The sequence below is a fragment of the Nuphar pumila genome, chromosome 8 (genome assembly GCF_984573655.1).
Source record: "Nuphar pumila chromosome 8, dmNupPumi1.hap1.1, whole genome shotgun sequence".
NCBI lineage: Eukaryota > Viridiplantae > Streptophyta > Magnoliopsida > Nymphaeales > Nymphaeaceae > Nuphar > Nuphar pumila.
Window position 1 is genome coordinate 22477064 of NC_143256.1, and position 72089 is coordinate 22549152.

At 36.0% G+C, this 72089-nt stretch overlaps 1 protein-coding gene across 2 annotated transcripts; it reads right to left on the reverse strand.

The window, feature by feature from the left end:
- Positions 1-6802: 6802 nt before the first annotated feature.
- On the reverse strand, positions 6803-43579 carry LOC149829782 (RNA cytidine acetyltransferase 2-like). Of its 2 annotated transcripts, XM_090016088.1 has the most exons (28): positions 43185-43254; positions 43060-43096; positions 41560-41710; positions 41329-41420; positions 39489-39660; positions 38217-38339; positions 32745-32918; positions 30531-30683; positions 30248-30381; positions 30075-30168; positions 24047-24145; positions 22046-22182; positions 21631-21728; positions 20082-20208; positions 19916-20006; positions 19725-19824; positions 19584-19636; positions 16159-16335; positions 15771-15808; positions 10124-10229; positions 9709-9888; positions 9526-9634; positions 9371-9440; positions 9134-9293; positions 8495-8623; positions 8227-8397; positions 7881-7946; positions 6803-7515 (listed from the first exon to the last, which is right to left on the reverse strand). In XM_090016088.1, the coding sequence occupies exons 3-28, from the start codon at positions 41662-41664 to the stop codon at positions 7294-7296; spliced, it is 3180 nt and encodes a 1059-aa protein (XP_089872214.1). In that variant the 5' UTR covers positions 41665-41710; positions 43060-43096; positions 43185-43254; the 3' UTR covers positions 6803-7293. The 2 variants fall into 2 exon arrangements, with proteins under 2 accessions (XP_089872214.1, XP_089872215.1); XM_090016089.1 differs by lacking the exon at positions 43060-43096 and having other exon boundaries at positions 30531-30641; positions 43185-43579.
- Between the last annotated feature and the right edge of the window lie 28510 nt (positions 43580-72089).

The window sequence follows — 72089 nt, forward strand, 5'->3', positions numbered from 1 at the left end:
AGTATTAGGGCATAAATTGAAATTGATTTAGCCTCTTGAATATGAAATTTGATCTATTGAAGATCAAATCTCTAATTCTAATGACTTTTGTAAAATGAAAAGAATTGTAAATCAAATTAAACTAATGAAGGAGAAGAAGATTACCTTACACCAAATAAAGAAGAAGAAGAAGAGGTTGCTCCAATAATGGTACCAACTCCAAGGAGGAAGAAATGAGAGAGAGGACGAGGAAGATGGGAAAGAGAGAATTCTTTTTTATTCTCTCAATTTCTCAAATCTTCAAGTTATGGAAAAGAGACCCCAAGGGGTCCTATTTATAGCCCAATTTGGGAGCATTTTAGGCACTTAACATTTAAGATATTTTGAGGTTGAGGTGGAAAGGGAGCTCACATGGGCAATTTTCATTTTTTTCAAATGGGTAAAGTTGTCACTTTGCCAAAATTTTGACATATGGCACCCCTTTTGGAAGTGGGTGCCATGTGGGTCTTTTTTAAAATTCTCAAATGAGTAGAAGAGGGATTTTATTGAAATTTTGACACATGGCATTACCTTGCAAGTGATGCTCATGTGGGTTTTAAAAAGGGTTTTAAAGGTATAAAAATGATTTTGATTTTCGAAAATACCAAGTGGCACCCCTCTTTGAAAATGCATTTTTTATTTTAAAATCAAGGTGAAAAGTGAAATAAAATACGAGAAATAAAAAAGGGGAATTTGGAAATAATTGGATTCAAGAATCCAATTTTGATTTACAAAATCCAAATTGGGTAAAAACTGGATCCAGATTGAATTTTGAGAAATTTTGCAAAAATATTGAATTTAGATTTGAAATTCCAAGATTATTTTTGGAATTGCGGATAAAAATTGGATTTTTATTTTGAATTTGAAATCTCCAAATTGATTTTGAATAAAAATTGAATTTTGAAACTGGATCTGGATCCATTTTGATATTTCAAAATCCAGATTGAATTACGAATTGGATCCAAGGTATTTTTCAAAAGATTTTTGCAAAATGATGGATTTTGAATTTGAAATTCAAGAACTAATTTTGAACTTAGGATAAATATTGAGTTTTGAAACGGATCTGGATCTAAAGTTTTGAAAAAGATTAGATTTGGATCTCGATTTGAAGGGAATTAGTTCAAAAATGGGAATCAAACCCTGAATATGGGTTTTTAAAGGATTGAAAATGGAAAATCCTCAAATTCGTAATGAAAAATGGGATTTTGATTTTGGATCTTAGATCCAACTCAGAGAATGAAATTAGATCTTGTACCTGAATCAGAATCCAAGAAGTGAAATTAAATCTGAGATGTTAGATTAATTTGAGTTCAGAAATTGATTCAATTTAACATTCTGAATGGATCAAAAGGTGGACCCAGACTGAAATGGATCCGAAATGGTTTAGTTGAATCCTAGATATCTGATGGGATATTCCAGGTTCAAAGAATGAATTGGACTCTAGATATGGATTTCTGAATGAATCAGATGAAAAATCCAGGTCTGGGATAAAATTAGATCTCAGATCCAACATTAGATCCAATATCTGAATTGAAATGTATTGGATCTCGAATATTGATAAGATATTAGATGAAGGAATTGATCCGAGTCAGAATTGAGACTTGTCCCAGTTTAGAAAAATGTCAGAAATAGTGTCCTGAAGAAATTTATATTTTTATGTTTTCGCCCTGCAGGGGTAAAAACACTGGTCTGAACTAAATTGAACTGGATATGATTGAAATAAATGGAATCAAGAACCAGTTATACTCAGGTGAACTAAATTTTGAGCCAAAATACTAGCTCAACCGACCAGAGTCAGCTCGATTTGGACTGAATTAAGCTCAAACGAGCTAAAATGAGCTGAAATAAGCTAAAACGAAGGTCCAAGTGTGAAAAAGTGACTTTAAACTGGAATTGGAGCATTCAAACTTTTGATGAACTCTGATTAGACTCCTGAAGATAGGTTCTAATAAATTTGGTTGACTCGAGGACAAACTGGCTAAGATTCGAGCTAAAAATGAGCTTATTTCGCAAGAAATGAGCCAATTTTAGCTGAAATGGTCAGAAATGATCAGGATTCGCTCCTCGCGAGCTCAAGAGAGCTAAAAATGACAAATATTCTAACTTCTCTGAACTTGAGATGAGTATGGTAAAACCTAACTGACGAAAAGTCTAAGGGTGACCTAGGGGTAAAATGGTAATTTTATTGGTCAAACGAGGTAGACTGGCCTCCATACCAAAGTAAATCTAAGGATGAGACTCTATGTCACCCTGCAGGGGTTAGGCATCTGTGAAATGGGGGTGTCCAGAATGGACCTAAAAAATTTGGGGTGTTTACAATAGGTTGTTGATTTTTTAAGCCCTTAAAAACCTGCTTACTTATCACAATCACATGATTTAAAACTCATTTTCTACGTTAATAAGTTTCGATCTACAAAATAAATCCAACAAATATGAAGAAAAGGTAATTTCTACTAAATAGTTTTATCCCTTCAAAAGCACCAAATATTGGCTCCTATATATATACATGTGTGTGTATGTGTGTACATGGAGAAGGAGAACCGTGCAACCAAACACCCAAAATCCATAACTCATGAAAATAGATGGTGTTCCTTTTCTAATGACAGAGTTTTAAATTGATCGGACTTTACATATTGGATTTTTATCGTTCATTTAGTGAGAGACATGTTTTGGCTTATGAATATTTAATGTTTAATTAGATGCTTTTTTGAAAGTGCTAAAACTCAATGGTAGACAATACTTTGTATTGTAAATTTTTAAATGCCTTGTGAACCATCGATTTTTCATGTTTTGAAATACAAGACTATATGTCGTAAAGTTTTCATGTAAAGCATATCTCTTACTAAATAAGATATGGTCTATGAGATGCTCAAGCTTTGAAGTAAGGGCGCCCTATTGTTGTTGGTTGTAGATTTTGGACCTTCCTTCGGTTAGATAGTTTCTCGTGTATAATATGAGTCAAGTGTGAAAAATGATTGTATTGTACATAAAAAATGATGTGTTTTCCAAAATGCTCAATAATTTTTAAAAATCTGTCCGATGTCCAAATTCACAAATATTCAACTTTAAAAAGACCATTTTAACCTTTGCATGAGTAAATTCCGTAAAGTTTGTGCAATATATCAGTAGACTCTTAGTGTGTCGAAAAAATCTCAGAAATATTTCACTAAATTCACATATATAGTACAAAGTTCATGAATATAACTTGGAGATCTTCTTTAACTAAACAGATCACAAATAGATTGTGACATTCACAATTACAATACAAACTTCGCAATATAAACCTGCAAACCTTTGTTAAGTAAATACTCCTTCAGAATATTCTCAAATGTATGCTTACATTCGCAAATATATGTATATGCAAAACTTGACCCTCAATTATGGACTTTTCGAACATTTGTACATTAGACATGAGATTTGCAAATTTGTTGAAAACTTAAATGCAAATTTCTTCATGTTTTTGCAAACGTTCATACTAGCATTAAATGTGTCACTTCAATAATTATTATTTTGCCCTGAACCCCTTATGCCTCATCGTATTTTTCTTGGCAAATTTTTTTGGTGTTTTGCCAATGATTATTTTCAGTGAGTATTTCTGACTGCATTTCATCGATGAGTTTTTTTAGCGTCCAAGACATCATTACTGACTAGATATTATGATAAACACATCATTAACAATTGAAATAGTTATTTTTTAAAATTTCTGGCATGAATCCATTTTTAACTGAACATTGGCATGAATAAGTTGTTTTGGCCTTCTCTTTTCCTGTTAAATGATTAGATAAGCTTCATATTTTACCCGTTAATAACAAGCCCAATCTTGGTTTGGTCAAACCATGTCTGAGTAGGGATGGCAATTGTTTGGCTTTTGATTGGATATCTGACTGGCCAGACCCAATAAATCAGATTTGGTAAGAAAAAGTGGATCCTATTAACAAATCGAGCTGGCTTTGATTTTGCATGGCAAAATCTGATTGGATTCAAGTTCAAACTCAGTTTCCTACCAGGATCCAATCGGATTCTCACAAATTCTCATACAATTTCAAGATTCGAATACAAGACATAACAGGCAGTCAATGCCATTAAACATTGACAACCAACCACCTGACCGCTAAATAATAATAATATAAAAAATAAAAAAAAAGGCAAGGTTTTGATTTTTTTTGCGCCTTTTCAAGCTTTTAAAAATGTTTTGCCTGCTCTTTAAGCAAATTTTTGAAAAAAATTTGCCCACCCCTTTAAGCTTTTAAAAAAAAATTGCTCCTTTTAAGCAAAAGTGTGAAAATTTTTTGCCTAAAAATTTGTTGCTCCCGTTCAATCTTTTGAAAAATGCATGCCCCCCTTTAAGCAAAATCCAGAATCTACCATTGATGCCATGCGGCCTGTGGCCCAACCTGAATAGGTCGGGTTTGACCCTAGTTTTTAGAAGAAGGCTCAACCCAAACCTGTCTTAAAACCAACCTGAAAAAAAATACGGGCCAAGTTGGGTCAGCCTGCGGGCTAACAGGCTACCTAGGGACTTAATACATATATATATAGAGAGAGAGAGAGAGAGAACTAAACATATTAGGCTCCATTTTCTCGTTCTACCCTATAGTTTGAAGTGTTTTATGATAGATTTGAACAGTTAGATGTGTTCACCATGCACAATTTAGTGGGAATAGACTCTTTGATCATATTTTTTTGATGAATAATGTATTTTTATGAGCCAAGAAAATTTGATGTCTGCATAGCTATTGATTTTGGATCATGAAAAAAAATTATATACGGGTCAAATTCCAGTGATCCAAAAGTCACTTCCCCCAAAACAAAACCTATAGATCACATCTATGGTGTTAGTTGTGAGAAAAAATATTAAAAAACTATGATTTTGAAGGGGCAAAACGAGAAAGTGGCAAGAACCAATGCATTCTCATATATATATATATATATATATATATATATATATATATATATATATATATATATATATATATATATATATAGAGAGAGAGAGAGAGAGAGAGAGAGAGAGAGAGATGCATTGCTACTCACTCTTTAGGTGCTCAAACGAAGGTCACTCACATTGAGCGGTTTTCGGTTTTGGAATGCAACAACCAGAATTTTAGAGAGGTGTTCGATTTTGACTCGAAACAGAAAAGTTAGAAGCATGTCTCAACTTTCCAACGACTGTAAAACGTAAGTTTTCAATGCTGGATCAGAGAGATACATATCTGATAATAGAGATTGTTCTACAAAAACTAGCCACATATTTGAGAGAAAAATCGCATATATTTAAGAATTTGCATGTGCGAAGGGTAAAAAAGTATTTGCAAAAACATATATTTGTGATTTTGCACATAAAGAGAATAGCAAAAATTGTAGAGCGCTTCAGAGAATGTGTCATGTACCGTATTTTTTTGTTAAAAAAATCCATGTTCTGTCCTATTTTTCAAAAACTTTTGAACTTGCTAGTCAAACTCGCAATTATCTTTGAGGTATGGGCTCTATCACATCATTACCTCTCAACGCACCTTCCCCAACTTGCGTCTGGTTGACACCCAAGAACCAATCATATGGTGCCGAAGCTCTAACCAGAAGACAACTTTTTTGTGATTCATGTGCACGTATGTTGTGATAACCGTGGCATTATAGGTGAGGGGAAGGGAATGATGGCTGGTCTTAGCTGGAGCATCTTGGCCAAGGCGCTTTGTGTATGGAAAGACTCGGTGGGTCCATCCCCAAGCTTGGCTTTTAGGGCTGTATGGATGAATGGAGGGCAGTAGGAAACATGTAAGTGACAAAACCATGCATCACATTCGTACCATGCTGTCCTCTACAAGTGCAAGGCAGTGTGGATACGGCTGGTTTCACTTAGTTGGCTGCCAACTTGGGCAAGAAAGGTTTCCAAGCATTTATCATCCCGCAAAAACAAGAACCCAGGAATGCAAGTTGAAACAACACAAACATTAGTTACATCCCACATTTTTCGTATGAAGTAAATTTTAAGCCTTATTGTCAAGAATATTTATTATATTTTATAAGTGGAACTCCTTTACCACCGAAAAAACATTCTTCAATATCAAGTCTGTTTTCATAATGGAAAGATGCAAGCTTTCCATTTCCTCAAAGCAAACTTATCATAAAACATCAAAAGCATGACAGAAACGTATTGTTCCATGCTTCAAAAGCAACCTTCCGAGGTATTGAGAAGCTTCACATGAACGTTATTCTCTATAATAATCAGATCAGGATTATGCACATGAGGTCTAATAGGTCCCACCTCGGGTGGTTAAGCATTAGGTAAGAAAGAATCCATGAAAAAACTGCCAAATCTCATTATGTAACCAAATCAGAGTTATCGGAAGCTTCTTAGGTAGGTGGGAACCTAGCATCCCAAGAACTCGCTTCGAAAGCACGATACTCCTCGCTTCCAACACTTCATGGGAAGTTCAATTCCCCCATGCTTCTCGTACACTCACGTTTCTTTTAATCTTTTTCATGTTTTTTTTCTCACGCTTTCACTCACTTTCCATATACTTTAAATGAGTAACCACCATTGCACGATTTTAACAAAAAATTTAACTCTTACAAAAAAATCCTGAAATATAAGAACAATCAATTTTATTTTAGTTTTTTCTCTTATTTGATTCTATATTGCTTCATTTTTTATTCATATTTGGCTTTTAAATTGAAACTTTGTTTCCCGCTTCATATAAATTTTAAAATGCCTCACTTCTCGCTTTCCCTTCATTTTTCCTGCTTCTGCTTCCTAGTTTGGCAACCTTGAACCAAATACAAGCCATTTGCAAAAAGTAGAATCAAATAGTAGTTACTCGTTACACGGATTCTCGTGTGATAATCTTTTGGCTAGCAAACAATGGAATGCAGTCATCTCAATAAAGCAACAATCTTTTGACTAGCAAACAATGGAAGGCAAAGTCATCTCAAGAAAGCTACTAAATACAAAATATGGCATTTACAGCAGACTCAACAAGCATTTAATTGGACCCTCAGCTACATATGATAGTTTGATATAATTATCAAAATCTAAATTGAATTACTCAAAACTTCAATTGGCAGCAGCTAGCAGTTGTCATCATCAAGCCTCAATAAACAAGTGCTACAAGCACTAACACCATTTGCAACATTGCTTGACCACAAAGTAGGCCTCTCTCAGCTTCATGCATGCTGCTGCTATGCCCAGAAGATCCAAAACCAAGACTGGAAGCTCATCAAGCAAAATTTCTTGGAAGGAAAACCAACCGAGAGCTTCACACTTTTCTCTTTTTGGGATTAAATTTGCCTGTCATTTTTCCTCTTTTTGTTCGTCTTTCCCTTAATTTTCCCATTCTCCTTGTTTCTACTGGATTTGACACTCAGAATGCCACTAGAAGAGATCTTCCCGTGTCCGTTTAGCAGTGCCTCCTCAATCTCATTATCTCGATCAACAATCGCATACTGTTTTAGCATATCAGGATTCAGTACATAATCCTGGTTTTCCTCGTTCATTTTCTCCTGCACAAGACACGTGCCAGAATTGTCAACTTAGGACCACATTATGTGACCTGCTAACTTGCCCTAAAACATAAAGCAAAACTTACGCAAAATTGATCTCATACTTACGCGGCTAAATTTTTATTTTCTTATGAAAACACTAGCTTCTATAATTATTCTATCAGTAAAAATGCATCTTTATAGATCTCATGAATGTTAAGAACACACATCTGCCTATGCTATTAAATTTTCAATGTCAGCATGTCCTGGGGTTTCAACCAATATTCTGGACCAACAAAAGTATAGCCTGATATCGGATGTTGAAAAAACTTGCTTGGCTGCTTATGAGATCAGTTGAAAAAAACAGACAAGCATTCACTACTTACAACAACTTGTTTGGCTGCATCACTGAGGTCATCCTCCACAGATCTGCTGTCAGGAAGCATCACAACCTGCACAGGCACATAGACCAATATAAGTCAGAATTCCAAATACAAGACATCTATTATTTTGACTAATGATTACTGCTTATGTCCTACATAATTGCAAAAGGGACTAGATGTTCATGACATATGGTGAATATGGAAAACTTTAATTTCCTGGAGATATGTTCATGCCAAGTTGAATAATTAGTAGTTTACCAGACCAAATGCGGGGTTACTCAAGTAAACTATCCATATATTCAATCTACTCCAGTTTCTTCTTTGTTATATAGGGACTGTACTAGCTTACCTCTTTGAGCCGAGGTAGGGTTGATTCAATCTCTCTGGCTGTCACTCCATACAGGTAGCGGTAAAACCTGGTCATAACCTTAAAAATGTTTGCAGTTATCTGTTCCCCAGATAACTGCACCTCTTTTGCAAATATATGACCTTCTCTACAGGGCAGAGGAATCCGCACTCCCTGCAAAGGAAGGAATTGTGGTTAGTTACTGATGTAACAAATTTTTAATCTAATCCTGCTGAAAGAAACCACTCAAACATTAAAACTAGGGTATGACCTTGAGATATGTGATATCCTGGTTCTGTAAGCCAATGCAAAGCACAATAATCTTGTGAATGTAGTCCAGTTCTACTGGAAGCTTGCCACCAAAATATAGATGAGAAAGGACAGGTACAATATCCAAGATCTGGAGACATTAACACACACCAATATCAGGTTTAATAAAGCATCAATACATGACATTCCAATAAAATAAAAGACTGACAATCTGTTCCTATAACCAACCAGAAACTATGCAAGAAATTAACTTTTTGTAGTAACTGCAGACCATCAAAGAGCGTAAAGGAAAGAATAAATTCAACTGAATCGATCTCCTGATTACCATGATCACATTGCACAGTTTACAAGAAGGTGCACAAGTTATGCCTGGTGTAATTTAAAACATGATTACAATCACAGACAACCCCGCTACTTGTGCACAAAGTTTACCATAAGTATAAATAGTTAAGATTCAAATAGTACAAGACAAAACATACACAAGCACATGATTGAGGCTTAAAAGATAGAACGAAACAATGCTTCATGATCTATCTGAAAGTACATGCAGGCACTGAACAACCTCTGTATCTAGTATATCATCTCAAAAGCACAAACTATGTGACATATGGTAACAACATAAACCAAAAAGAACCCTTACCAAATGAAAGTCCATGCGATTTTCAGTGTAGGATTCTAGTCGTTTCATATCGTATGGGGTTAACATCGCAGTGGCCAAAGCCGAAACTCCATTTGTTGCGTTTGCAGATTCTCCCACTTCTGCATGTACTTTCCGGTAACTAGGCTTTGGTTCCAAGATCCTGAGCATTACAAGATAAGCACCATCAGCACAACATAAGCAAGCACAAAACACGAAAAGAGAGTGTTCAGGATATACTTCAAAGCGAGAGCTGGTTGTAGAGAGCGAAAGCTAGATCCCAATAGCCTGATAAATCTTTGCCTGAAATCTGGAAAATGGCATCTAGAGTTCAGTTTAGAGACATGAAATATCATAAACCCAAAAAAATGTTCAACTCAGAAGCTCTTCTCAACCTTGATAGAATGGATCAAGAAAGCCCCACTGATTTGATTCATTTAGTTCAACATCATCAGTATTTAATGGCCTAAGGACCATGCAAGTATGCTCACCAGTCACAGCATTCTGATTCACCAAAATAACCGGTTACTATTAATCTGACATGAGTGCGCATGCAAGAGAGAGAAAGAGAGAGTAACTGGAATCTGGGAAATGTAGAAAGGTGCAAATTTGTTTTTCGCCCAGAAACTATAAAGTGACCAGGTCAGTCCAAAAGAGACACCAATGTAGTGAAGCTTCTCAGGGTGTCGGTCCTGTAGATGAACAAGCAAAGGTGGAAGATTGGTCCTTGGCTTTATGCTCTCCTCAAGCAAGGAAACCTGACAGACAATGTCTAATACATGAGTACAATTTTGAAGAAATAATAATCAATCAAGATAAAATCTGGCATAATCTATCATGAAACAAAAATAGTGAGGTCAGACTTCTGGACACACAATAAAATCATCGCCAAGAATATCAAACAACCCAATGCAGCATTCATAATGTTTTCAAGAGAACTGAGACCAAAACTATCTCCCAAAAGATACTTTTGTCACAATTCATCCTACTGACCTTTTCTGCAGCTTCTGTGACCATAATAGACTCGTTCTCAAATTCATCAAGTTTGGGATAGTCATATTCTGCTTCACTGATGTTTGTCAATTGACCTTCATAATACCTGCATTAGGCAGAACATAATTAAGATAATATCGTGCAACTAGCATGCATCTTTGGTGGTACATATGCTCCTATGTGACCTCTGAGTTTCTGGATTACTATTTACTATTTTGGTGAAGAATCTCACTATCCTAACCTAAGAAACATTTAGATGCCTTTATGCAACAATAGATATGACCATTAGTATGTATGATATTTATTAATCCTACCTTAATCTGGCACAGAACTGCATCCAGGCAGGTAGCCTAATATCTACATTCACTGAGAACTTGGAAAATCATAAGGCATCCAGCAGCTACCACATGAATGCACTGAGCATTGATCTAGAGTCTCAATATGGTTGTGGCATGAATAATTCGAGGAACCTCTTGAGGATTTATTGAAAAAAAAATGATTTGCGTACAAAGTTGTAACAAGTGTATCATACCACGTGCCTTACAACCTCATCATATCATAACATAGATAAACTAAAAGGAAAACATATTTTTTACAAATAATACACAATTAAGAAAATCAACAAAAAGGAAAGCCAAACTTGAATGTTTAAGAAAAAATAAAAAAGCAGTGTTGAAAAATTCTAAACTTTTATTTTTGCAAGGAAAACATAAATTGGTTGCAGCAAAAGTGTCCGTTTTCATATTTATTCTTTATGTGAAATGCAAAGAGTCTAAATATTCTTTTTGTGCTAAGAATTTGGTGACTGATTTGGTCCCTAATAAATGTTGTTCATGTCTTGGCCGACTGATGGTTCTTTGGCAAAGCAGTCTTTAGAAATTGTACAGTCAATCTTTTTCATTACCATCATCAACAACATTATTACTATATTCAAGAGCAGTGTTATTAAAAGCGCGCCTCAAGGCGCAAAAAGCGCGCCTCACCTCAAGGCGAGGGGCTTTGTGCCTTGAGGCGCAGGCATAAAGCGCAAAAGCCCTGAGGCGCACGCCTCATACGCCTTGAGGCGCGCCTCAAGGTGAGGCGTACACGCCTCACCTTGTTTTGCACACCAAAGTATCAGATTCTCATATTAGAAGACAATGCAACAACACTGAGAGCTCGCTTTGGCAAGCACTGTGCTGGTGCTTTTATGAGTCGCATAAATCATAAGCTAAGAGTTGCAGGCACTAAACAATACTGTTGCACGAATTGGAGTCACATTTCATCGAGCATGTGGGGTGCTATAGTAGCAACATCAAATTCATTGTTCAAATCGTTGAAGAACACTGCAAGCAAACGATTTGCGTTGGATGGTATTAGGTTAATGGCTGCACATGCCTCCCATAGATCTGGAAAGAATGACACATGATCAGCAGTCACCAACACTTGATCCTTGGCCAAGCAAGCATTCTGATCATCCGATCTATGTTGGAATTCATCCCATTTTTTATGGACTTCATCTAATTCCTTGCTGAGCAATTCCTCAAACCACGTGTAATTAGTTTCTACCATGCTAGGAAATGATGAAACCTCCACCATCTCCGCTGCCAATTCCACACTAGTGCATGCCAACTACTACAGTCACTGATAGCTCCATCTCATCAATGTCAGCGAGTACCTCATCAAGATCTCTCGATGCATCCTTTGACAACTCTCAACTGTGTCTAACTTCACAAAGTTGTAGAGATGGTTAACCATTTTGAGGATGGCTTCAGCCTCCTCAATCTGCACATTCGATTAGGTCGTCATTGTCCCCATCTCACACAATTGCATGTCCATCTCAAGGAATGCAGTCAAGAACTCGTTGAGGTCATGTATCTCCATTTTCTATTCAAGCTATGCTCAAAATCACCAATATCACCGCTCTTATACTAGATGTGTCTCTCACATGCAACACGGTACTCAAAGATCGATGAAAGTAAAGAAATAGAAAACATGTTCCCTCAATTCAAGGAGAAGGTGGCCTCCACACCCTAAAGAGCATCTTTCATTAACATTCAACCTGTTTTTCATTACAAAAAAGACTATTTATTTAGACACTATCCTTAGATGGAACTGGATCCTACCTAATATTTGGTCCATTGCTACCCAAATATATGGTCCATTGACTCTATTTACTGTTTTACATGTTAATCTCATATTTTTTCAGTATTTATTTGAGATTTTTTATTTCTTGTTGGTTGTTGCTTCATCAATAAAGCACTTTTTATTTATTTATAAATTTAGATATTTTTTTTAGTTTTTTTTAAGTTTTCAAAAAATATTTTGAGGCTTACGCTTTACGCCTCGCCTCAGATTTTGGTGGAGCGCCTCGCTACGGCTCAACGCTTTTCACAACACTGTTCAGGAGCATCTGTTGTTAGGGAGCCTCATGCCTTTATAGTGTAACCCACTCTCACTACATCATTATAGTAAATTTCATTAAAATTCATTGACTTAGGGCCACGTAGGACCTTTTCACAATGTATATTGCATCTGATCAAAAAATACATGAGATATCATCATAGTAGACTTCATTAACTCAGCCAATTTCATATGGTTATGTCCAGATTCTCGTATGTAAAGTGCTCATGTTATTTTCAGATTTACATATGTTAAAAGTGTAGCTTTTATGCATGTGAACGTATAGACATGTGCATGTAATGAAAACGTGAATTGTGAAATTTATATTATTGTTCCACTCCCATGATTACGTGAATGTTTGCATATTGTGCATGAGATGAATAATGAAAAGAATGATGTATTAGCAAGCATTTGATATTATGCATATGTGAAATAGCCATACATGTGCATTCTCATTTTGGTTGCATGTACGTGCATTTGTGAGCATGATGAATGATTTCATATGTGCGTGCTCATGGTGATTTTTGCATAAAGTGCATCAGTGGTTAAAAATGAACCGTTGTAAGCCGTGTGGGCCACGAGCCGGGGATGCTCTATATTTTGTTATATTCGTTGCAAAAATCAATTTGATATTATTTGAATTAAGTGCACTATTCATATTATAACAGGCTGGCCCCGAGTCGAGTTTTGCATGCAGATTTGCAAAACAAATTTTGGTGTCGTGTTTTGCATGCTAAATTACAAAACGAATGTTGATAAATAAATCCTCTCTTGACGAAAAGATAAAAAGAAAGTAAAACAGTGTAATTAATTTTTTTTCTAGATATCACTTCCACAATGTGGGAATCTTGGATTTCGGTTTTGTAGAACCGTGAGGATACTAAAATTCCACGTGTGATTGTGCCCGTGAACCCAACTAAGTGGTTCACCTCCCGACCACGGTTTTAGAGAGATTTAGTCACTTTGTCTGGGGGTGGTGTGTAGATACAGTTCTTATTATTGGTATACCAAAAAAGTAGTATTGGTGAATGCTGATTTCCCTAATGTCCTGATATTAGATGATGAATTCTAATGTTCCGATGGATGGTGTTGATTCCTGATATCGATCAAGGACCAAGTGTGAAACACATTAATAAAATATAAGTTTGTTTTAATCTACAACTGGGAACCTAACTTGAACTCAAAAATTATTGTCCTTATTTTTTAGTATTCGCGAGTTTCAATGAAAAGTGAAACTAAAATTGTGTGCACTTAATAGGGACATGCATACAAAAGAAACTCTCATAAAAGATAATAAGTCACTCATGCATATGCATTGATATCATGCATATTCTTGTTCTGCATTAAAGCAAGCATCTTTACATGTTCTTTTAATTGTGATATAGTATTGTTGCATTATAAATATTCACTAATGCGTAAATAGTTATTTGAATACTGAAATTTTTGTTGTTGCATTTCCTTTACAATGTTGCATAAATTTTATTTATATTCTTCTTGCTTATTTGATTCATTAGAGGAATTCGCACGTAGAATCTATGATTCTGACAACATATATTTTATGTTTTTAACGGTCTCTAAATCTCAGTGATGAGACAGACGGCTATAGAGAGCTACGATAACGGCATAACTACTTGACATTCTACTTTGGGACAGAGTAACTATATTTTGCTTTACTTATTGCTCTTAAACTTTATTGATTGATGAATAAAATTATTTTGGTTTGGATAACGGTGGTGTAAGGCTCGGGTCTCTAGGTTTGTTTTTGCAATTGTTTAAAAAAATCGTTTTTCCACAGTTATGAGTTAGGGTCGTTACAATAGCCAACCCACATATGTGCTCAAACGAATACTTGGGGCTCCATGGGGCATATGCATGTTACAAAGGTGCAAGATGAATATTTAGGTTTTTCAGATGTATAATTCCTATTACATAATTATGGCCAATTGGTTATATGTCCAACGATACGTCCTAATCTAGATTCATTTCTCACTTGAATCAAATAATGTATACTTACATTTGATAATTTGTGATTATAAGTTTATAATTAGTCATCTAGTCACTGCTATTTATGACTTTTTCATCATAAATAGCTGCTCCATTGTGATTTCATCTTTATAATCTTCTTTGCCTTCCAAAACCAAATTTATTTTCTGTATTTGAAGATAACAGGTATTCTACCTTCAATCTAAGTGCCACAGATGCATTGACCAATTTCAAACTTAAAACAGAATATATAAAATCTTCACATCATTGTTTGCATATACCTTAGCTAAACATATCATCCACATATATAGCATGATCAAAATATGCAAACATTTTATGAATGAATTATTTTCACATTTGGTTGCAAATTATCCTACCTTTAAATTGGTTTCTGACAAGCTCAAACAATTTAACTGTTTACCACAGATTTTTATATTTTCTGCATGTACATACACTCACGCACCAAAGGGCGTAACCATAGCAGGCATCCTTCCTGATCCCAATCTGAGTAACAACCTCCAACATGGTATGTTAATTCTTCCAGCATCTTCCTCAACTAAATAGCTTTTGTTTGTACTATTTTGCCATATAGCTAACAATATTGCTGCATCCGTTACTCTTTAACAAGCTCCATATTACTCATTCAAAATTTAATCAAGATATACAGAAAAATACACCTCCATTTACAGTATAACAAAAGATTTCAGTGTTTCAATGCTAAAGCAGACTCTGCAGTCATCCCAGATTATTTCAACTAAGAAATCAGACACTGCACAAGACACTATAAAGGACTGACATCCCTTATACTCCAATTATAAAACAGGATCCCTGTATGTTCTTTGGATCATGCAAGGTATACGTTTACAAGACAAACAGGATATATAGACCAATGAATTACACTATTTCATCAGTAACTGGAAAATAGCATAAGATGTTCATAAATCATCTATTGATCCCCACCTGGAGAAACATGTGTTGCAATCTACAAGCAAAAAAGGAAGCATATACAGTGGACAACCAAGATATTCATGACAGTTTTCTATCAACAATTGAAGAAACCTCTTAACATAAATAAGGAATGCATTGATGTGCTTTAGAAGGATAAAAAGTTCTAAGAAAATCACTAGGTGTATCATCTTGTACTTGCCACATATAGTATCAATCATGTGACAAGAACAACTACTAAGCACTTGAAAATTAAGACACAAAAATAGGAACAAATTTCAGTCCAATGAAATTTTAAGAACATGTTGAAACAAACTACATGAATAAAGTTACAGACCTGGTTAGAAGATCCACAGCAGCTGAGCCATACCTAGACTATAATAAGATCAGAAGAAAAGAATAAGACATTTTGCAGTGTTGAGAAAACTAAAGGTGCATTTGATTTCCTTGAATCTCAGATCTTAGGTGATTTGAGAATGGATCTCGGATCCAATGTTTGAAGGGGGAGAGAGTGTGAAAGAGGGCACAAATCTCAGACTCACAGTTATTTAAACCAATAAACCCTCACCCTCCTCCTCAAGTCAGAAAATAATGAATTAGGGGCTGTGTTTGGACGCTGAGGATCTTAGATAAGATCCTATGTTTCCTCAGCCTCTGATCTTCAATTTGATATCTAAAGCAATCAAATGCACTCTAACATTCATAATTTGTCATAAGAGAGATACCCCTGCTATATCTGGGTGGACAGCAATGCGGACAATTCGAGCACCAGAAAGGCTAGGAAAAGTGTTATCTTGAAATTGCTCAGAAAATTTCCACGGAATTTGGTCTCCAGAAGGTTGGCTGCCATGACTTAAACTTTTTATGACAGATTCTCGAGAAATTTTCCCTTCGAGACATACCTAAAGAAAATCACAATTTGTTGGCCATAAAATCCATATTACTAGAACAAACAAACAAACTAGAGCATGGACAAGTTGGATGAATGTATCAATAACTTTATGGCTTTTGCAAATATAAATGCGGCAACTATAAACCCTGTGAAGCATAGCACCAGCGACTGTTCTGCATATATTTATAATTGATTTGTATACAAATGGAAAAATAGCTGGTGTTTTAATAGAGAAGTTTACCCAGAATCAGCTCATAACCTCATAAATCATGGATACTGTGTGGTTGAATATATCAAAGATGTAAAGTTTCAAAATACTTAAACTAACTTGATCAGGATAAAATACAACTAGGCATACTTGTCCATATTTGATTATACTCAAATAACATAACCCACTTATATTTCTATTTAAAAAAATATCTTAAACATCGACCAAAAGTGGAATGTGATCACACACCAAGGTACATATGCATCAACAAGAAGGGACCAGGTTGATTTTCCACTTAAAGTGTTAAAGAAATAATGAAACCCCATAAGAAGCTAACAGACATATCAAAACAAAACCATCTTGGTATGCAAAAGTTAACATATATGATGTCCCAGACATATATGGGACCAAATGGACACACTTGGATGACACGGTTTACTGGAACTTGAATAAGTGGACACAACCACATGCAAACGTGAGGGAGCGTGCACACGCACATCCAAAGTTTGAAAAACTATATATGTCCATCTTTAAGGCATGAGCTTACAAATAAAAATTACAGAAAGCAATCACCAAAAATCTTTCCTAACTTAGGGGGGAAGATATTCTCTGACATAGCTTTCTCATGTCCATCCCCATGTAATAGACACTGGTCCATGTTTATGGCTAGTCTCCATGACATGTGATATAGGTTATTATATTACATCTACAAGCCAAAGTGTTCCAAGCCCCCAGAACAATTTCTGAAGGAGGTCTAGTAACCCTAGTGATTGATCTAGTGATGATATCGACCAATGGAGACTTGGAACTCAATATAATATATGTTCTATTGGTGGGGCTGGTCTATATAACAATTCAGTATGATGGTAGCTCAATGGCTTCTTATTGGCTGGCATTCAAAGTTTAAGAGCTAAACCACCAGATATCTCAATCACAATTCATAGGTAAGTTGTCATGGTCGTCTTCAGTTGGCATAGAAGGCACACCAACCAACATGCAACCAAATATGAAAAGAACCTAGTGGTGATTACTTGTATAAGCAGTCCATGTGATATAGGCTCAGACAGTCCAACAAGAACAATTCACCTACAAATGGCATCTACTATACCTAAGTCACGCCCAAGTATTAACCCCACCTCACATACTGCAGGGTGATTATTTTGAGAAGGACCATCATGTCCGTCGGTCATGTAAAGAAGGATTCATGACTTGGATTAGATAATAAGGAGCACCCACAGAGAGAGAGAGAGATGGTCTGGCACTGCCTATAGTTCAAAGATGCTTTTCCCCCCTGCTTGAAGGACAAAGCATGACTTTGTCCCTTGGTTTCACATGAGAATGCAGAAAAGAATTGTTGCACTCTTTCCTTTTATTTTATTTTTAATAGATAAAACATCAGTTTCCTTGGATTTTTGGATGAATATCCAAAAAACAAACATATAAAATCGTTAGAGTTTAACAGTATCAGACAGTTCCAATAAAGCTATGTTTACTTAAAACAGAAGTGATTAAGACAGACAAATATAACATAACAAAAGAAACGCTAATTCATACAAGGAGAACCAAGCATCTGCATTTGGCCAATAAACTAATAACTTGCAAATATAACAGTTAGGATCTGTCATTTGGGTGCCACAGCTCATAATCATAAAGACAAACTGCTGTAGGAGTTACCACCCCCATGGACACAGAAACAGGTTATGTCATCATGCATGTTTTCAAAATGTCCCTTTCAGTGCATTCCTAAGACCTAGTCAAGACATACTATAGGGAGAGTATCAACTTATGATGACTTTTCTTGAAAGTTTAGGATAGCATCCTACAAGCTTCTATAAATTTACCATACACAATCTAAATCACTTTAAACATTTATATACTATCAGACTTTCCGTACTAACCAAAGTCCTTGTCAGAAAACAGCCTCCGTAGTATGAGATACCTACAGATAAGCACCATGCTCCCACTTCTATACCTCATAAAAACAGTTCACCTATATGCCCCTTCACCATTTGCAGAGACACACTCCGCGAAGTCATAGTATAAGGAAGCCTTTAGTAAAGAAGTGAGGGTCAAGATTACAGAGAGAGAGAGAGAGCTGGAAGAAGAATTTAAACAATAAAGTTCATTAATCACTCAACCAGAAAGAAACAGGAGAAGCTTCATAAGTAGTAACAAACAGAATTAACATAAAACATGGCTAAACCCTCAAAAACATTATTCTATATCAATCGACCGAGTTGACCCCGGTCAATGTCACTCAAGCTCGCTTACCTGATACAGCAGGCTGACAAAGCTCATCTAATCATAAATGAGTTTTAAGGGTTGTGCTATTGTTGTAAAATGGGCTCATTCATCACAATCCTATCTAGAAAATGGACCAAGCATTTCATACCACCTCAACTTAAACAAAAATCTTCATTACAAAGAAACATACAACAGAATGTGAAACATTACTAGTTAAATCAAATCATATATGGCACAGAATGTGAAATATTACTAGTTGAAGAGTCAAATAGCAAAAGATAGTTAAGAAACACACTCAAAACCTAGACAATGCCTAGTATAGCAGAAATATTGAGTGTTTGAATCCAGGCCATGTAGATGGACTAGAATTGGACACCAAAAGAAGCTAGGAAAATATATTGCCCCAAACAAGTATAAGCTGCAAGATTAAATACTAAAAACTTGTGTCTAATTTGAAATACCTTCCTGAGTAAAGACATGCATCTAACTAGACAAATTAAAAATACCTTTTACAGTGTGCATTAGAAAAATTGACAATTTTGTTCCTTCCATGAAAATTAAATAGCTCTTTAACATGATATATCAATCTCACATAACTCAAATTTAAGCAATATACCAACTTTTCACAATAGCTCACTTAAACTGTCAAAAACATTAACATCCCTATCCATCACATAGCTCCACAAAGACTAACTAAATAATAAGCTGAAATAGTTTTTTTCTTCTTTTTCCTGAAGTAAATACACCAAACAAAAGAAACAATAAAGATAACAAAATGCATTGGCACCAGAGGCAAAGAACGGAACCTGGATTACACACAAAATATCAGGAAGTTGATTTTTTGATTCGTCCACCTTACCTGTGAAAATATTAAAATACTAGGATTTGAAAATCTTTTCATTGGAAGATGAGAATAATACAAAAAAAACACTTCACTAACAAATTACCAAGCATCACAAACAAGTGATGAGCAGGGGCATCTGCCATTAATTGCAAGTCATTAGGAGAATTTTTGTAATGAGACGAAACATATAATGCCATCATTCTCTACAAATAAAAGAAAATAAACACAAATTGATCAATATGAAGAAAGACAAAGACAAACCAGCTAAAACGATCCAATATATACTAGGAATACCTGCAAAAATATTTCACTGTCTTTGTGGTAGGAGAAAAGTGTATCCCGATTCACGTAGTAAAGATCGCACTCGCTTGGAGGAGGCAAGCCACTAAAACAGTGGAACATTAAAAGAACATGAGAATTTAATCATCCTGCAGTCAGAGGAAATGTATTCCATACGAACCTGCTATTTAGACGTGGGATATGATTGGTAACATCCAAGCAAAGAAGTCCATGAAGCCAACTCTCAACTGGATCCCCAGCAGCATATCTAATAGATTCACTCAACTCTATCTTCTTAAAAAGTGAACCTACAGATGCAAACATATTCAAGCACATCAGACATCAACAAAGTAGATAATTCTCTGAATAAGATTATCAGCAGAATTTCTAAAGCACCATAATCAATTATTTATTCAGAAGCCTTTTTGAAAAACAAGACCTGCTAACATAGAAAATACAGTTATACATTCAGGTTATTTTCTGCATAGTCAAAAGCACCCACAATCGGCCTAGGCGTAAGTAAAATGCCTAGGCTTCGCAATTCCTAGGTGGGAAACTTAAAAGGTACCGATTTTTCTGAGTTGTGAGCCTAGTCATCGACTAACCTGCCCTCACCATTTTTTATTATTTTTTCATGTACTGTATTATATATATAATGTGTGTGTGTTTATGATTTGTTCTATGAAACGATGAAAACATGCATTGTTAATTACATATTTATATATATATAGCTGAAAGTGAGATATATGTGTGAGTTTCTGTGAAATTTCCTAAAAGCATGTTTAATACTACCAATTATGTAATATGTTATTTATATATGTATGTGTGATTGTGCTTCTGTGAAAGCCTAAAAGTCATAGATATAAATACGTGTGGGTGGGTGGGTGAGTGAATGTTTATGTGTGTGTATATATAGAGAGAGACAGAGAGACTAGAATATGAGAATTGAAATATGAGAACTAGAAATATGAGCATTTTCAACACTTTTTTTGCAAATCCAACCATGTGGATGTGCTTGGCATGGTGAATTTGTTAGGAATCAACCATTGGATCGTGTATTTTAGATGAAAAATGGAATTTTTTAATGCTTGAATATTTATGAAGATTATGAGTCATTGATTTTAAAGCCTTAAAAAATCTCATTTATGCATAAAAAACGGATGTTTCAAGAGTCGGTGGTCTTATAAAACCAAGCGTGTAGATCACATCCGTATGATTAGATTGAAGAGAAAAGAACAAAAAATCCATGAAAATTGCAGTTCGCACAGTAGTTCTCATATTTCCAGTTCTCATATTCTAGTGAGTATATATATATATATAATGGTTTTGCATATTTTGTGAAAGAATGTATAATTTTGTACTTTGTGATGAAACTAAAAGAATTAAACATTTCTATGTATTTGTTGTATACTTTTTTAAACTTTTCAAAAACCTTGTATCTTAAAAATTGTACATGCAGACAAGCAGGAACAATTCAGACCTTTGGTCAGATCCCTATCTAGTTTAGAGACAACCAAGCAATTTCAGGTTCAATTAACACCTATTCAGGTCGAAATGAAATCAGGTGTAATGTATTCACATATTCTAAAAAGCAATAGCAGTCTTTCAATAAATGAGAATCTGAGAACAAGGAACAAATTTAACAATAAATGCAGTAAACCAAATGCATGAAAGTCATAATATAACATAATTATAAAAGGAAGAAGTTCAGTTAAATCAAATTGACGAACCAGACAATGTCTTTTCATCTTTCTTAGCCAGCAAATGATTCTCCACTTCCAATTTACTAAAAAGCTTGAGAGACAAGGATCGACCGGTGCCTTCATAACTTCATGCATGAAAGAGCTCAACTAGTTAAGAGAGCTATAGAATATACTTGAAGCCCAAATTTATCGAGATCAAATAAATTAAATCAATTATTAGAGCAAAAAAATTGGACCATGTTAATGCTGCTAAAGACCACAATACAAGTAAACATGAATAAAATCAGAGCTTCTCCCAACCACACCATGCCCCACCTAACCACCCCAGAGAAAAGGGAAAAAGAAAAGAGCCAAAGCTATCTTCTCAGCTTAACAACCTGAAATTAGATGATAACCAAAGAACTGAACCCAATATAATTCAGTAATAGGAAGCAGATCATACCCATTAACAGTAGATGAAAGGAAAACCATATATGGTCCAAGTAAAGATGTTACAACTGGTAAGGGAATCGCAGCTGCTTCATCAATAACCAAAAGCTCAACTTGAGAAAGCTTTTCATGGTCTTGAGGTTGTATATACTGTAAAAAAGCATAATACAATGCTTATAGTAACATAGCGAAATAAAAATTCCGAACAGAATAAATTACTATAGGCCTACCACCTGAAGAGGATGAGAGGCAGAGGAAAAACACATAAATGTACAGCAAATTTAGGTAAGATAACATGATTAATGAACATGAATTATGTAAACAGTGGCAAACCATAGTAGTTTTAAGTCCTTAGAAGCAATAGCCACAACCATCATGCTAATTTCTATGCAGACAACCGTTCACAAGCACACATACACATTCCAAGTTAACAAATCAACACTTCAACACCCTACTGTATTTATGCATAGGATGTCTAAAAGTATTCTACTGTCTCTAAAGCATGAATTCTTTCGTGTCTCCATTCTCCATTACTGCCTTATATGCCAGAACTAAAACGCAAGAAAAGAGATGCTAAAAAATCAGCTCCATGCTATCATGAGCACAACAGGAAATGTAAGTTGTACATGAAATACGAGTTTTCTCAAAGCAACCACTTCTTTCTTTTTGTAAGCTTAGACATGCAAGTTTGACCTTTTCACGTAGCTCATGTAATTTTATTGATATTCTATAATTGATTCTACATATGATTTATCCTAGCAAAAGGTGATGAAATTTCTTCCTCCAGAATCTTCAAACATTTAAAAAGCAAGGGACAGATTTTTTACGGGATCAAAAGTATTTAGCCATTACCAGTCCCTTCTTGACAAGGGCCTTCATGGCTGGCAGGAAGCACTCGGATAAGGTTCCCATCAAGGATATAGCTCCACCTTAGCTGCCACAGGTGGAGTGACATTAAATGAATGGATACCTCAGCTCCAATTTATACCTTCTCATCTTCTGTTGAACTTCAAATATTTTACTCCAATAAAAATGCTTTTAACATATATGGAGAAAAATGACTAGGGCCTACTTTTTGAAGTTGATCATAAAGCATCCAGACAACTACAAAACTTCCATGGCCTTATGACGCACATATATTTCCACATTGTTACACACTGAGATGGCAATCTCTGATAAGGATCTAATCATGAAACATTGATAATCTTGAATTTTGTCTGGAAAATTGCTCTTCCTCTCAGACCAGATATATTCCAGCTTATAAAAAGACGGGCTGAGGAACAGTGAAAAGAAATATAGACAATAAGAAACAGGCAGCAACTTGAGTTGGAATTTTATGAAAGTGGGGAGAAGAAACAAAGTGAAGAACTAAAAGTCAGTCAACAGGGCAAAGGGAAAGGGAAGGAGTTCCTAAAAGGCTGAAACAACAGAAAAACATAGGAACAAACAATGAGTCCTCGAGTCAATTCAATTCATATTATTGACTTATGGAGATCACAAAAGCAAAGTAAAATAATGAATTCCAATAAATGTTTCAACACTCATCATCCATGAGCTCATGAGGCATATATATCGCACACAATGACAAAGCAATCTCTGATAATGCTCTAGTTCTGCAACCCGGAAATCCTGAATTGTCTGAAGAAACCTTCTTTCCAAATCTACCTCACAGACCAAACATACTCCAGTTTACAGGGGTGAAACAAAAAAGACCAGAGTTGAAGGATGCCACACGTTTTAACTCAAGCATTTTAAACAATCTACTACTTTGACAGAAGCTTGGAGCCAGTGTTTTTTCAAAAGAAGCAGAAAAAAAAACAAGTGCAAGCATGACCGCATAGTCTAAACCAAATATGCATATACCACATTGCTTGAAAAGATAAGATCAACATGCAATGTCAGTCAAAGAAAATATATGATACAATTGCAAACTTCAGAAAATATATCCTAGCACTTTGCCAGCCCAATATGGCACAAATGACAAAGTACAAGCACCAGGCATCTTATGCAATACCTGAATTGTCTGCCTGTGTTGCTTAATAACATTTACGCGTATGGTTGCTTTCTTCCAGTCTGGATTGGTGCTTCGAATGGACTCATAATGAAGATGCTCCTGCAAACCACCAACAGCAAAGCAGTAATACAAGGCAATAAAATAGCAATTCAACAATCAGAGTTTTGCTTCGGTTACAGATAAGGAAACAAATACAAAAGTTTGCTTGGCAGGAAGTTTTTCCAAAACCATCAACATGCCATTAATAAAAATATCCCACAAATCCATGGAATATATCGTGGACCACACCCTATTGGAGATCCAATGGACTGACACATACCCTTTTCTGAATGTGACTTGTTCAATTCCACAGACAGATTTGAGACGAAGTGCAGCATTATCAATTTATCGTCCATAGAACTATATTTTCCAAACATCTATAACATTTGACCTCATTATAGAATAAGCTAATAGTAATATGAGAATTGGCAGGGAGAAAAACCAGAACTACATTGCTGAAAACAGGAAAGAATGGCAAACTGACACTCTGTATGTTGTAAAAACATTCAAATTGGAGTATAACTATACAAGGTCCCACAAACAATAGATAGCCTACTAAAAAGTAAAATTATCAAAATTAACAAATCCTGAACACTCATTATTTTAACACTAGAACTTAAGCTTTGTAATTGGAGACAAATTCATGACCAATCCATGTCACATGGATACTCCATTTTGACTATCATTCTGTATCCCTTTATATAGTCATATTTGAAATTTCATAAAAATGGTTGTATCTCCATATCTGCAGCCGTATCCATGTGACATACTGACCAATAGATGTCTTATCCATCTTATAAAAATTTTGCAATATGCTGAGACCATAAGATTCATGCAGCAGCATTCAATATTTGTAGTTCATGTGATTTATGAGAACTACAAAATGACAGTGTTCCTTGCAACAATAAAAGCAGCTGCAAAGTAATCAAAGTACACAAAAACAAGTAAAGAATATACACATACATATACCGATCCCTTCCCATTCTACCTCATCAAAGATCCCACAAGGTAGTTTCTGTTTGGGTCACTTTCTTTGTCACTATCGTGTCAGCCATGAACTAGAAAGTGGAATTTAACCATTACAACCAGCAAAATGAAATATAACTTCCTTCCACCACCTTATGCATATTGCGGACCACCTTGTGAATGAAAAGACCCTTTTATATGCTATCCAGATTCCAAAGTCAAAGATTTACCATCGGATACAAGGTACCATCCACGCAAGCTATCGTAAGTGCTCAAATAACATGCCAAAACTAAGACTTCTCATGCTTCCACTCTTTCTAAACAACCAACTATCTTCTTTTCCAATGATTGATGGCTGCTACAGAACTACAATTTAAACCAATCACTTCATCTCCCAATGTTCTTTCAAAGATGATCTGGTACAAAAATGTGGGTATGCATTGGGACATATGTCACATGGATACGAGAAAGTGTATGGGGGAAGGTGTGATATGGCAATTTCAAAAATGTGGGTAGGGACACACACACACACACACACACACACACACACACACACACACACACACACACATATATAAAGAGGGAGGGAGAGAGAGAGTTTCGGTCTGGGTAAGGATCTTTATTATATATGAAAAGGGGAAGGCCCCGTGTCCTGCCATGTTGACACGGGTACGACGGGTGCAATGGTGTGTTGGTGTGACATAGATTGGGGCGTGTAAGTCTAGTTCAAATCTATATCTGATGTCCAGAACACCAGAACCGTATGGAGGGGGGATTTCTTTATTTATTTCTGTTTACAATATTATCATTCTTATATGTTATGTGAATGTATATCAGAAAGAGATGATGTCTTCTTGCACCTTATTGGTTGTAACAGTTTTAATAATAAATAGGAAATCCATACCACAGGCTCCCACATTGGGAACTGTGCACAGCAATAGCATCCCTTTTATCATCCTATCTTCTTCCTCCTCACATGTGATTGATTTGAGATATCAAGAAGATACCAAAGTCTTTTAGTAAGCCCACGATGGTTTAATGATTGTTCTTGGCCCTTCACAATGGTAAGAGAAAAAATCCTTTCTTTCAATTTCATTAACCCTAGGATCTAACTAGAATGCAGCTTAGTCCTCCAAAAAAAGATCTAGACATCATGTCCATGACTTCAATAGGCATGGTCCATAGTGACAAAAGTTAAAAACGGCAAAATCTCGGGAGTCAAAAGCTTGGGAGATTTTGAAATTTTCATAAATCTCGCTTTTTCAAAAAAAAATCTAGGCAGTAAAAAATAAATTAAAAATAGAAAAATATTTTTTATAAGAAAATATAAATAAAACACATTTAAAAATAAAAATCTTGGGGCTTTTCCCGATAAATATCTGCTAAAACTATAAATATCGTGATATTTGTCACGATTTGAAAATCTCGCGAGAAATTGTCATTTTAATTTTCAGGCAATTTCTCCACATATTATCATGAGATCTTTATAAATCTCACGATATTTGTCAAAGAGGCATGGTCCAATGTCCAACTTGGGCCTTAAGATGACTCATAGTTGTTGGGAAAAGTGGTCCACTATGATCTCCCATTTTAACAGAATTCCCACTGCCATTTAATTCTTAGTGCTTGATTTAAGATATAATAATCCAACGCCCAAGCTGACAGCTTCCAGAGATAGCGTAATCTCCATACCTGATGGATGGATGACAAGGACTTTCCATTTCAAATCACATCTTGTATGGTCTTCTGGTTGATGATTTTGGTTATACAAATATACAAAAATAAGTGGTAGACTTGTCAAGACTGAATTAAAAAAGGGATTGGTCTTAGTGGTAGTTACCCTTTTACCCACAAATAAGATGAATTTCCTTACCGCTGATGTATAGAACATTGTCAAAATCCTGTTTGTGTTTATTTAAGACCAGAAAAGTATTAAATAATTTGGAATTCATGTCCAAGAAGCCACTTTTAAATTTATAAAATTGTCATGACACTTGACGTTTTTTGATATTTTCAAGATACTTTCAGCTATTTGGGTTAGCAAGATGAGATTAAAAAAAATCAGATAACTAGAAAAATCCTGAAAAATGTAATTCCAACTATTAGTTGGAATTATGAAAATCAGACCTTTTTTTTAAAACAATATATCCCAGAACAGGGGCCCCCTTTCTTGCCCAATGGAGTGCCTTGATCGTCCCTTCCTATTGTTAATTTGTTTCACTACCTTGGAGTTGTTGTGTAGCCTCTATGATCACTTTACCATTGTAGAAGGACCTAGAGGATGAACAACTAGTTAAATGGCATGAAACGAGGAGACTGGGAGAGAACAGTTTTGATTTGGGAGATTAAAAACATGGAAACTGTTCGATGAAATGTCTCGGCAAGTTAAGGATGAGGATTAGGCAAGGTGAACTTTCAATGTAGCCTGCGGAATGGTATGTTGTTATGATTCTTCCTTTGCTAGGTTAGCCCCAATGCCTCTGCATCATTGTTTAATATCATAGATGTGAGAACTCAGTTTACCAGTTTGCCTAATTGTTCGATATCACACTTGCCAAAGACTTGGTTTGCTAACTTATGCCTATCATGTTTTAGCCTTTTAGGTCCACATGCATGGAAAGTATAGTTGATCACTTTTAAAAATTTATGTTACACACAAAGAGAGGAGCTGCCAAATTTTGCATAGAACTAACTATGGGATTCTTTTTTAGAAATCAAAGTGGAGCCCAACACTACCACTTTTCCTGAACTTTAAATTTTGAGGTTCTTAAACATGGAAAAATTATTTTGATAAGCTATTTAATGAAAGTCATGCTCAGGATCTTGGAGACTTCTTTATTCTTTTTCATGAGATGAATCGTGACTTCATGCGCAAGATTCAAAAGAAAGAAATTGCAGAGGCTTTGAAGAAAATGAAATCAAGAAGGGCAGTTGGCCCAGATGGTATTCCTATCAAGGCTTGGAAATGCTTCGGAGAGAAAGGTTTAGAATGGTTGACAAATCTTTTTAACAAGATTTGGCGGACAAATAAGATGCCTAATGAGTGGAGGAAGAGTACTTTGGTGCCTCTATATAAAAATAAGGGTGATATACAAGATTGCACAAACTATCGTGGTATAAAACTCATGAGTCATACTATGAAACTTTGGGAGAGGGTGATTGAGTCTAGGTTGAGGAAGGTTGTCATGATATCGGAGAATCAATTTGGTTTTATGCCTGGAAGATCAACTATGGAAGCTATACATCTTCTTAGACAACTTATCGAGAGAAATAGAGAGAGGAATAAAGATTTGCATATGGTTTTTATTGATTTAGAGAAGGCATACGATAGAGTACCTAGGGACGTTCTCTGGTGGACAATGATGAAGAAAGGTGTTTCTCTCAAGTACATTAAAATAATTAAAGATATGTATGAAGGAGTAGTAACCAATGTCCGCACTTCTGGAGGGGTGACCACCAATTTTCCTATAACGGTTGGGTTACATCAAGGATCTGCTTCAAGCCCTTTCCTATTTGTTATAGTGATGGATGAGCTTACGAGATCAATTCAAGAAAATGTGTTGTGGTGTATGTTGTTTGCTGATGATATTGTTTTGATTGATGAGTCTAGAGCTGGGGTTAATGCTAAGTTAGAATTATGGAGACAAACATTGGAAGCAAGAGGTTTTAAGTTGAGTAAGAGTAAGACAGAATACATGGAATGTCGGTTTAGTAAGCAACGAAGTAATGATGAGAGTGTAGTGAAGCTTGGTGAGCAAGAAATACCGGTGGTTGATTGTTTCAAATATTTGGGATCTATCATTCAAAAGTATGGAGAAATTGATGAAGATGTAAATCATAGGATAAAGGTTGGGTGGATGAAATGGAAAAGTGCAACTGGAGTGTTGTGCGATCGTAGAATGCCATTGCGGTTGAAGGGAAAGTTTTATAGGACGACTATTAGGCCCGCTTTACTATATGGTACGAAATGTTGGGCTGCCAAGAGACATCATATTCAAAAAATGAGTGTAGCTGAGATGCGTATGCTGAGATGGATGCGTGGAAATACAATAAAAGATAAGATTCGGAACGAGGAGATACGTAAGAAGGTAGGCGTTGCACCCATTGAAAATAAGATGAGAGAGAATCGTTTACGGTGGTTTGGACATATTCGGCGAAGGCCTAATGATGCTCCAGTTAGAAGGATGGAGAAATGGGAAAATATATTAGTTAAAAGAGGTCGGGGTAGGCCTAGAAAGACATGGATGGAGGTGATAGGAAAGGATATGAATGCTTTGAACCTCACCAAGGACATGGCATTGGATAGAAATGATTGGAGGAAAAGGATTCATGTGGAAGACCCATAATGATTTTCTTTTTTGGTTCATATCGCCGACCCCAATTATTTTGGGATGAAGGCGTAGTTGTTGTTGTTGTTGTTAAACACTCAAAATTTTATAATTCGACTATTTAATATCTGGATTTGCAACCAAATAGGCCCTAAGTGATTTTTCTTTCTCTGGTAGTGATTTAACTTTTTGTCTTATAAAATTTTGAAACAATTAGTGATATTTTCAAAATATCAGACATCCACTAAAGGGCAGTTTTAAGAAGAATTCATTAGAAACTTCAGTACATCAATGAAAAATACACTGACATATGTCTGTCTCCCATGGGATAGGGGAGACCAGTCCACTAGGTGTCGGAGACGTTGCCTGCAATGGAGACCTTTGTACTAATGATTTCAGTTGACTGGTTCCCAAAAACAGGACAAAATGAAAACAAGTCATGGTAATCTAGTATGGCAAGCATGCTTTCTTTAATTAGTTAACATTAATCCATGCATGTACATCGGAATGTACTACATATCAATAGTTTGTAAAGCCAGTGAACTGAAAGAGAAAATATGAAAACAAAAATCGCAGCTCTAAAGATGGCACACAAATGCATAATGAATAGAATATCTGTTCCAATATAAAAAGTTTAAAAAAGTACAGAACCATATAGAATATCTCAGAATATACCACATGTTAAAGTCACACACCTTGTACTCCAATGCGTCAAATCCTTTAAAAATAAAGTCAAACAATGTCTTCAAGTTCTCTGGACTAGGTGCAGTAACAAATATATTTGAGTATCTGGAAAAAAAACACATGTTCAATGAACAGAAAAATAATATAAAAAGAATACACCATAAATTTCCAGTAAGAAGAGAACCCAGCAGCAATAGCTCCTGCAATCGCAAGACCAAGAGCAGCAGATTTGCCACGACCACGAGCAGCAGTTAAAGCAATAGTCATCCGTAAGGACTTCTCTAAAAGTGCATTAAGGAAACTGATGACAGCTTTACCCTGTCCAACACATACTGTAACATATTACCAAGGGAAACTAATAAATGGCATTTACCTCTTTGCAACAGTCATATATGATATTATCACACTGAAACAAAAATGCTACAGTTATGAAGCTGAAACAAAAATGCTACAGTTATGAAGCGTACCTGATCCAGAGTACGGCATTTTCCAATCAAGGGTCCAACAGGAAAGTCACCATGAAGTTGTTCTTTCAGATTCTTCAAGTCTAACTCCGACTCTAGCAACCCCTCAGAGCCCTGTAACATGAGCAATAGGTTGCCAAAAGAAAACTGTAGCCTCTGAAACCCCGTTAGTAAAAGTTTAGCTAGTTAAACCCTTTTAGTTTTGGGAAGGAATTTTAAAACCTTTTAGTTAGTTAAACATTAAGATTATTAAAGTTAAACTAGCCTAAATTACCGAACTATAAGGTGGTTCCATCCTTAAATTTTGATTATTACTTTTAAGGGTCAAGACTCAGTTTACGCATTTTTTCACAAATTACCACATTATTTTCAAATATGAATGTTGTGTGTTGTTTCACATGCAGTTTGCCCATCCAAAAAAGACAATCAGACCCTCAAAATGCCACCTCCTTAGGCTCATTTTGGCAAGTTAAACACTCCTGATGTTCGTTCAGAGGGGTTTAAACTTAGATCTTATAATATATATTTTTTTATATATTTATGTTTTTTGAAAATAAGTAAATTCATTCAGCCATATAATCAGAAGTCATGTGTCACAACAGTACAATCATTTATACAATAGATAAGCAATCAACCAGCCCTGTTCTTAAATGAATTATCCAGGATAAATCTGAATTAGGTCATTTAGATCCAGCACAAGCCACAATATCTAGTTGTGCCTGGGATTCTCAGATTTACAGAGTTGGTTTTTTAAAGTACTGCCGCCACTACCTCCAAAAGTATCTTCTGTCTGTGGGATGCATGATAACATGATGCCTCTCTGCAGTGAAAGGTAATGTCTGGATAAAGTGTGCGTGTGTTGGGGGGGGGGGGGGGGGGGGGGGGGCTGTTAGATATGGCATTATCAAACAGTAACAAACTACATTACTACCTAGTTTAAAGTCAGTTGAAACTGTTTGTTTTATCCTTTCGAGCAAGCAAAAAAATCATTAAAAATAAAGTTAAGGATGACAAATTGTCACTCTAGATGCCAATTTACAGAAGATCAGAACTATCACAGAAAGGATTTAACCAATGAAGGTTCAAGCTGCCCCATTTGATTTTGGCACAATGTAAAACCTCAGTCAGGTTTATCTATGTATAAAAACTCAGTTGAAAGTTGAAACTATTATCCAACCACCTTTTTTCCCTTTTGATACTGAAGCTAGAGGACACTCATTGATCGATTTTGAACTTGTGACTTTCTGACAATCCAACATCTTATTCAACCCTATTTTTAACATGGCTTGTTTGATAGGAAACTGAAAACCACGCTTTCATGCTTCTTATTGTCAATCCTTATTAGATATGATGGTTACAGATGGATCCAAAGTACCAACCAAATTTGAACGTATACTTGGCAACAAATTTTTGCAATAATAAAAGTAAAAATAAAAAGTTAATCGGTCGCTATATGTTGTCACCAGACCAGTCAAATAATAAAATAACTGTACAATAACACATGCACTCATATGTATGCACATTGAATATACATAATTGCACATACACATATACAGGAAGATGCTGAGTTCCAAATTCTTTTGATAACGTTAACAAGTTCACCACAAATTTAAACCTTAATAAATTTAAAACTAGCATAGCAGTTCCATGGATTAACTGCCACCATAAGCAGTCAAATAATAAAAAGTTAATCGGTTGCTATATGTTGTCACCAGACCAGTCAAATAATAAAATAACTGTACAAGAACACATGCACTCATATGTATGCACATTGAATATACATAATTGCATGTACACATATACAGGAAGATGCTGACTTCCAAATTCTTTTGATAACGTTAAGTTCACCACAAATTTAAAACTAGCATAGCAGTTCCATGGATTAACTGCCACCATAACAGGCATCTTAAGAATTTTGCAAGGAAAACGCAAACATACACATCCAAAATTAACTAATAGATATGTCGTTTACAGCTGATATATATGGTAAAGCAAAGAGGCCTAAAATTGTGATGTAGCTTACAAGCATCAGAAGTCAAGACAAACACAAGAAACCTTGCTGCAACCACCATTCCAATAAATCAGCTACAGATTTTATACAGCCAAACATTATAGTGGAACACACAGGAACAGTATGTGTTTTTAATGTATGAACCATGATTTTAGAGAAGTGACTTGGCAAGAAAAGAAATGGAAATTCACATGTTAGATGCTTACCTCAGGCACAGATACATGAGTTATTGACCGTATATGCGACGAAATTGGCAAAATATTCATCTCATCATCCATAACAACACATGCTTGACATGAAGCAAGAGATAGAAGGAATCGCTCATTGAAGCGTGATGCTGCATTGGGATGAGCCTCGGTGCGAAACCTCTTATGTACGTCCTGAAAAAGAAAGATTGCCATAGCCTTGCTTGGGAATGAAATGATAAGACCGTGCAGCTCAAAACTAGATGATAACAAAATGTAGCTACAAACTATCCTGCATGCATCCAAACTTGATTAAAGCTTTTCAAGCCAATTTCAGTCTTGTATTTCGGTAGAACACCTCGAGCAGCATGTTCTTTCCTCGATATTTCATACTTATTTTGTGAACAAGCTAACCGGCTCCTATTATTAAGTACAAATTTTAAATCTGGAGTATTAATTTTGACAGACGCTCATATGGAATGATAAAAATGAGTATAAACCTTTAGCACCAACAATGCAAAAGCCAGGCCTAACCATTAACTTAGTATATTCATTTTCCCAATATATGACGAGATTCAGAACAGTTTATTTTGAGCAAGGCCAAACACTTGTTCTTTAGTTTGTGCAAGTGACGTAGAGCTAAGTATCACATAGCTGACATTCTTCTCCTTGAGATCTGCCAATTTCGCAAAGCAACAGAGTCAATTAAAACTAGAGACTCAACAAGCTGCAGAAACCTTTCCACCACTAATATATACAACCTGAGGTTAGCCTTATCTCCTCCATTTCTTTTTTCATTCTTTCCAAAGAGTCAACCCAACAGTTAGAAATTACGAAGCTCTGTCACATTTAACTTTTCATACTGGTAGGATGTCTATATGCTGAGTTGGAAAAATCCTATTAGAAAATGTTAGGGAAATTTCAAGATAACATTAGGTCATCGATTGCCAAATATGTATTTTAGAAAGTTGGGAATGGTTTAATGCACTATGAGATTACATAGAAACTATGTCACAGGGATTCGGCCAGACAGGTGCCGCATCAACATGACGCGATGCGGGTGCACGTGCGGGTGCGGCACCGGGTGCGGTCAACCCGACCCTGGGTGCGTTGACCGCACCGAGGGTCATTTTGGTCCAATTTTCTGATTTTTTTTTAGAAAATTTTGCCCTGTGAAATGGGCTGCGGAATTTTAAAAAAAAAAATCTGTTGACAGCTGACCGCGCAGCAGGACCCGCCCCTTGCTGGATTTTGATTTTGATTTTGGCCTTGATAGCTTCGGTCTCTTTAGAGTTGCCTATTCCCTGACGAGGACTTCCAGTTTCTTCACCTCTCCCCACCCCTTGCTGGATCCCTGCAGGTAGTGATGAGAGAATGAAAGGACAAAACAGTCGAGGCCTGCTTGCTGCTGCTACTCTTGTTTTATAAAGGGGGCACTTGTGTCCACAACATCTGACGAGCTTTGTTGGCATCCCATGCTATTCCTGCCTCCAAACAATGAATTCGCAGCATTGGAAAACATACTGTTAACTTGGAAATGATGATCCATCTTCCTCAAAAATTAAAACCAAAATTCAAGAGCCTTTTGAAGTCTTTATCCTTCAACCATCCAGATCTTTCTTCGTCAAGGATTTTCTCTCTCCATAATAAATGATAATGTTGGTGGTAGCCTTGGTGGCTATTAGTATTCACTTTTCTCCTGACAAGATGGGTGCTCTAGCCGTAGCCTGGTGTAGACCTCTCTTTTCCACATGTCAAATCCAATAAATTTCTTTTAGTTGTCATCCAGAGTCCAGACCGGAGATCTGTGTGCAACTGTATATAAAATGAAATTTGAAGAGCCCTAGGCAGTTGCGTGGCAGTGGAGGTGGAGCCGTAGGCCTCGTGAAGACTCTCTCTCCAACAAACCACATCAAACCTTTCGCTTATATTTTTTTTCGTGAAGACCAAGGAGTCAGACATGATTGAATCATGACAGTCAGCAGAATGCAGCAGGCTGGGTCGATCAGATTGCCAATCCTTTCGGTTCATCAATTTTGTCCCATTGCACCAAAGTACACAACAAACAGAACGTGGGTAACAAGTCTTCAAACAAACACACCAGCAAAAAAAATATTGGTTATAAGTCCTATATATATATATATATATATATATATATATATATATATATATATTTTTTTTTGCCGCACCCCTGCACCCGGGTTTTTTGGAAGTGCCGCATCCCCGCACCCGGGTTTTTTGGAAGTGTCGCATCCCCGCACCCATGTGACATAGCATAGAAAATGTTTTCATCAGGGGGGCCAAAGGGAATCCTAAAAGAAAACTTTAGGGGGTGTTTGAAAGGAAGAAGAAATAACCAAACAGATTATTTCTTCTGCTTTTGGGGCAGTGGGCCCCACATCCTAATTAAATATGAAAGAAGCAATCCATCAATTACTTCTTCCAATTTGTGTTATCTATCCAAAAAAACATGGGATACAAAGTCAGACATCAATGGATCTGACTATTCATCCTGGATAGTTCATCTATGGATAAACAGTAACTACGGTGTCAAACACAGCCTTAGACAAAGGTGAAGAGAATGAGTGGAGAAGGTTAATGATGGCACTAGTACCATTGCCTTATTGAGGAAGTGGATTGCCGTTTACGGTGTTGTGACTTGTGATAAATCATGTACTTTTTGCCATCAATTCATGCTATCGTTCAATGATGTAAGCATCATATCATACCGTATACATAGCATAACTATCATAAAAAATGATATGATACAACCCATGTCTGACTCTGAATATGAGTGTGTATCATACATGTATCATGTGTTGTACATACAAAGGCATATTGTACCATGATACGTGTTTGGCACACTTAAAAAGGTGCCAAACTTGATCTTTTTTACTTTGACTCACACGCCCTAGGAGAGTTGAGAGCTATTTCAAGACCGCTTCTTGCACAGGTGTGAGGGCTTTTGTGTTTTTCATGCAAAGAAACATTTATCACCCATTATTCGCTTAAAGACTTGTATCGAGGTAAAAAAACTCGTTTGCTTGATTTATGCGAGATTGAAAGATGGAATGGGGTAACGTCCTTTTTAATGTTCTTGCAAGATATTTATTTATTGCGGCCTTTAACCATTTTTTATGTGCCTATAGAACTCAAAATCTAGCCTTAGGTGTGTGATTGAACCAAAATATATTCTTTTTCGTCCTAAAACACCTATTTTTATGCCTCTAACTCTCAAAATCATGTCCTAAGATGTCGAAAGAGGGTAGAGGATCCTGGCCAAATGATCCAGCATGGAAATACTATAAATTTGATTGACTTAATGACGGGTTTGAGAGAAATAGTAAAGTGCAACTTTTTTGTTTTATAATGTATGGTGGTTATATAAATTTAAAAGCTATGTTGTGGGGCATAACAACTCCACTACAAGATTATGTACCTATCATATTATATATGATATTAGTGTTGAGCTTTTTACTAGCCTTAAAGAAGATGATAAAAAATAAGGTGCAAGCACATGCAACACTTGTTAGACAAAATTTGTCAAAGTTGGTTCCTGATTCAGAAGATGAAGATGACCCATCACCATCTCATAACGGAGCAAATCATTGAGTTGAAGTCTGATAATATATACATATGTGTGTACAAGCTCTAGCTTGTATGGCCTTTGGTCCATCAACCGTGTTCGGTAAACTTGTAATTGTAACTTTTGCAAGAGACATTTTGGCTTTTGTATGTAGTGATATTTTATTTTAACTAATTGTATTTATGGTGATTAGATTTATCGATGGCCCAACATCACCTACTTGTTGATGACCCATGACGATACTATGAAATTCCTAAAGGCCAGAAGGGGCATACCGCATTTGACTCTTCGATGTAGGTTTTTCCATTTATTAATTCACAGGAGGCTTGCATCACATGTAGCCACACATTGCAACCCTCTGAAATTTAAGAGTGCAACCATGTCGGATGGCTCCAGATGATGCATGGGCTGAAATGCGAGCTAATTTAGAAGAAATCAGGAATATGAATAATAGAAAGGAACAAGCATTACAAGAAATGGCACAGTTCTGAACACTCACTGCAACCAAATGATGAGCCACAATGCCCACAACAAGATGTTATCTCTGATGTAGAACACGGAATGTTTGATGGTCAAGATGACTTATGAGTTTTGTTGTTTTATCACAAAATTTATGTAATGAAATCTCATGGCATCTATGTTTATAACTTTGTGTATTGAACACTTTACTTTATGGCTATGCTAATGACATATCTATGTTTAGTTGAACTTAATGCTTAATGTTTTTGAATTCTATGGCTTTTTAGATTTTTTATTTTTTTGGATTTTTATTTTATAGATTTTTATTAAGAAAGCATTTTTTTGTGATATGATATGATATCTATTTAATAGCCCAGTCTTATGAGCTAAGAATGATACTCTTCTTACACCCTTGCTACCTTTCACTACCACAACCCTCCTCTAAAGGTGCTATTTGGTGTCCAAGTTCAGACCAATGAGCTGCAGCGTTCATATATTTGGTTTATTAGGGAAATTTTCTTATCTTACATGCAGAAAGGATTTCATCAAGCTAATTGTGGGTCACCATGCTCCAATATGGAGTAACAGAATAACCATATTTTCATTCCTCATGTGCCTCAGTGCTCACGGATGATGCAATCACTTCTAAGATTAATGTACAAATTGCACATTAACCTGGATATCCTTACAAGTACAGCATTCTTGGAACAGCATTAGCTCTGAGTGCAGGTATATTTTAAAATACTCCAAATATTAATAATGAAACATTGAAGGCAATGTTTTCCGGGTCTCCATAACCATGTTTTTGGATAGAATGTGTGTGCAATCTGGAACTACCCAAACCAGAATAAAGCAATTATAATAATTTTAGATAAGCTAGTTATGGTTCATGTTGAAATTATGTACACTGCAAAAACAGTTTGAAAATCCAGGTTAGCCTTCTTATGTTGTCATGTTGACAACAAAGTGGAGTATTGCAAAAATAATGAAAAATTAAAAAGAAATTTTAAGTCGACACGTGACGGCAGATGTTTCACGTAGTCCTGCTTTTAAGTTTCTAACGCAGGGTCACAGTCAGGAATTCTATGGCTATACAGAAAGTGAAATACATCACAAGGAAGAATTAAGCAATGGGACTGGACAATGGATCTCCAATGACCTTTTTGACTCTCTACATTTCACTAGATATTATGGCGATGAAATATCTTAACTTGACAACTATTTTCCAGAACAATTAAGCAAATATTTGTCAGTTGAAACCTCCAGAATTTGGTTGCACTATGTTCATTTCACCAAAGGTTTAGACCATGTAAGCAACAAAAACAAAGAGAAATGTGCCTGAACACAAAACATCAAGGGTGTGTCACTATAACATGATGTAGGTTTAAACGCAGAATGCCTTGGGGAGAAAAAAGGCAAATGAAACTATGACAAGAAGATATACTAACCATAACCATTGTGAAGAGACTGGTAAGGGATGAGAGCGAACTAAGAAGCAACAAAATCAAGCCTCCACCTTCAACAGTTTCAATCGTTCTTGCAAGGATGTTCGGTGTCAATCCCTCAAAGTCCTGGAAAAAATTTATGATGTGGCTAAATAATGATCAAGAACTAGTAACTGGATGCAAAAAAAATTGAATGCTCAAAGACCAGAAAGGCACTTAGAGACTTGTTACACCAAAGATTAAGTCTTCAGTTAGCCAACAGGCAAGAAATTCGGGCCAGTGGCAACAACTCAGACCAAGAGGCAGGTTTTTTTTCATTTAAGACTGCCTAATAAAGCATACCAGAACAAGGCACCACCAGGACCAAAAAAGGTGAACTTGTTAATGATCACTAAATGAACATTTAACTCTCTCTCTCTCTCTCTCTCTCTCTCTCTCTCTCTCTCTCTCTCTCTCTCTCTCTCTCTCTCTCTCTCTCTCTCATACAGAGACAGAGAGTAATGTATAGCTCTTAAACAGTCTTTTTTCCTAAACCATCCTAAACAGATTAAAAATGCAAATGCCTAGGTGTTCGCTTAATCTAAACAAACTAGTTCCATATAGTTTACTGAATTTGACACATGCTTTAGATGAAGTACTTTTCATGTTTAGATTTGATTTCAGAGCAATGAAAATTCAAGGACTCATATCTACATTAAAACCAGATGATGAAAAAATCAACTTTTGTTTCAAATTGATTTAGTCCAAAGCATGATATTTAGTAAACTAACAATGATAAAAAACATCTGCAGGTCTAGATTAAGCAAAAAAAGTATGTACGTACAGCCTACTCATTGTTTTAATGGACTTAGTCCAAGCCAAGTTGATAGCTGCCATAAAGTTGGAGTAAAACTGTATTGGAATTCCAAAGTTGCAACAAGAAATGCACAAACCATCTTCAAAAATCGTTTTTAGAGATGTGTTTTGGCAAATCTAACCATAGATGTGATCTCCATAGACAAAAACCTAGTTAACTGATCTTGGATCAAAAAATTGTTGATGATAAATAGGATTTTGTAATGTGCTAAAAATCAATGGTTTGAAACTTTTTAAAATGTCAATATTATAAAAATCCTATTTATGCTCACACACACATGTGTGTGTGTGTGTGTGAGCATCCCTTTTGACTGTGCATGCTCACACACATGCATGCACTGACTGGGAATTGACATCTTTTTTCAAGAAATGCAAAAGAGAGAATTGGACAACTTTAAAGAGCATCGTGAAGTATCGAACCTGTAGAACGCACATGCCATAGGTACCTCCAAGAATATTTTCAGTCTCGGAATAATAACAATACCGTATATTCCCACTGTCAGCAAACAATAGGAAAGGATCCTCCTTCTCAACATCCAGCAGGCCACGCAGCCGCAATTTTTTAACCTGCTTCATACGCTTTTTCTTATGACTGCCACACGATAAAGTGACTAAAGTTAATGATCCTTGAACAAAATTTCTCCAGCTTAAGCCTTTATGAAAATAAACATCTCAACAAGTATTGAATTTTAATTTTCAAATACTAACTCAAACCAATGGCCTATCAATAAAGGCTAATTCGGGTTGCTTTATAACTTTATACATAACAACGCGAGTCTTTATGTAGTGTTTTTGTCATTTATTAGTTTGTTGATGTGAACAAAAAGTGTGATGCACATAGCAAGATAGTAAGCATGTGTTCGTTGTTGGTTAATTGTTCAGGCGGTCAGCAAAACGTAATTATTGCTAAATTTTAATCTAGTAGTTTGGTCTTGCAATATGTAACGTACTTGCAAAACATGTCCAGAATGTGCTTCCACCCACTCTTGTGGAATGTGCATGAAATGTTCCCTGCCTTTTGTTTCACACAAGCTGGTACTTATGGCTGTTGTTGATAAGAACATGGAGCAAAGAAAATTATCAATCAAGCAATCTCTGAGCACACCCCTTAGATAACTCCCTGTTGATCATGGTTGTGCATGTTCTCTAGGTATCTATAGGGACTATGTACAAGAGGCACCCCATAAGACGGAAGTAGGTATGAAGGGAGAATAGAAAGGGAACGAATTTCTCATCTTCCAAGTTGGTCTTAGAATTTTCTGATGTGAAAGTGCGAGGGACCTGGTTTCCATGCACGTATGATGTCGGATTGCAGCCAGATGACAATAAAGCTATGTCACAGGGATTCGGCTAGCAGGGTGCCGCACCCGCGTCGACGCGACTCGACGCGGGTGCGGGTTCGGGTGCCGCACCGGGTGCGGTCAACCCGATCCTGGGTGCGTTGACCGCACCCAGGATCATTTAGGTCCATTTGTTTTTTGGATTTTTTTTTAAAAAAAATATTCCTGTGAAATGGGCTTGCGAATTTGAATTTTTTTAAAAAAAAATCTGCTGTCAGGGCTGACAGGCAGCTGCTGTCTATCTTTAAAAAAAATCTGCTGTCTGTCAGGGCTGACAGGCAGCTGCTGTTTATCTTTAAAAAAAATCTGCTGTCAGGGCTGACAGCCCAGAACTGTACTGGAAGCTTTTCCAGCTCGTATAGAGACCATTTTGCTCTAATAATAGTATTTGTCAGTGCAAGCATGCTAGAAGTGGTATATCATGAATGACATTCATCTTTGAGAAATACTATCTTTGAGAGATACGATGCATTATAAAAACCCTCATTTTACCCTAAATGTCTTATGAAACTTTTTAATGTCAAAATATGGCCTAACTTTGTATAAGCGGGAAACTCCATCAGTGGCATGATTTTATTATCTGGGAAGACCACATCACCACCTTCTCTTGTGATAAGATGATCAAAGTGATACACTTCCCTTTTATATATATATATATATATATATATATATATATATATATATATATATATATATACATTTTTGCCCCTGCCGCACCCCCGCACCCGGGTTTTTTGGAAGTGCCGAATCCCCGCACCCGCACCCGCACCCATGTGACATAGCAATAAAGCTATAGAGCAACAAGACAGCACAAAGGAAGAGGTTCATGAGAGGATTGTGCAGTGGATGGCGCTAAAGTTCGACTTTGGCAATTTCCTTAACAATTTTACGACGTAGAAAACTTAAAAACAAAAAGTCACCTGCTGAGTTGGAGGCTGTTCTTGTAGCACCACAGAACCGAGGCCAGCGGCTTCACCGTCGCTTTACACAGCATGTAATGGAGATTCACAACCTAAACCCCCCCTCGCAACCAATACAAAGAATTCATGAACAGATTCGTCCGATTGACGTCGCTGAAATCACACACAAAAAGTATACTAAAAAACTCAAAAGAAAGGAACTTTTATCGAATGGTATGGGGTTTGAAGTACTTGGTAATGGTGTTTGTCGCCGACGATGACGAACATCGAACGGTGACGCTTCTTCACGCAGTTTTCGATTAGGGTTCGAACCCGCTCGTCCACCTTCTTCCTCATCTTCTTGTTGCTTGGGAACGACGGGGAGATGTGAATACAAGGGTTACTGAAAATACAAAGAGTGTTAGTGTGTTACTGAAAATACAAAGAGTGAATAATGTGCTTAGGTTTAAAATGGGAACGAGAGCAAGTACTTTTGTAACGCCCCAAAATTTAACCCAAATTGTTAGAGGATTTTTTTTGTAACAACGAAAACAACTGTTCCATTGGGTTAAGCATTCAGGCGCATTACAGGAGTGTTCAAGCAACAACATTTATTTTATTCTAAATAAATAATGACATCAGAGTTTATGAGCGGCAGCGGGTTGGGCATCCAGGGCCACCTGAAAAAAAACAATATCCAGTAAAGCATAGAAGGGTACCATAGTGTATCTCAGAAAATAAGTTGTACAGGGATTAAATATGCAACTCCCTTGACCCACGTGTGCCAAAAATACCTATCAAAACTGCAGTATAAGACTATGTTGTTGGCATTCATATGCATAAAAACTTATCAAAGCAGCAGGATACCCGTACGATGTGGGTATTCACATGTCAACAATTTTCTGAGTGACCCACCTATATACACCGGTTGGACAGTTTCTCAAAAAACAAAAAAATAATTTTGTCTTTCTGTCTCAGCCCCACAGTTCTGACTAAGTGCATACATCATCGATTATAAATTAATTACCGAACTTACCAAGCATTGTTTTATTTCCAATCACAACACATATTCTCACAAACATACAAATCATGGTTTTTAGCAGGGAATAATTAGTAACAGTTCAATGTTTGATATCCCATGATAAAGCAAGATTTTCAGAACCTAAAAAGGAAAATCGAAAGTCATCAAACACAATCCCCCTATTATTAAGGTCACATAACACTGTAGCTAAAACTAATACTTTCAGAAATTAGCAATACTGGAAAATTAACATTTTATGAAGCCACACTCTTATACGCATATACTTGAATTAAGTTACTCACATAACTGATTGAACAAGGCCTCCTGTATCGAATTAAAAGAAACGCTAATTAGACTTTTACAGCAAGTACTACCCATTGATTACACAGCATCCTATACAGATGACATAGTTGAATAAAAGAAATGAGCCGGAATCAACATTGAGCAACCCAAAAATCCTTCCTAGTTACTCGAACATATTAAGATGAATCCAACCTGGATGATAGTTAAACATGATCTTATGCAACAAACGTGTATGAGTGCGCAGAGATAAACTGGGACAATAGAAAATCGTATATGGATTTTTGGTAGCTTAAACCCGAAATCCCCTTTCCTTTTCGATTAGGGTTTCACGGCAACCCAAAATCCCATTTTTTTTTGAGTTGGGAGTTACGGCAAATCCAAAGCATGCGTGAAAACTTAGTACACATGCGAAATCACAGTAAACCTACCTTGTTTGATTATCTCCCCTCTTGTTCTGCCGCGATTCTGGGTGCAGCCAAACTCCAGCTCACCGACGGGTGCGAGAACGGAAAGGAACTAGAGGAGAGTACATGCGAAATCACAGTAAACCTACCTTGTTTGATGATCTCCCCTCCTGTTCTGCCGTGATTCTGGGTGCAGCCAAACTCCAGCTCACCGACGGGCGCGAGAACGGAAAGGAACTAGAGGAGTGTCGTTGTCGGGTGGTGCTGCCGGAAAAAGGGGAAGCGAAGGTGGCGGCGATGTCACCAGAGCTCGCAAAGGGGAAAAATTGCAGGGAGGATGTAGAGTACAGCGGCTCGGGTTGCCGACAGGTTCGGGTGGCGGCGAGAGAAAGAGAGAGAGAGAGAGAGAGAGGAAGAACGAGAGAGTGAGGAGGGGGTTTTAAGAGATGTGCGTGAGAGAAGAAGAGAGAGCGTCTGGGGACAGTTACCCCCGTTTCTCACCAGCGGCTGCTCGAAACCGCAGCCAGCCACCCTCCTTTCCATTTTATTTCAAACGCAAACCTTTATAGGGTTTGAATGTTTGTTTTTTCATGTTTACCTTTTAACGCACCACGGTTGCGGGTCTGGTTCGACCGAACCCGTAACCCATTTCCGTTTGGGTCCTCCTTTGAGAACTTGTCCCGGATTCATTCATGGGTCCGGATTTTCTTTTCAAGTATAGATATTTAAATTTTTTTAATATAAAACAATATTAAATTACTTTTGGTCTAAGTTCATTATTGTGTATTTTACTCATTTATTATGGATCCAAGATCCATTATACTCATAAAACCCTTTTAGAAATCCGGATCTAAGGATCCGAAATTTTCTTCGTACTGTGGATCTGAGTACTGTGGATCTGAATTACCATACATGGATCTAGACCACTATTATGAATCGAAACATAAAAATTCTAATTGGGTCATTGTCATATTTAAATCTCTGACATCCAAGATCCAAATGCAATATTATGGATCCGAACGTCGCATAGACTATTACGAATCTCCATAAGGTGTTATAGGTCAAAAATATAAATTTTTCCAGTAATATTTAATTTAAACTTCATGGATCAACTAAATTCATCCTAGATCCAGTATCTTTTATGACCATGATATTGAGGATCCAATATCAGAGATCCAATCTATTTGCCTAAAATCACTTATTGGTTATCCAATTAAAATCTTTGTGATCTGATATCTAAGATTTGAATTGAATATTGAAGTTCTGAACCGGATATTAGTGATCCAACATTGAAGATACAAACAGGATATCCAATATCCGATTATGAATAAATAATTTAAAACAATAAAAATAACCTCGTACCAGCTTAACGACCTAAATTTTAAGTTTATTTACCTGATAAAATTCACACGTATTACATCATTTTTTCCTAAAAAGAATTTTGTCCTCGAAGTTCACATATAAGGACTACTCTAAAAGACTGGGGTACTTTTTTCTCATACTGGCCTCCAGTTCTTATGTGGTTTTGTTGGTACCAAAATATTGGCATCTAACCTTGATGACATATAATATTGGCGTAATATTCAAATAACTCGTCTATATCCAATATGTCCTCATATTTAGTCAAGTCGAGTAGGGTCAGGTCAGTGGTAATTCTTTCACGTCCAATAATATTTATGTGTCAGGTATATCATTTATACATATATTTACAATCGATGAATTGTAGTATCCTTACAATTATTTCAAGTATATGTATGCACATATATATACTGAAAATATATAAGTAACATACACCATAAAATGAAATATACTCACAGTGCGCTTGCAGGGTATGGCACGACCGTGATCTTTGATTTATTGTTCCAAGCTCTGATACCATAACTGTAATGCCCTAAAATTTAACCCAAATTTTTAGAAGAATTTACTTTATTATTGATTTATTCAAGGGTAAGATAAATTTTTACTAAATGGTTTTCCATCTAGATTGGGAATTGACATTTTGAGTACTATATCGCATGTTCACTTTAAATGGCTGCTTATGAAAGTTTTAGAAAAATAACTTCAGTTTAGATGTTTGTTATTTTACTTCATCTCATTATATGAAGCATCATGCATTGGTAGTTGTAACTTCTAATATTTTAGATGGAAAATAGTAATCTTGCAGCTGGAAAAACATTGCTTAATGCAGCTGTCTGGAGCATATTATTTTATTAAGGAAAAGTGCATGCAATAGGAGCGTCATTTTTGCAGCAAGAAAGTTTATTACATTAATTTGTTAAATATTATTGCTACTAATCATTTGCACTAATGATTTAATGCTCGTTTGCAATATTTTGAAGGCTAGGGTTATCATGGAATGTCTTTTGAGCACACACATTGTTGTTATCCAGCATCTTTTATTGATAAGGTTCATTCCTCTCTCTCTCTTGATGGCCTCTCTTGCAGGTTGTAATTGTTTGCAATATACTGGCCAAGTAATTCATGTTTATTATAGGCAACCATAACCCAACAAATTTTTTTGATTTTGATCTCTTGGGCAAATAATTTTCTTTTTATTGGTAACTCCTCCCAAAACATTCACTAAAATTGTTCTAACAAAAGCGATTGTAATCATGTTTTGTATTATCTCATAAACATCCACCTCAACCGTTCGTTACCTTTTCTCATAAGGAAAGGAATTTCATTATTTTTTTGTATTATCTTATCTCGAGTGGTATTTTCATTTCCCTCGAGACAAGGCTAAGAACAAAGATGGTGACATCCATTATTTTATTTTATTTTTTAAGTTTGGCAAGATCCATGTCTTACCGTTATAGGCTACGATAGGGAGAATTTACTCGCCTTTATAGACTATAACGACAAGATAGGGATATTACCATTATAGTGGTGAGCCAAGGATCTCGCAATTATATTGTAATAGCCCTAAACTGACCTTCAAAAAATTTATAAAAATATTTTTTTAAATGAATAAACGATTTAAAAATAACATAAAAATATATCATAAGGACCCCGAACATATTACAGATTTAATATACACAACCACATATACATCTTGTACATAGAATAAATCAAACCATGAATTTAAATTTAATTTAATTACAAAATCCTCATTTAGGGTTCAATAAGTTCTCTAAAATAATAAACTCCCAACTCTCTCATAATCTGGGCCATCAAATCATAACCCTCCCTCCCTGTAATACGCCAGTCCCTCCATCATTGTGTCTCAGTACGTGGAAAAAGTTTTTAAAAATGAGGTAATAACTGAAGTTCTTGTACGGGTCCCTCCCAAAATACAATAGTAAAGGAATTAGTATAAATCAAATCGAACACAAGTTTAAGAAGACTCAACAAACATCACATGTTCAAAGCACGATTGTAATATAAGCAACTCAATTCAAGTAACCAACAATTTCATGCTAAATTAATCATTTAAGGATGCATGAATCAATGCAACATGCATGAATAACCTTTAACCTTAATTATCAATATTGCTTTTGAATGCATGTCCCTACTTAAATGCAATACGTTTAAGTTATCACTTATACCAAACCGTGGATACTCAAAACAGGTACATTTTTTGAAGTTCAAGGTAGTTCTCAGTGGTATCTTAATACATACTTTGTATGTTTTTAATTGAGTCTACACATGTCCCTCGATCGATGTCAAGAATCAACACCTAATGCATGAATGACAAAGAACTTAACATCCATTGATGTTACTTTCTCAATATACCAATAACTACAATCGAGTCTAAACAACATCACCTTCAGGCAAAGTGACGAGAGTTCTATATAACCAAGGTTGGAAACACGAAACACTCATCAGGTTCTTTAAGAAAACAATGTACACAACATTTAGTATCCTCACGGTCTACCATGACCTTCATATAAGGTTTTCACCCTTTCAAAGGACTACTAAGAAAAAATAAATTATTACTGGTAGTCTTTTTTATCATTCATAATCAATTAACGATTCATTATATAAGAACAATTATTCAAATCAACATTGATTAATACTTTTGGGTATTTGCCCTATCAATCTCAATGGTATAATTAATTCAAGAGCGTTGCAGTCTTTGTGGAGCAACAAACAATAAGCAACAAGTAACAGGCGAAAGGATTAATAGTTTTGCAATGCATTTAAATTTTTTCATTTCAAGCGCAACAATTGCACCTAGCCTCCAAAGACCCATAAGTGGTTCACACATAACCACTATGCAATTTAATGAAATTTAAATGGCATTGCATATTTCGGTGAACAACACATGAATATTCGAATTTGTGTGCTTCATAGTACACGAATGAATGCATATTGAAACAAACAAATCAGTTTTTTTATATAAGCTACAAAATCCAAAAAATTTTAACCTATATTCAGCATCTATTAACTTTAGAGTTGACTAAATGTTCAAAACATATCAGTTTTCACCATTTCCAATGGAAATGAGATTTTTTAGTCATCTTAATAAAAAACCATGCTTCAAATCAATTTCCAAACCAGTTTTTTAGCATAAAATTTGTAGCTTAATTGCTTAAGTTCAAGCAAAAAAAAAAATGATCTCTTCATGAAAGTTCAGATTTTTATTTCTTTAAGAATCCCCGATTTCAATACACATTAAAGAATTTGACTTGTGAATGAATATGCAGTCCGATCCATGCAACTCCAGGATTACATCAACCTTTTCAGAATTAGCATGATGAAACACAAACCAGATTTGTCTAATTGGGTAGAAAAAATATGATTTGATTAGCCATATAGGAGTCAAACCTTATTTAGTTAAAAAAAATCAAACTTCTGAATTAACAAAAACCTAGTCTTAATTTAGAAAAGTCCTTATTTAAGACCACACTTAACAAAGGTTTCAATTAATAATCAGATTTATCAAAACAAGAGAAGTTTAATTTTTATTTAAGTTGTCAGTTAATCCAAAGCACTGACAACATGCCTGATTCTTACAATACACCTAGCCCTCATGCATAGGGCATGATAGAACACAAAATCAAAGTGTTGTACAACATCAAAGCATGGTAGAAGCCTGCTTAATGTTCATTCGTGACCAAGATTAATTTAAATCAAAGTAAAGAAGGCATAGTTCAAGAGAACTAAATATGAACGTAGTCAACCTGTGTATCTAATTATTTCTCAAAATAAACATATGTTAAACATAGTTTCCTAAACACATGATAAGTTGTATATACAAAAAAGTCCAGAACACGTTAATCTGAGCCAACGAGAGGCCAGAACATGCGATAAACCAAAGGGTTGCTTTCTAATGAGTCTCAATCCATAAATCCCACATGAATTTGATATTTGAACAAATTCTTTAGGCTTAACTTACGGACCCAACATAAATCAAATATACACAAAGCAAAATATTACATATTTGTTCCTGGGCTTGGCGTGACCTATAAGGATTGCCCATTCAGAATGGAATTAAACAAATTAATCAAAAGCAAATCTATTCGGCAACTTACAGAAAAAAAAAACAATAGCATAAAACTAAAAGCACACACACATATATATATATATATATATATATGTGTGTGTGTGTGTGTGTGTGTGTGTGTGTGTGTGTGTGCTGGAAAAAAATCATTTGGATCACAATTATAATGGGTTCAGGAAACTGTCGTGAAACCCAATCCCAATACAGGCTGCAATTTTTTGTATCTTACTGAAGTCGAAAACCCTATTAAGATAGGTTTGATTGTAGTATTAGCTTTCTTAACCCCATGCGGTTGGACCTATGCTTAGCCCCTTGTCAATTGGAATCAAAGAAGAACCCGTACCTTGTTTGCAGATTCATGAAGAAAGAAGAAAGAGAAGGATGAAGGTGAACACACTGGCTTGCAATCTCCTTCTTGATGCTCTCTCTATATATATCCAAAGCATGTTATATGTCCCCCCCCCCCCCCCCCCACGAACAGGGCAGTTAGCTACATCTCATGTTCGGGGGTCCCAAAGAGCACCACGTATGTAAGCATGTGCGTCTCGCATCCCCATGTTTGTCAGCATTAATTAGCGTTGGAGTTTGATGCGATTGCAAAGACTTAAGTACCCTCTCCTCCATTGGTGCAAAAAAAAATGATGATTCTTGAAAAGGAGTGGTTGTAAAGACTTAAGTGCCCCGAAGATGATTATTTAAAACTCAATCTCTGCACAATAGGGTTACCCGAGAAAGAAATCTCCTCTGGAGGAGGCCATGAACATCAACCCCCTCTCTCTCTCTCCCTTCTATTTCTGCTTCTGTGCACATCCATTAGAAGATCATACATTGCTCCATCAAGCATCGACTGACCTGCATATTGACTGTTGTGGAGCCTGATTCAAAGTTTTTACCCTTACAGGAGGAGGGTTTGGGGGCTCATCCCAACGTGGGTAGCATCATTCAACTAAATGAGTTGTAGATCCTAATTCAGAGTTTTTACCCTTACAAGAGAGGGGTCTGGGGGCTCCTCCCAGCGTGGGTAGCATCACTCAACTTGAAGAGTTGTGGAGTCTGATTTAGAGTTTTTACCCTTACAGAAAGGGGGGTCTGAGAGCTCCTCCCAGTGTGGGTAGCATCATTCAACTTGAAGAGTTATGGAGTCTGATTTAGAGTTTTTACCCTTACAGAAGGGGGGTCTGAGGGCTCCTCCCAATGTGTTCATGGCCTTTTGTTCTTACAGGAGGGGGGTCCGGGAGCTCATCAACCCTCTCACTCTCTCTCTCCCTTCTATTTTTGCTTCTATGCACACCCATCAGAAGATCATATATTGCTCCATCAAGCACCGAATGACCTGCACATTGACTGTTGTGGGTCCTTACTGATGAGCTGCCTCTAAATTTATTCGACTCTGGGTCCTTACTGCACTTGAAGTTGAGTCGTTGTATTTTTTGTTGTTCGGTGGGTGGTGAGGCCCTCCTCTTCTCTCTCAAGACTCTTAGCTTGGGCAATCTTTCATTTGATGATTATGGTTGTATCGTTGAAGTTAAAATGAGGAATGAAATGATAATAGAAATCGCTGAAAATTTACAGAAATAAACTAGACTCAATAACGAAGACACCACTTTTTACGGATTTGGAATATGACCTCCGGTTAGGGAGATATGACCCTCACAAGTTGGTCCTAATTCGGGTAGCGATTTACTTACTGAATAACACTATAAATCGCTATAGCGATTTGCAAAAGACACTACAAATCGCTATAGCGATTTGCGAAAGAATCTACAAATCGCTATAGCGATTTGCGGAAGACACTACAAATCGCTATAGCGATTTACGAAAGACACTACAAATCGCTATAGCGATTTGCGATTTGTAGTGTCTTCCGCAAATCGCTATAGCGATTTATAGTGTATTCCGCAAATCACTATAGTGTTTCGTTGGAGACCCGAAAATACTACAAATTGTTGTATAAAAGCCCGATAATACTACAAATCATTGTTGGAAGGCCCAAAAAAAAATTGGTCCGGAGGGCGCTGCCCCCCGAACCCCCGCCCGCTGACCGTGCAGCGGGATCCGCGCCGCGGGGGGAGCCCCCGGACCCCTCCTATAAGGGCAAAAACTCTAAATTAGGCAGATAAGTAGAGAGAGAAGAGAGAGAGTAAGAGGATTGGTGTTCATGGCCTTCTCCAGGAGGAACTCTTTACCTCCCTTGATTTCTTCTCTAGAGAGAGAGAGAGGGTTTTACAGTGTTTTACGAAGAAGGAAGAAGAAGAAGATGGCGATGGAGCAATGTAGGATCGTCTGTTGGATGTGCACAGAAGTAGAGAGAGAAGGAAGAGAGAGTGAGAGGGTTGATGTTCATGGCCTTCTCCAGGAAGAACTCTTTGCCTCCATTGATTTCTTTTCTAGAGAGAGAGAGGGGTTTTTACAGTGTTTTACGGAAAAAGAAGAAGAAGACTTTGAAGAGTCAAAATCATCCTTGACTTTCTGGATAAAGGACATGTTTGTCCTTTTTTTGAACAGAGAAAGAAAAAGACTTTGAAGAGTCAACATCATCCTCAACTTTCTGGATGGAGGACATGTTTGTCCTTTTTTTGAACAGAGAAAGAAGAAGAAGACTTTGAAGAGTCAACATCATCCTTGACTTTCTAAATGGAGGACATGTTTATCCTTTTTTTGAACTATTTGTTTTTTCTTTTTTGAATGAAGAGCATTTTTGTCATTTTTTCAAACCATCACTTTATGAGAAGAATAGCAAGAAAGGGTACTTAAGTCTTTACAACAACACCAAAGTCCGATGCAAAGTTATGTCAACATACACGGGAATACGAGCCCCATGTGCTTGTATACGTGGTGCTCATTCAAAGCCCCGAACACAGACGTGGGATTCAGTGAATCATCGGGGGCGAACATACACCACCCTCTTCTATATATCAATACAACCTCCGCTTCTCTCTCTTTCTCATGATTGATAGTGAGAGAGACACCCTTTATAACTGAAATAGGAACCCTTATGGATGGAACATCCCTACTTGCTGAAATAGAAAGAATTTTATTTCAGTAAGGAGGGTGCGTCCCTTCCTATCCAAAAATATAACATAGATCTATATCTATATAGTATATATATTATCTTATTAATATAGTTATAATTTACTATTTTATCATTAATATATTCATTTATTTATTTTAATATAAATGGATCATGGATCTCGGCCAACGAGTCCAAGATTCATATCGAGATCCAAGTGAACATCAACCACTAAACTATATATTTTATATTTTATTTCAGCAAAACAATGAAAACATATATTTATTTAATAAAAATTATATTTATTAAATAAATATTAAGTACAAAATTTATAAGATATTACATATATCCTATCTCATTGGTAAAACAACCTCGTCATTAAAGATTGTCAAGTCACTATTGGTGTTCTCAATTTCGCTAGTGTTGGTTCACACTTTAACGACGAGATATAAATATTGTTATTACTTAACAAAGGTTAGTTGTTTTTGGCAACTTGTGGGCAAGAATTCTTGCCGTTATAAGCTTATAGCGGCGACAAATTGGGCAATAACACCAAGATATATGGTCCCTATTGACCTGCAACCTTGTAGTGTACTTTTCGTGGAATCAAATGTCTAGTCAAAGATTATTGGTATGGTTACATTTTAAAAGTGATGGAGTAGTGGTTTGGGTCAAATGAAATTTACTCAATTGTTTTTTTTATAGGCATACCCATGTCACGCACCATGTTAAATGACAACATTTTTATTGTCACTACTAAATTGATTGTATTCTAAATGTATTTCAACGGAGATAGAAATTAGAAAAGCTAATTACATGGGATTATATGGGTGGGAATATGAGAGAGAGAGAGGGATATTACTTTTTCTTTTTTTTATAATGAAGGAAAACCTTCCCTCACCAACAACCTGATCACCTAATGAGCTCGCCTCCCTGCAAAGCAAAACTTTGGGTTGAGGATACAATCGTCCAGCCTTACGTGCTTCAACCGTAATAAAGCAACACCGCCACCACGAACAAGCAGGATTTGATCTTGACCCTTCATCTTGACACAGGACCCCGTTGACCACATGGCTAACCACCATGGAATATATATGTAGAGAGATATTACTAGATTAAGCTTTATTTGCCATCCTTGAGCTTGTGTGTGTGTGTTTACTCATCATATTTGATCTAGGGTAGGGATGGCAGTGGTCAAGGAGAAAACGGAGCCCCGCCCCACCTCACCCCATTTGGACAAGGGATGAAGGACATGAAACGGGGATGGAGGCAAGGATGAAGGTTAAAATGCATCTTCGTGTGGGGGAAGGAGGTGGGTATGGACTTACGCTTTTCCCAGCCCCGCACTGTCCTCATCCTGCCCCGCCCCACCCCATTCACATCCCCAATCCTTCTAAGGGATGACAATAGACCAAGGGGAAACGGGCCCCCGCCTCGCCTTGCCCTAGTTTGGACAGAGGATGGGGGACATGAAATGGGGATGGAGGCGAGGGTGGAGGTTAAAATCCATCCCCGTGTGAGGATGGATGTTCGGATTTTGAGACGGGGCAGGGGTGGATCTCCGCCCCGGTCCACTGCGATCCCTAATCTAGGGTGTACTCGAGTCAGGTTTGGGTCATTTTAAAGACCTGATTCTGAATGGGTCTAAAAGTAAGACCCACACCCGACCCAGTTTAATTTGGGTTCTAAGTTCAGGTTTAGGTACACCTAGAAACTGGGGACTCATATGGGTTAATGGTTTGGGTGTAACCGGGTCAGATCTTTAGTAGACCCATTTTGATTCAGGTCGGGTTTGGTTCTGGTTATGTCTGAAAAAGGTAGACCCATATAGGTTAATGGGTTTGGGTGTTAATGGGTCAGGGTTTCAGCTCGAGTGTTGATATGATCAGTACTTTAAACCTAATTACTTGTTAAAATAAAATATGTAAATTTAAGGAATCAACTATTTATTAAGAATATTACATGCTAACAAATTAGAAGCCTATTAACTATTCTAAATAATGTTAAAATCTGAATATAAAAAGAATATAGCTATGTCAACAAAACATTTTAAGTTGAATGGAAAAAAAGAAATGATATATCATATTCAAAATGTATCAAATTCTCGAGTATTACTTTGGGATTCACTTCAATGCAATTTCCATGACAAAAGGGCAATGGAAAGTATTTGCAAACATGAATTAAAGTTTTGACTACTAAAATGCAATGCATATTAATTCTAAGTTTAACGTCTTTAAATGTCAGTTCAGGTATATAGTCGGTCAGCTACTGTCGAGGCCGGGTGTATAATTAGTTTGGGTACATAATCGAGTCAGGTTAATTTGGGTCTATTGTTTTAAAACAAGAAGAACTATTTGGGTTTGGGTATATAATTGGGTCGGGTTCGTTCAAGTTCGGATCTTTATTTACAATACTCTAGACTCAACCCACTTTCAATATGGATGGGTCTATATTTTGGATTCAACCCAAACCCACAGGTTCACTAATATTGGTTCAGGTACCCAACCTAGTTATACCCTAGTTTGAGTTGTGTGTGGATGTGCTCGTGTACGTTACCCATTCATGGGTCATTTTCTAAGTATGGAGTAGTACAAGGAATCCAATTTAGCGTCCAATAAAAATCATAGCTAAACCTGGCCTATACATCTTATTTGGATAGTGATGGGTCAACCCAAACAGCCTTAATGTTGGCATTTTAATGACCATACTTTGGGATTAAGTCGAGTTAGATATCGACATATACTCAACCCATTGTCTGTCCTACCCTCAATATACCCCATCTTATGGCTAAAATGTAAACGGGTTGGATATGAATCGGGTCAATGGTGACATTGTACTATCTATATTTTTGAAGAGTGGGTCCATTGAATATAGATTCGACTCGGATGTTACAGTGGTGTCATGGGTCTATGGTATTGCTGAAAAGGAATACAACCTATTATTTTCAAGGGTAAAAGCCAAACTGGGTCAGTTCCACTTCTTTGATCTGGATCAAAATATGCTCGTTTATCTGATTTCAACCCATATCCAAGTAGACTTAACCAAATTTCATCCAGACTTAGCTAAGATTCGGATATACATTACCGGATCTATCAATCTGAATGGAATCCTTGTCAGATGCAAGCAGATCAGCTTTGGTTGGATATCCAATATGAATCAGTTCCATGCTTTATTTTTGGATACAGGCCCTTAAATAAGATCCAAATATACACTGTGACCAGAGTTCGATTCACTTAATCAATTGTCTTTTATGCCAAACCTATATTTTGATCAAGATAAAATTCAATCCTTTTGTAGCTTTTACATGTGAAATGCTTGTTTTTAGCCTTCTCTTATCAGATCTACAAGTAAAATCTATAGTTAGAAATGGATTCACCCAGACTCAGATTTGAACCTACTGCATGTATTTTGGATTCAAGCTCAGATCAAATCATGCTGGGACATTCAGTGTACTTGTGCTTTAGTTCTAATGTGTTATCAGATTCCTAGAGGTCCTGCTCGAACGGGGACTGATGGTACAAAAGTTTCTATTGGCTGATTTTTTACATGCTTTCGGGTGGCTGGGATCCTCCTTCATATAGCTGTTTGTGTTGGTTTTCTGTTGGCTTCTCTACTACTGCTTCTCTTCCTGCTGTTGTCAATTCCCCTGCTATCATTTTCTTTTGCGGGTAGGGATGGCAATAGATCGAGGGGAAACGGGGCCCCACCCCACCCCGCCTCGCTCCGTTTGAACCGGAGATGGAGGACATGAAGTGGGGATCAAGGCGGGGATAGAGGTTAAAATCAAAACCAGTACGAGGATGGAGAGCAGGATTTTGAGACAGGGCAGAAGTGGAGACCTTGTCCCCCTCCCCCGCCCAGTCCACTGCCATCCTTATTTGCGGGTTTGCATTCTATGCTGATGGATTTGGTCTCCTGGAAATGTGGGTGCCAGAGGCGTAGCTGGGGGCGGGGGGCGGAGGGCAGGACTGGGCTGTAGCCTAGTCCTGCCTCCCGAAACAGTTAATATATTTTTTTTTAAAGCCCAGTCCTAGCCCAGCCCTGATTCCATATGAAATAGATTTTTATCCTTTTTTGTAGCCCAGTCCTAGCCCAACCCTGACTGCAGCAAATAGTTTGATTTGTCCATATGAAATAGATTTTTATTAATAATTGCAGCCATTTTTTATTTTATCTCAATTTTTTTTTTCCGGGGGTGCTGCCTCCGAACCCTCGTCTACCACACCATTTTTTTTTTGCTACACCCTATTTGCCCCCCCTTCACATGAATCCTAGCTACGCCATTGGTGGGTGCATCATCTAGTAACCTGAAGTCAGTAGAAGCGGTCATCTCTGTGGGTTCATAGTGACTTTATGGTCCCTGTCTGGCTCGGAGGTTTGAAGGGATGTTCATTGTAGCTTTCTGTATCCCTTAATCTATATATTATATTTCTCTCTAAAAAAAAAGCTAATAAAGTAAGATCCCTATCTATGTAGATGGTTTATATATGAACATAAAGAGGGAGGGATACGAAAAGCAAATGAGAATAGGTCAGGTAAATGAGTCCAATGAACCCATCACATGAATCAGCCAACTGAACTGACCATAAGCTTGAGCTCGGGCTCTTGTCTTGCTTTGCCAAGCATGAGCTGAGCTTGAGCCCAACCTGGCTCGAGTGAACAAATTTATGCTACCTTTTTTTGTAGCAGACGTTAGTGGAATTTGAACACTTATAATCTCTCTTTTACGTGCCATGTACTCTAACCAACTGTGACACCTTTTTCAGAATGCAAGCTACACTTAGACCCTACGTCATATCTTCACGAGCTTATACAAGTTTAGCTGAGCCAAGCACCCCTAGTTTCAGGGTTAACTCGTTTGGAACAACTCGTAGCTCAGTTGTCATCTACACAATTCGATCCGATCATGAAGGAGTTCAAGACGATCAGAACTTAGGGCACGTTTGGAAGAGAGAAAAACTCTCATCTAAAAATAATGTTTTGCTTACGAGAGTTTTTTATATGAGAAGTTTTCCAAAAGAAAGTTTTTTGCTTGTTTGTGTAGCATGAGAAAAACAGAATGAAAAAGTGTGAAAAAATGAGAGAGAGGAGGAGGGTAGTGGTGACGGTGATGGCTGGTGGTGATGGTGAGATTGTGGGTGGTGGTGGTGGTGAGTGTAAAAATAAAATGTCTATTGGTAAAAAACATTCCTCCACCCCTTTCATTGAGGAATGTTTCCTATCAAAAAGTGTACTTAAAAAAAAAACTCTCAGCGAAAAAGTCCCTCATTTGATAAGGTCAGAAAATCCACACATTTTCTATTTTGCATCACTTTTTCTACATTTTTCTCACTTTCGAACATGCCCAAAAAGTGTACTTTTTAGAAAACTCTCAGCAAAAACATGAATCTCCTTTGAAAGGAAAAAAAATCGGTAAGAATTTTCTATTTTACATCACTTTTCCTACATCTTTCTTGTTTCCAAACTTTAGATGAGACTGCAGAAAGAGGAAAAGGCATTATTTATTATTACCAGAAAAAAGGTAAAATAAAATTGACTTTTTGATTGCAGCTATAAGGGTGAGATTTTGAACAAAAATTGGAACCACCATTGAATGGACTTAACTCTAAGTACTATTTTGGTTAATCGTAAAAAGGAAAAAAAATGAGGTATGCATTTGAATTATGACATTTTTGGGGCATGAACATATATTATAAAAAATATTTTGTATGTTTATGCGAATAACTAGATAATCAAATATAGTTTTTACTTAAATGTTTTACAAAATAGTCGATATTTAACAGCCCATCCATATGATCGGGCCTAGATAAATCATGGCTATATTAATCTTTTTATGATAAATAAAGACATACAAATATGTACATGTTTAAAACACATTATAACTTATTTTTAAAATATATAATTAAATAGCTAGAAGAAATAAATACCATTTTATATGGCTTAATATAAATTTAAATTAAAACATAATGGCCCTTCGATATGGATGGGTCTAGATTATGTTAATTTTTATGATAGATAAGATGAATAAACATATAAAAAAACATATGCATTTCAAATACATTTTGTTGGGATCATTATGCAGGGAGCTGGCCAATCCAATATATAAGTTCTTTTTTAATTACTAATGAGAAAAGAGCCAGGAGTGATTTATGGAAATATTTTAAGAGAGAGAGAGAGAGTTACATATGGTAATTAAATATATATATATATATTTTAAAAAAAAGCTCATGTTAGGCAGACCCCTACCATTTATAAAATCATACCATTTGGGGTTCGAACTTGCAACGTCCCAACACAAGGTGGCGTGCACTAACTGCTCCTGCCAGACAAGCAGTTTTTGTTTTTTAACTTTTCTATGACTTTTAATATTGGAAAACTATATAAACAAGGGCAACCAAATTTTTAATTCCATTTTCAGAAAAGATGGCAAGGATGTCAATTTAAAAAAAAAACAATGAAGTATTTAGTTTTTTATACTACTGACCTTGTGCTTTTATAATATCTAGGAATTTAATATTAGGATTAAAATTACAACTTACGGTTTCCTTTTCGTTGCTTCGTTGTTGCTTTACAAAAATGAAGTTTATTTTTCTCAAATGTTATCCATTCATTTCTCACTTCTCTTGTCCTACATACCAATTCCCGAGAAGATCCCGGTCATATTCGATATCACCAATATTAAATAATAACGTACGTGTCCTTTCCTGCGGTTAATTAATGAAAACTAAAAACAGATTCTATCCTCTGATACTTTCATCTTGTCCATCAAACTGATGCATCAGTTGGACGGTTAAGATTAGTCTGCATCCAAGTGAAAATGTAAACTAATCCTAACCGTGTGTCAGTGGAAGCAATATGAGCCTGCTGATTCCAAAATAGTGACCTTTCATTAAGTTTTTGTTTTTTCGTCAATTTTGAATGAAAATATAAAATAATAAAAAAATAAACTTATTACCACGAAAGAAACCTCTCTTATCTCCTCTCCTAGTTCTCATCTCTTTCCCCTGCCATTAATGATAGGGACCTTTTTCTCTCTCTATGATATTTTGGGGATTGCAAAGGGCGTTTCTCTCTCAAATGAGTTGTTTTCTTCATGGCTTTCTAACTCTTAAACTTTCTATTAGCACATCTTTTATTATTTAATTTATATTTTTATATGTTTTTTGTGAATAAAAAAAAATCATTGTTAACCCTAAAGTTGAGATTGATTCCTTTTCCTTATGGGGGCAAAAAGATCAACTTTGTTCCTTCCATTGGGTTCCCATGTTTTGGAGGAATTTTTATTGAGGCCCATACACGAGGTGAGTACCAACATTTTTCATTCATTTCTATTTGATTTCTTGTGTACCCAATCATTTTTTTTTGAGGTCTATTTGCCAACCATAATTATAGAACTTGGGTTCTTAGTGTTTCCTTTTTCCTCTTTGTTTCTGCTTTACTTTAGTAAAATTTCTCGCATATTATTCATTTTCCCATGAGTTTGGATTTTTATTAGTTTTCATTATTGGACATGTTTTTATATCAATAAAAAATATATATATTTGAAAAGTACAAAAAATATAAAAAAAATACAAATTTTATTTTTTTTTCAAATGGCAACAGCATATTTAATTTGTCACTTGATAATGCAGGTGCAAGATAGTCTTCATTCTAAGCACTTGAAAGGAATAGTCATCGTCGTTAGCCTCTTATGCTTGTAGAATATTTAATGTTTAATTTACATTTTTTATAAGATTGCTCTTTTCAATCTGCCAAAGATGCAGCGCTGATGGAAGGCTTAGCTACTCATTGATGTTTGATTTACAAACTTAATCATTTATTTTTCTGGTTCTGTGTATATCAGTACAGATATTTTTCGATAATCTCAGGCGGTTGGAAAAACCCCTTGAGGCCTCTCCTGCTTACCAGTTAATAAATCCATCATCGACCATTTGACAAGGGGATGCCCACCGTGAGTTTCGAAATATGATCGTCCCATGTCAGGTGACACATTACAGTTTCAAGACAAATATGAGATAAAGTGAACCTTGTGATACTTTTTAATAATTTTTATGTACAAAAACGAAGAGTAAAAAAAAATTTCGTACAAATTTTCTATTTTACATCACTTTTTCTAATGTGCCCAAAAACGGGTTTTTTAGAAAAACTCTCTTAGCAAAATTATCTCTCGTTTTGAAAGGGTCAGAAAATCCGTACGAAACTTCTATTTTGCATCACTTTTTTTACATCTTTCTCACTTGCAAACGTTAGACGAGACCGAAGAAAGAGGAAAAGGCATTATTTATTACTCGGAAGGTAAAATGAAATTGACTTTTTGATAGCAGCGATAAGGGTGAGATTTTGAACAAAAAGTGGAACCACTATTGAATGAACTAACTCTTAAGGACTACTTTGGTTAATCGTAAAAAGAAAAAAAATGAGGTATGCATTTGAACATTTTTTGGGCATGCATGTATTATAAGAAATAATTTGTATGATTATGCAAATAACTTGATAATCAAATATAGCTTTTACTTAAATGTTTTACAAAAATAGGGGATATTTAACAAGCCATCCATATGGTCGGGCCTAGATAATTCATGGCTATATTAATCTTTTTATGACAAATAAATAAATAAAGACATACAAATATGTATATGTTTAAAACACATTATAGCTTATTTTTAAAATATATAATTAATTAGTTATCAGACACCACTCTCCCCCATTCACGAACAAGGTTGAGAGGGTGGTGTATGTTCTCCCCTGATGATGCACTGAATCTCACATCTCGTGTTCAGGGGTTCGAATAAGCGCCACGTATGTAAGCACATGGGGCTCGTATTCCCGTATATGTCAACATCACATAACATCGGAGTCTGGTGCGATTGCAAAGACTTAAGTACCCTTTCTTGCTATTTTTGCCATGAAATGATGGTTCGAGAAAATGACAAAAATATCCTCCATTCAAAAGTTGGAAAACAACGGTTCGAGAAAAGGACAAAAAAGTCCTTCATCCAGAAAGTTTGATGTTAACTATTCAAAGTCGAAACGTTCCGTTTTTGGCCTATTCAGTAAACTTTTGTGCCATCTGTTGTCATAGGAGCTCCCATTGACAATGCAAACTTTGTCGTCGTCTCCAGTTGAGGTTCCCGCATTGTTTTCTATCCTATTTTACAACACATTGTCACCTTCTCGTTCCCGCCTTGTGTTACAAAACATTCCCGTGTCTTCTCTTCTTTTCCGTTGTCGTTAGGCATTATGGAAGAAAGCAATGACACACAAACATTCCAACCAGTGCCATTAAGGCATCGTGAGTAGCTTTTCATCTCATCATGCTATCGATGAAGAACGTATGTCGTCTTGTGTGTCATTAAGGCGTTGTTTTGTTATTGTAGGTAGATCTTGTCCTTTCAATGGTTGAAAACTTATCGATATTTGTAAGACGCTGAGATCTGTTGACAAGAATGCTTGTTTACAAATGCGAGGAAGGACCTCTACCCCATCAGGTATCCTCCATTCACTCAGTATATGCATTGTATCTCAAATCGCTGTATTAGTAACATACTACCGATTTGTGAAGTATTATTTTGTTATTTAATATCGATTTGTTTGCTATTATGCTCAATTTCAGTATCAATTTGTAATATATTTTGTGATATATTTATCGATTTTTAAGATATTATGTGTTTTGTAGTATCGATTTGTAAGTTATTATTCTGAATTGCCGTATCGATTTGCAATATAGTATTCGATATGTATATTGATTTATAAGATATTATATGTTTTGTAGTATATATTTGTAAGATATTTGTAGAAAGACTTTGAAAATATGTGTGTGCAAAAATATATTTTTACGCGTTTGGGGTGGCGATTTTCGTATTCAAATCGCTGCTTAGTTAGCGATTTCTATTGAACTCGCTTCACAGCCTCGTGGATATAATCAAAGCGTTATCGTCAACACACATGTACGACATGTCATTTCTTTTATTGGCATGGTAAGTAACAACTCGATGCTTAGTATGAGCAAATAACAAACCGCAGTTGCCTTTATACTCTGATTCATTAAATCGTTTCTTTGACTTGCTTAACCTTATCAGTATCCGTTGTTATATGCATCCTGAATAAATCGTTGTAAACGTATGCGCTTGCTAACACAATTTGATATCTTGCTTATAACAGTGGTGAGCTTATCATCTGGTTGTAACGAAGATGATCTATCTCAATCATTTGAAAGATATGGAGAATTGAACATCTATACTAATGACATACCTGAAGAAGTGAACATGTGCACTAATGATGCACATGATAAGAAGAGTGTAGGAATTAGATTCACTCTTGACTTGAATGTTCTAGTAGAAGAAATGCAATGCGATAATGAGGTAGACGATCATGACAATACACTTAATAAAAGTGCATACATTGGGAATGTACATGAAAGTACACTTGCCTATATTATCATAGAATGAATGCAGTTTAATAATGATGAAGCTGCATATAAATTTCACAATGATTATGCCTTAAAACTTGGCTTCAGTGATAGAATGTATTCTTGGTCAAAAAAATGCAGAGGGTGTCGTGGTGAGAAAGACATATATTTGTTCCAAGCAAGGTTGAAAGAAATCAATTGGAAATCCAATATGGAGCATGCCAGAATCAAGATGTAGATGTCTAGCGAGAATGATGTTAAGAAGACTTTCGAGTGGGAAATATGTAGTTCATACTTTAATCAATGATCATAATCATGATTTATCTGCATCATTTATAACTCATATGTTAAGGTCACATCGTAAAGTAACTGTAGCATATGCTGCAATGGCTAAAATAGTTGATAGCGTCGGCAGTGCATCAAGGAAGACATACAATTTGTTTGCCCACATAGATGGTGATCGCAATAATGTGCCATTCACACCTATGGATCTAAAAAACCACTTGAGAAGGAAGATGACAGAGAACATGAAGAATGGAGAAATATGTTCTTTGGTTGATTACTTATAGAAGAAATCAAGCATTGACCTTGGTTTCTTTAGTGCAATGCAACTGGATAAAGATGGATATGCTGTGAATATGTTTTGGGCAAATTCAGAGTTAAGAGAAGATTGTGAATGCTTCAATGATGTGCTTGTTTTTTATACGACAGTGAAGATTAATATTAAACAATGGTCATTTGCACAGTTTGTCGGAGTGAACCATCACTCACAGAGTTGTATATTAGGCGGCGCTTTTTTGTATGACCAGACCAAGGAAAGCTTTGAGTGGTTGTTCAGAGTATTTACATAGGCAATGAATGAGAAGCAACCTCAAATTGTACTTACAGATGGTGATCACGCAATTGCGGCTGCAGTGTTTCATGTGTGGCCAAATGCACATCATCGCCTATGTTTGTGACATATCTTTCAAAATGCAGCAAAGAACATAGGACACATATTTAATTAAAAGACAGGGTTTGACAAGGAGTTTAAAAGATGTGTACTTGACAACATAGATGAGGTCAGTTTTATGTCAGATTGGGAGAAAATAATTAATATATATGACCTTAAAGACTGTCTTTGGTTACAAAATTTATATGCAGAAAAAGAGAATTAAGCATTGGCATATGGAAGATAATACTTTTGTGCAGGTATGATAAGCACACAAAGAGCCAAATCTATGTATACCACGCTGAAGAAAACCTTGTATTCATGTTTAACAATGTTTCACTTCATTGAACAATATAAATTATTTGTAGGCGGTCTAAGACAAAATAAGCTTGAACAAGACATGAAATGCTTCAATACATGACCTGTAACTTTGGGCATGAAAATATTGATGCGACCTACAGATTTGTATACACTAATTGTATTTGAATTGATTAAGAAAGCAGTTATACATGTTATGAATTGAAATATATAAGGACTCATGCAAACCGAGAATATGTACAAATACCATATTTTATCGGAGGGTGAAGAGCATAAAAAAAGGCGAGAAGCACATGTCACGTACAATGTTGACAACGAAAAAGTTGAATGTACGTGCAAAATGTATGAATTCAAAGGTATTTTATGTCGTCATGCATTAAAGGCACTTAATCAAGAGAAGATGTAAGAAATACCTGAGTCATATGTAATGCGAAGATGGAGGAGACACGTAAAGATTGAACTGCTGGATATGGATAATGTCAGTAAATCTGGTATTGACGAGAAGTGCCATATAACATTCTGTTATCAACAATTGTGTAGGTCATTTATGCATGTTTCTGTTTTGACATCGAAAAGTGAAGAGTGCTATGTATGCATGAGAAAAACGTCAAGGGAGTTACTTGAAAATGTGCAGTTAATTCACCTTCAGTCCATTGTAGCTAATGAATACCAGTCCAAGATAATGGGATCGAACAACGTAGGTGAAAATCATGCTTCCCTTGACACTCCTGAGAAGTTGCGCCGAAGCGTAAACATCATCTTCAACAAGTCAGTAGTGAACGTTGTTGATTATGATGAAAATATTCACCAAGTGAAGTGTATCAAAAGAAAACCTGCCTTTGATTGCAGTCGTCGGACGACAAAGAGTGCACTAGAATTGGTTGGCAAGAAAAGGTCTAAGAAACAACCAACCTATAATCAAAAGCAACATAGGTCTTCGCATGAACATGTATGTAAGATATTATATTGCTTCCCATGTAAATTGTATTACGTGAAGCTTATCAATATCTAACTTGTGTAATTTTCAACATGCAGCAATACCCTACAGACGTAATTTCCAATGTTGTAACCTTCATTCCTCCCGACTAGATTTTCGAGAACGATAGCTTCAGTTTTACAAGTCTTTTGGTATGTAATCAATGTTGGGAAGAGGTTTGCATTTCTTGTGAAACTTAATGCAGTGTCTTATATTTTCTGTTTCATGACAGGCTCAAATGAATTCGAAAGCGAGCTATGAGACACAAGAATCGCGTGTGGACTATTAAGTTAGTTGTCATGCCTCTTTGTATGATCCAATTTTCACATTGTCGAATTTGTTAAGAGTTTAACAAAATAGCATAGTTCGTTTACTGAGAAATAGAGTACAGTGGGATGCCATTACTACTGAGCTCCTTTACATTAGAGAGGATGTATCCTCAGCTGCTCATAGACATTGTAACCAACTATTAATATTTTTTATATACGAAAGTGGTTGTAACTCATATAATTCATGTAAATCATGTGGATTTATAGTTACGAAGTTACGACGACAAAGATTTGTCTTTGTTTTTATGTTCAAACGAAATCATTTCTATTCGAGAATCTTACTCATTTTTTATCGTTGAAGCAAAAAATCGAAATCCTTAAACCATCTTTCCCAATCGCCCTTAAAAGCGAATAGGAAAAATTGTTGACATAGACATTGGCCGTACTAGCAAATCGCTACATCATGTAGCCTTCATAGGTCGTTGTGTAAATCGCGATTGTGGTTATCGTTCATTCAGACAAAGCTCTTTGTCCAAAAGACATACATCATTTTGTAAATCGCAATGGTATAACAATTTACAGATTCATTTCTACGTCGGTCACAACTGGATGGCAATCGCTCTGTTCATGAGCACAACTCATGGTAAAGGTACACTGTGATTGCTTATGCAAATCGATTCCACCATTTATTAATATTTTTGCAAATAATGTTTGTACAGTTATATAAAGGCACGTTAAAAAAAACTCATCATTTCTAGTTTACACAACGCGAATTGCTTGAAAGATTATTAGTTGCGAGGGGCGAACATATCAACGATTTGCTTTTATTATATAACAATCCAATTTTTTGTCGTATTTATTGAAATTGATTTTTTTTATTTGAACCTAATTATATGTACATAATTTGTATACATAGTGTACAATAATTGATTATACAAAAGTTGGTGGTATCGTCTATAAAATCTACTTGAAGTCGATGAACATCAAATTACTCTTGCATGGGGGGTCCCGTCGTTCATTGGCTTTTAGATCCCCTTGCCGGCTGAGTTATTTTCTCTTCCGCAATTAGAAAGGCCGTCAATTTTTTGCATAGTTCTTTACGGAATTCAGGCATATCAACCTGTAAAAAAGTGTAACATGGCACCAATATATATACATTGAATCCCCAATAACAGAGGACAATAAAGAGCATACAACGTCGAAATAAGGTTCTCCACCATTATATATCTCTTCAATATACTTCATTACAAATACGCCATAATCGACACTATTATTTTGTAAAGGAGCACGGTCTGCCAAGCGATAGATCCACTTGATAACGTCGACTCCCAAAATGTCTTTGACAAAACCGACCTGTGATTGATGCAGACAAAAGTTAATTCATAACACCCGTACATGATATGATACCCTTATAGATCGAATCTTACGAAATGCGAAATGTCAAGCCGTAAACCACTGTCTAAGTCCAACGAATTATAACACCATAGTTGTTTTTCATGTAAATCCATCACGTATAAGACCCAATGCTTTTCAAATTGCCAGAGTGTAGGAATCGATATCTGCAAATTGATCGTACAAATGGTGTTAGGACTGTTATGCCGTAACCTTGCACAAGAGGTTTGTTTACTTACTTTTTCACTAGACAAAAGGTCTTCACAATGATTATCGTTAACCCAGTATGGTAGTTCATCTTGAAATCCAGTGGAGTATGGCAATCGACGTACAATAGTTTGTTGACCGAAACATTGTTAATAGCAATGTTAAAACACGAATCAACTTGAGTAAAGCAATAACCAACATAAACATAAAAGAGAACCGATATACTATGAAATAAGGGCTGATGATGCTTCTAGTTTTTCTTGTTGCGTTGCTTTTAATATACCTGACAAAATCAGATACAGTCTGTTTGCAACAAATATGTACTTGTTAACGTACATACCCATGGCATGCGTAAATAGATAACTGTTTCTAGTTTCATACGAACAAAATTATTGATCATGTTCCCATGTGAGAATTCATCTTGCAGCTGTTTGATGTTGTCCTAGAGTGATTGGATGAGTTTTAGCCCAACTTCTTTGGTGGATGTTCCACTGACATTAGCAGAATTTTCAATGAACGATATTAAATTCTATTATACAATACACATCACAAATCGCATAAACAACTTAAAAGAGACAAATTTTGATGAAAATAGACATGATGTTTAGACAATATATGCCTGATTCGCCATCGTTGGTCGTGTAATTGTCATAGTTTCTCTCATTGATACCCCATTCGCGATGAAGCTGGTTATATGTTCGATTAACGAACACAAAGTTTATAAAGGAACTATCGGTTCGTCTGTTCCTCGTTCATTTAGCAGAGGATAATCACACCATCCAATACATGTGCGACGTGTCATTCTTATATGATGGAAATGTCGTTTCACAAGATGCTAGTATTCAAACAAATAATGCCAGTTACCATATACGAGCGCCAATAAATTGCATTTCGCAGTAATGAAGGTTAAAAAATGTCATTTCATCTTCTTTATGAAATACTCATCAAGGAGATAGGACGAATCAGTCAAATCACGATAGGAAGTCTCGCTTGGATTTATTTTTTATCATCTTTTATATGTGATTGTGTAAATCTCGATAGAAAAATCCTTAACTAGACAAAGCTCATCAACAGAAATCGCGATCAGACAAATCATAGCATCAAGATCGATTTAAAACTATGATTTGAATCGGCATGAAATTGTAAATTGTGATAGGCTATGTCGTTCACATAGACAGAGATCATGACCCTAAACACTAAATCCAATTTCCTCCACCAAAAATCCATAAACCTAAAACACAGAGCTCGTAAATCGTGGTAGTAAATCTCGCAATCGTTAACAAGGACAAACTAAGATATATCATTGTCTCGATAGCTTCTTAAACCATAAACCCTAAACACAAAACCCTAAATCCTAAATCCTAAACCCTAAACAATAATCAGTAAGCCCTAAACCATAATCACTAAATAATTTATTGTTCAGATACCGTGGTATTGCTCACCTACCGTGAATGAAAATCACAATAATAGATATGCGATTTATGCGGTCGATAAGGGCTTGTAATGTTCACCCTTCGTAAATGATAATAGTTCAGAATGATAAGAGATGTTTGTATTTGCGAACGAAATCGATTTGTATTTAAGAATTTAAATCATTTTGTATGATTGTAGTAAAACCCAAATTTTTTAAACCCTCTACCCCAGTCGCTCGTAAAAGCGATAAGGAAATTGCATTGACATAGGCAATGCCCATAAAATCAAATCGCGATAGCAAGTAGTCTTAGTACGTTGTTGTGTATACTGCGATGACACTTGTGGTTCACTTAGACAAAGCTCCCTGTCTTAAAGACAAACATCATTGTAAATCGTGATCTCTATTTATGAATGTGTAAAATGTTTCAGCCTTATATACACACTTGTTTGCTATTAATTTATGAAGGCCGATCATTACAACTATTTGTTTAGTGACATTTGTGTGCTACACTAATTAAAATAGTCCACAACGATAAGAAATGTTTGCTGCTCAGAAATCATTATATTCTTCACCCACCGTGATTGAAAATCAACACGATGTTTAGGCATAGTAAAATATAAATCAAGTTAACTTCAACGATACATTACAACCACATTCAATTACAAAATATATGAGCACTGCATATTATTTGCTTCTCATGTAAATATTCAAAGTTGAACATTCTTTGCTTTCATAGTGCTGCACATTCTTTGCTTTTAGAGTGTTGCACATTCTTTGCTTTCAGAGCATATTTATCATGAAGTATATCAAAGATTAGGTAGATATTTTTCCAAGTGAAAAGTATGGTTTGCGAACAAAAAGTATCTATGCATCCACAGAAGATAACCACTATAATCATCATCAAAGATTATATATCTCTTTTGGCACGACATGAAAGAACTACGGAATCAGCACCAAACACCATCCATCAAGCAAAGGTAGAAAGAACACAAAAGAACAAAGAAGAAAGAAAACTACAAGAAAGAAGAAGTAGAAGTAAAAGATGAAGAAGAAGACAAAATCGTAAGAGAAAAAAGAAGAAGCTACGATGTCGCAGAAAAGAAAGAGGAAGAGATATTAAATAGATTAGAGATTTAGACCTAGACCACGTTATGGGGCCGGGTCACTCCCCCACCTAAACCCATCACACTAAACGAGGCGTTTGTCAGACTACAAAACTAGGTGACTTAATAAATACATATATAGGTTACTTAATAAATACAAACCAACTTACAACCACAATACCTCGATTTTTCAAATTTTAGCAGTATTTTTCCAATTTCGATATGTTGTTACGAGCTTTTTCAATGTCAACGATATATCCTATCGTGATTTACACAATGACTGATTCGTAAATGACAAAAAAAAAACAATAAAGTATTTGACAAGATGTTTAGACTGATACGTCATATCACGTTCACTAGTTTTATAATAGGTAGTTGAAACAATGTTATTTTATTTAATTAAAGCGCAATGCAATTAATTTACGTGCGGTTTTTGAAAATGGGGGGGGGGGGGGGGGGGGGGTAGGTGAAACGATGTTTCCTTTATACAGGACTAACACATCGAACAAGTCCGCTTGGCTATCCATTAGCTTTCCTTTTGAATAAAGTGTCGTCAATCGAACATATAACCTGTTTGGTCGCAAAATGGGTATCTATATCGACGTAGAAGACGACGATGGCTATACGTCCATCGATGGCACCGAAGAAGACGACATTGGATAGACAACCAGCGTTGGCGACGACCATATCTACACTACAAGCGATGGCGATTCAGGCGTATATTTTCTATACCTCATTACTAGTTTCAACATTATTTGCCTTTTTATTGCACATATTCGATTTGTGTTGTTTACTATAACAAGCAATTTCAATGTAGAATACTGAATAATATGCTCATGTCAGTGGTATATCCACAAAAAAGGTAGGCGACAATGCTCTAAAGAGCTCCAAGAGAACATCAATAGGATGCAAGATGAATTTGCAGAAAGGAACACTATCAGTAATTTTGTACGTATGAAACCACTATCAGTTTGTATGCCATGGGTATGTATGTTAACAAGGTTATATGTTTTGCAAACACACTATATCCGATTTCGTTAATTATATTCAAAGCAACATAACAAGCAAAACTAGACGCATCGTCACCCCATATTTCATGGTATATCTGTACTCTTATTGGTTTATTTTCTTTTATGATTTACTCTTGTTGCTTGGTGGTTTAACCTTACTATTATCATTATTTCGTTCAACAGACTTACGTCCTCCGAAAGTCATATACCATTGGATTTCATGATGCAATACCATGTTGGAATAACAATGATCACCGCAGAGACTTTTGGACTAGTGAAAAGTTAAGTGAACAAACCTCTTGTCCAAGGTTTAGGCCTAACATTCCTAACACGATTTGTCTATCGATTTCTAATATATTGTAGCCATTCCCAGATTTTGATTCCTACGCTTTGGCAAACTGCTGAGCATTGGGTCGTATACGTGACAGACATACGGGAAAAACAACTATGGTGCTACAACTCATTGGACTTTCACACTGGTGTACAACATGACGTTATGCATTTTGTAAGTTTCTGTCCATAGGTGTATCGTATCTTTTACGGCGGCTTGGATTTTACTATATCCTGCATTAACCACATGCGGGATTCTTAATAAACATTTTGGGTGTCGACATTAGCGAGTGGATCTTGCTCTGTGCTATCCATGCTCTTTTACAAAGTAATGGGGTCGATTGTGGCATATTTGTAATAAAGTATATTGAAGCAATATACAATAGACGAGAACCTGGTTTCGACGCTGTATGATGTTTTTATCCTGTGTTATTGGGGACTCAATTTATATAATGGTTTCACATTATATTTTTTTTGCAGGAAGATATATCGGGATTCCACACCGAACTATTCCAAAGATTGATTGAGTTTATAAATGTGAAAGAGAAAAAAAATCAGCCAGCATGAGTAATTATAAGGAAACGAACGACACGATCCAGCCAAGATTAATTTGATGTAAATAGATTTCTAATAGATTTTTTAGACTGTGTATACCATTTTTTGTATGCAATTTTTTTAAGACTGAATACAATTTATGTAATAAGAGATGTTTGCTGCTCAGACATCGTTGCAAATTTCTATTTTATTAATCACGCTTGTAAATCGTTGGAATGCTTACCCTAGGTAAATTAAAATCGCAAAATGGATTAAGGATGTATGCGATGAACAATTACTTGTAATGTTCTACCATCGTAAATGCAAATACTATAAGCAATAAGAGATGTTTGCTGCTTAGAAATCGTTGTATAGATCACTCTTCGTGAGTGAAAATCGCAAATACGAATTGCGATGTATGCGGTCAATAAAGGTGTGAATGAAAATCGAAGGAACACAGCGAAACAAAGAAAAAAGAAAAATACAAGGAAGAAGAAGAACAAGGAAAAGAATAAGAAGATGAAGTTGCTCTGCTGCAGAAAAGAAATAGGAAGGGAGGTTAAATAGATTATGGATTTAGACCTAGACATTGTTATTCAGACTACAAACTAGCGTTGTACATAAAATCTGACAAAAGTGAAGACGGATACCACAATTGCGATGAAGCTGGTTATACGTTCGATTCACGAACACGTCGTTTATGAATGAATCATCAGTATGTAGGTTCCTTATTCATGAAGCAAAGCCAACCACACTATCTAGAACTTGTGTGATGTGTCATTATTATATAAAGGAAACGTCGTTTCACTGACCGACAGTTTTCAAAAAGCATGAGCCAATAAATTGCAATCCGCATTAATTATATTACAAAATTGTCTTTTCATCTACCTATATGCAAAACTAATCAATGTAATAGGACATCACAATCAAATAACGATAGCACATCTCGTGTGGATTTTATATTAAAACTCTTCTTGGTCCTTTAAATGTCATTCTTTAACTCGTGGTAGGAAAATCCTTAACTTTGACCAAGATCATCAAAATAAATCGCGATAGTCAACTGTTACAGGATATATCATTCATATAGACAAAGCCCACCACCCTAAACACTGAACCCCAATATCTAAACGAAAAAACCAATAACCTAAAACACAACGCTAGTCAAATCATGATATTATGTACCGCTATCTTTTGTAAAGGTAACAATTGAAATATCATTGTCGCGGTTGATTCTTAAAACCTAAAATCCTATACCCCAAACACTAAACATTGTACCCTAATCCTAAACTATAATCCCAAAAGCCTAGACACTAAACCCTATACCCAAAACCCAAAAGCCTAGACACTAAACATCGTTTCATATCCCGCTCGTTATAAAAATCGATATGCCTGATGAGGCCTGTATTCCATTGATGATTTATGAGATTTACGCAATGACGTCTATGTCGGCCACAACAATTTGCCTTTATATAGAAAATATTGGAATAGTATAACGCAAATCGCGCTTGTAGTAATATACTATCGATTTGAGAGATATTGTTTGGTTTGTTAATATCGATTTGTTAGATATTATGCTGAATTTCCATATCGATTTATAATATATTATGCAATATGTATATCGAGTTTCCATTCCCCTCCTCCTTCTTCCTTTGCTGTTCCTAATCTTCATCATCCTTATTCTTCTTCTTCATTTTTAGTTCTTCCTCATC

Bases quoted from the DNA above. Each gene is read 5' to 3' on its own strand.
- LOC149829782 (XM_090016088.1), bottom strand. From the start codon at position 41,664: ATGAGGAAGAAGGTGGACGAGCGGGTTCGAACCCTAATCGAAAACTGC. The intron at 21,729-22,045 runs GTATGATCTGCT...TCATGCATGAAG, and splicing joins CTTTCATCTACTGTTAATGG to TTATGAAGGCACCGGTCGAT. The intron at 19,825-19,915 runs GTATTCCTAGTA...TTTTATTTGTAG, and splicing joins ACAGTGAAATATTTTTGCAG to AGAATGATGGCATTATATGT.